At 35.4% G+C, this 72,089-nt stretch overlaps 2 protein-coding genes across 6 annotated transcripts in view; both read left to right on the forward strand.

Moving 5' to 3' along the window:
* The first annotated feature begins 36,180 nt into the window (after nt 1-36,180).
* LOC117394689 (sal-like protein 3) lies at nt 36,181-58,696 on the forward strand. Of its 2 annotated transcripts, XM_033993140.3 has the most exons (4): nt 36,184-37,630; nt 49,223-52,210; nt 52,427-52,770; nt 55,741-58,696. In XM_033993140.3, exons 1-4 carry the CDS (start codon nt 37,546-37,548, stop codon nt 56,170-56,172), a joined length of 3,849 nt encoding a protein of 1,282 aa, XP_033849031.2. In that variant the 5' UTR covers nt 36,184-37,545; the 3' UTR covers nt 56,173-58,696. The 2 variants fall into 2 exon arrangements, with proteins under 2 accessions (XP_058868733.1, XP_033849031.2); XM_059012750.1 differs by lacking the exon at nt 52,427-52,770 and having other exon boundaries at nt 36,181-37,630; nt 55,741-55,913.
* Nucleotides 58,697-68,522: 9,826 nt separating this feature from the next.
* The window catches only part of atp9b (ATPase phospholipid transporting 9B), a 162,680-nt gene continuing 159,113 nt past the window's right edge, over nt 68,523-72,089 (forward strand). For 2 of the 4 annotated variants that reach the window (XM_059012751.1, XM_059012752.1), the window contains exon 1: nt 68,523-68,694. In XM_059012751.1, coding sequence (XP_058868734.1) covers nt 68,615-68,694 — 80 coding nt within the window. In that variant the 5' untranslated portion in view covers nt 68,523-68,614. The remainder of the gene's footprint in view (nt 68,695-72,089) is intronic. The other 2 variants (XM_033992394.3, XM_033992395.3) reach the window with 2 other exon arrangements.

Raw genomic sequence — 72,089 nt, forward strand, 5'->3', positions numbered from 1 at the left:
CGAATATCTATAGGGGCTCAGATTGACGGGAAGAATGGCCGTTAAACCAGCCAAGCATTGTCTCCTTGAATGACATTGAAATGCAACTAAATCCTGTATTTTGGACCTTGGTGATACTGCAATAGGACTGTTATAGCCTTGTTTACCCGTGTATCCAAAAACTGTCTTTGGTAAGCAAAACTATTCATTTTCATCAGAATATTAAAGCTCAATATGTTTTGAACCAGTGACAGCATGATGGGAAAGCTGGAACAGATACATTCCATGATGAACAAGTTTTAAGACGAATGTAAACCCTTTCATCAAAGATACTGGCATACACCCAGCACTGCTGGCACCACATCCCTCACTTCCTGAGGTTATCAGAAATGTTACAGTACCAGTATCTGAAGTCCAATTCCCGGTGCTATAACGCTTTTATGTTACTGAACAGTAGAATTCTCTGCCAAGAGGAGTTATTTGTGAATCTGGCTCTATCTAGCTTTTAAAGACAAGACTTAAACCACAGTTGCCTGGCCTGGCCTACTGGTGATTGTTTTAATAGTCTGTGTACAGTGCCTTGGGATACATGTACATGAAAGGCACTTCATAAGGTCATGTTGTATTTACTTCCATTTACTTTTTAAATTAGGTCCTTTGCTTTAGTTCTTCAAATACTTGAAAAAGCTGTCTTTGTTATTTATTTATTTATATATATATATATGTTTTGCTTTGATCAACTAGATTAGATTATATGTAATATTTTCCAGGAGAGCAGTGCTGTTACATCTCTCAATCACAGATATCACAGTGTCAAAGACTATGCCCTATCTCACCTGTCTTAAATACCCAGAACCAACACTTTAAAGAGAAAACTGACATCTGTGCAGAACGTGTCTTACAGTAACTATACAATTTGGTCATTACCTAGATGAATGTAACAATAGATAAAAAGTTACAACCAACCAACCATCACCATCTAACGGTTTGTAAATATGTCCCTTTTAAATCTATAGTCTTTCTGGGCCATTCATCAGTAAAGTGGATGGACAACATTGCCCTTGAAAAAGTTTATCACAGTAAATCTCCACAGTAATTGTGCAGTTTTCCCATTCTTTTCCATGGTTATAATATCATTTACCATAGTTGTAACCTTGTGTGTGGTTCAGGGAGCAGGAGCTAGGGTCTGTCCCGCCAATAATATCTGTCGCTCTCACTATTTAAACCACAAGTCATGCTCTTATTCGCTGTCTTGCATTTTTCATTGCCTCCATCCTCCCTTCCTCCTCCACTATGCTGCTCCACCTCTGCAACAGTCTCCCTTTAACGTGGTTTGCCATATTTCTTTTTAATATGTTTTACAATGCCTCTAGGCTTTACAATGCTTGCCAATGCTCTGCAATACTTTCACTATTCTTCATTATAATTTGCATTGCTTTTACTGTGGTTGCTATGGTTTATAAGGGTGGAGCTAAACATGATAGCCTTAACTCACCCATACCAAACTATCTACAATGCAGTGGCACTACAATGCACTTTGGGGCAATGGAAGAACAAGGTCTGTCTCAATGGCAGCCATTGATAAAATGGTATCAACATCATATTGTTAATAGATTTTGACATAAAATCCATAATTTCACAATAATATGAACCAATACACTCATGTTATCCTTTTGTTGCTCCAAATTGTCAGAAGCTCAATTCTTTCAGAAAGGAAAGATGCACCAAATAAAATTACCAAACCAGAAATAAATGTCAGGTATATGATTTAATTTGTTTCTTATTTCTTTTAAAATGTAGTGGTTGTTTTTCTTTTCATGACTTTGAGAATCTAGCCTATTGTATTTCCATAGGTAATTATGTAGTCTGCTAAAAATCAACAAGGCCTAGGATTTTTTTAATGGTAATACACTTAAAATTGAGTTCCAAGTTGCATTCAACTTTTTTCAGCTTGAGAGAGAAATGAACATACTTCATATCACAGCCATGACACATAGCGTAGAAAATCTGAAGTCCATTGTGTTGATGCTGTGATACCAAGTAGGTTGATTTGTTAGCACATACTGTCTCTTAAACACTCAAAGGTGTTTGCTTTTGCCAAAGCTCATATGGTCAACTCAGAATTGTTAATGGTCCATGCAGTGATGAGATAATATACAAAACAGTTGACTGGTAATTGAAAAATTTGTGTTTGGCATAAACTAGTGAAGGCATGGATGGATAAGTGCTTTGTGCCTTCTGTCAAGTTTGGTGGTTATGTTTAGAGAAAAGTGCCTTTTTGAAAAAACAATGGATCACTTCATGTGCAAGAACATCCTGGAGTCCACGATTCTGCCAAGTAACAGAAGGCATGTGGGCAATGATCTGTCCTCCCAGTATCACAGCAATTGTAAATGCACATCTGCTCTTCTGTACTAGTTTCTGGCATAAAAAGGGGGGATGGATTGGCTCAGTAGATGGAAACCCAACTGAGCTGATCACAATCAGATTCAACCAACCAGCATTTGGGGTCTCATGGAGCTTATTGTTTTAGGAATGGACAAGACTTTAAATGAATTTGTCCCAGTAAAATCAATGTCTGGTCAACAGCCCTGACCACTTGAAGGCATATTCATATTATCATCAACTAACTAATGGTAATGTGGTTTTAAGTCATGGAAGTTTGGTCATGGGCTGTTCAAATTGTATTTAGACACAGATGACAAGTAATAATCTGTTTTACAATAAATGTTTTTGCAATCCTTGATATTTTATATTTTTCATACAATGGCTTTGGAGGAGATAATACGATATTCAATTTCTATATTTGTGTATGTTTTCAGCTTGCAATTTTTAACGCTTGTAATAATTAACAAATCCATTCTCCTAAACCTATATAATAAACAGTTACCATGTTTAATTAAAGTGTACATTTTGTGTTACAAATTGCCTGAAAGCAGTTCATCGAGAAAGATTAGATTGGCTACACATGTACCATGTGATGTGTAATCTCAACCTGATGACCTACAGTATGTATTCAACAATCCATGCATATGCTGTAATATTTCCCTTTTCTCTATTCCAAAGCAGGCTAAAGAAACACCAGACCTGGCAGAGATTAGATTATCAATTATCATGAAACTTGACTGCAGCTTCAAAGGACTTCATAACAAGGGAAGCCATAGTTTATCTGGACTGTAAGCATTCTGCAATTATCTTTCATGTCACACAGATGTAAAGCAGCAGACTCAGGGAATAACCGAAGGTCTGCACTGATTGGACATCCAACAGCATTAAAATAAATAAAAAACACAATTTTCTTTGGAACATGAATCACTAGCTTCAGGTCACATATTGACAATCCCCAGGTTCTTGAATGTGTTAACCACAGGCAACATAATCCAATAGACTTGTGTATCTATGCAGCGTGAGCATTTTATCGATAGGCAGACACAAAATCCCTTTTACAGAAACACCAATTTTACATAGGTCAACAGATTGTCAAAGAATGATGCATTGATTGTCTGTACAACTGCTAGATGTTTGTGTTCAGTTGTTCCCACAAGTATGAAGCTTAGAGGCTTGTTCCAAAAATCTGCATTTTAGTCAATGAAAAAACATGCTTTTATGTATCCACCAAATCCATAGTCATTTTGGATCTACTGCATTGTGATTCACATTTTAGCAGTAGGAATTTTAAACATCACATACAATGCAGGATGGTCTAATGTTCAAATATACAGTGTTCAGGTTCAAGTATACCAAGATATTAAGTATGCAAGGAGTCGATGTGGGGTAATACAGGCAATACATTCTCTACCCCCTTGTTTCTGCATTCATAGAAAATTGGTATGATTTGAGGGTACCACTTCAGTTGTGAGATGGTTGGATCATTAAAATATGTATTAAGATTAAAGGTGTATTCAATGAGAGCAAGCTATTTAGTAAACATGGGTTTTAAAAGAAATGTGGATGTGATGGGGCCATTGAACCACCAAGCAGCCCAGCATGTCTTATGAAAGTTTTCACTTTTCCACATTATCAAAAATCGAACACAATTTTAGAGCAGCACATGGATATAATAATGTTATAAATATTGGACATAACTCTTCACCTCAATTACTATACAATGATACCAGATGGTATTCTGCATTCAGGTTTGTTGTTTAATGTTATACCTTACTAAAGGACATAATAAACACAAACGTCATATGACAACAGTGTGACAGCAAAAGTTGTTTCTATCAGTTTTGGAACAGAAAATCCTGTTTTCAGAATAAACAAAACAAGCTGAATTCTGGTGACATAAACCCCTAAGGCAAACTCATCTCCTTCATAATGCACACTTCCTATTACAGTAACAAGGGACATTTTTTTAGCCTTCTAACATAAAAGAGAAATTACTGTTCTTGACCCAGGACCAAGTTTTGTAGACTTCAAAAGTCCACTGTTTGAAAAAGCAGATATGTTATTCATCACTCATTAAACACTTGAAGTCAGCTATTAAAAGGAAACATAAAAGGAAATGAGAACTAATGTGCATTTAAAGAAAACAGTGTATTTAGTCTCTATCCTTGTTTGCTTGCAGCTGTAACAGAATGAATGCTTGCATTAAAATTGCACACATTTTAATATTTAGGTTGTATACCAATTGGTTTCTAATAAAAAATAAATGAATTTTAAAAAATATTAAATCAATCTTTTTATGTTTGGCATCAGAGGCATTAACATTCTAACATTCGCAAATAAATTGCAAAAAAGTTTGTGGTGGTTTGGGTTTTGTGGATACTTTTTAGAGACCTCATTCAAAAAATGGGGACCTTTATACACTGACATCCATCAGTCTGTCTGACACACTGCATGGTGAACACCATAACTGCCTTGATGTTGCATCTATTATTTATCAATCTTGCCTCTTATAGGCATTTTGGATTGCATTATTCTATAGTCTGATAAATTCTCGATTTTTATATATTTTTAGCTTTAACTAAGTGCAATTATTTCATGATTATTAACTGATAATAAGAAGCTTACAAACATTTTCATAAATGTGCTTCATTACTTGTTGATTGTTAGTTAATATGTAGTGAGTTGTTTAACATTTCCAGTTAATGTTTGAGTCGATCATACTTTAGTGATTCATGAAAGCCATTTACCGTCAAAAAACATCACTCATCACAAAGTTAGAACAACGTGCCCTTGGTGACCCGTTTTCTCTCAAACATATTATTTGTTTGATTAATAAAGCTGTATGGTGCCATTAATTGACCCTTTCTGGCATCATAATTAACGTGTGCTAGGCGGAGAATGAGATGTGTCTTAACGGTCTATTTCCTAGCATCATTTCTGTTTAGGAACATGTATTTAAGCCAATAGTAATAATAAAAATGTTTAGTTATCCAATAATTAGGTAATTTAAGTATTTTATTATTTATAATGCATACATTAAATTGCGCTGTTAACTAAACAGCATAGTCTACTTACTGGTTGGAAAACATAAAAATCAGGTTTGTTGCTGTTCATTGCTCTGTGGAGAAAATGGCAGGCTTCGGTGTGCTTATGTGGACTGTACATCAAGAAAGGCCAATATCTTGGAATATGATCCTCCCAGAAGAGTGAGTAGACCCCTCTAAATCAGAGGTTCCTAAACTTTTTTACCTGAGACCCACCTATGCAGCTGCATTAGGCACTGGCCCACTATTGACACTTCTTGAAGAAAATGAACTGAAAACATTGTACTGTATATGTTTAAACTCTTAACGCTGCAAATAAAGATTTACTTTTTTTTCATTTTAATGTTAATATATTTTAAAGCTAGAAATCACTAGGAGTACACACTGGATGAAGTGCTTCTATATCTTTTAAACATTCTTTGAAACACTTTAGTTTTATATAAGAACATAAGAACATAAGAAAGTTTACAAACGAGAGGAGGCCATTCGGCCCATCTTGCTCGTTTGATTGTTAGTAGCTTATTGATCCCAGAATCTCATCAAGCAGCTTCTTGAAGGATTCCAGGGTGTCAGCTTCAACAACATTACTGGGGAGTTGGTTCCAGACCCTCACAATTCTCTGTGTAAAAAAGTGCCTCCTATTTTCTGTTCTGAATGCCCTTTTATCTAATCTCCATTTGTGACCCCTGGTCTTTGTTTCTTTTTTCAGGTCGAAAAAAAGTCCCCTGAGTCGACATTGTCAATACCTTTTAGAATTCTGAATGCTTGAATCAGATCTCAGATTATAAAGTAAATGGCAAGAACTAAACTGATGTTTTTAATCAAATCTTGAAATAATGCACCTTTTCACAACTAAATATCTTTGAAATTAAGCTATTTTTAATTTTTCCTTCTTCAAATATACCTGAACAGGCATCACATTTTAGTAGCACCAGTGCAACCTGCACGTTAACTCTTAAAATCCTAATTTCTGTACTTTGTAACTAAAAGACATAACTCCACTCTCAACTACTCAAAAATGGAAAAAAATGGACTTACAGTCCAGGAGTGATCTTAATGTGATGGATGTGCCTGCTTCTCTTTGCACAGTTTTTTCAGCTTGCGGTATATATTAGTGAGGCTTAACCTAATTTCATCTTCAGTTTTTAGCCTTTCCTCTCAAAAAAACTCTAGTGGTTTATTTTGCAACATACTATGTTTTTGCTTCAGATGAAACTCAAGTTTTGACTAAAGTTTCACAGAATATAACACACTGAGGCGAAGGATACTCACTCGATCCGGTAAAGGAAAATCCAAATTGTCATATTTTCTCACCACTTTCTCAGATCTGTCAACTCTCCCTTATTTGCCGGCACTCTCCCGTTTTTTGGACACTCCCGTATTTGGCTCAAAACTCTACTGTTAACACCCCCTTATGTCAGCAAACCTTTAATTTCTGTCCTGCCAATCAAATAAAACCTCCCGATTTTGTATTTTAAAAAGTTGACAGGTATTATTTCTTTAATTTTTTCACTGGTTCATTCTGAGTAGATTTAGATGGTCCAGGAAGTTCATCTTCACCACCAGTGCAACCTTCTCGTTTTTGAACAATCCATGATCAATTCAAATTGTAGGCTTTTACTTTTTAGAGTTCTAAAATGGACTGTACTTTTGTTGCTAAGTTACGCTCAGTGACACGCGCCTTCAAACTCACTTGACATAAGTGCACGAAAGATACACACATTGCAACTTTGTTTCTGTTACTACCCAGTACAACAGATACAAATTACATTCCTTTGGCTTACATTACACTTTTACCTATATTGTTGGGACATCAAAATTAGTTATATTGAAAGCTGTGTTTTACTGTTATTATTATTATTATTATTATTATTATTATTATTATTATTATTATTATTAATATTATTAATTGAACTGTGGTTGTATTTTATTAACTACAAATACAATGTAAGAAATATGTAGCGTTTTGTAATCCTATTTCGTTACAAAACCAATTAGTATTGCATGACAGGCAGGATTTTTCAATCTAGCTGTATTTATTTTTGTTTAGAAGAAGCTTTTTGTATGGTAAGGTGTATTGTATGAGAAACAGATTTTAGATGTATTGTAGCGTTGCATGGAAATGAAGGCAGGCTCACACTGGTATTTCAGGTTCTCAAATGCAGCGGTTTATTAAGCCAGCTCTACACTGGACCAGCAAAGTGTGCTGCTTTACCAGTAGTACAGCTACAGCTGAGCAGCATAGTGCTACTCAGACTGGGAAAAATAATAAAAGGAAGTCTCAGTCCAACACACTGTTTTGGCCATGTGCTGCGCCCAAACTAAGAGTATTCTCTGGCTTGTTTCCTTCTTCGTTCCTTAGTCCCGCGTTTCTCTGGCTCTCCTTGGCTGTTTTCTCCAATTTTCACTCTCATTCCTGCAGCAGCCTTCACTCAGCTACTTATCCCTTTGTCTAGGCCACGCCCCCGGTGCACCAACCACCAATCCCAAGCATGCCTGGTTTCCCGCTCTCGATCCCTTGCAACATTGTTGTAACAATTTACCCCTGATTTGTGACAACAATGTTGTAACCGTGTCCTGCTCGCGCTGCAAGCCAAGCTCCTGATTGTTGGCAATTGTTCCGCCTCTGACGTCCCTGAACACCAGCTGTGGTTGAACCTTTGACTCTGGGTCACAGAACCTTCCAGAATGTTGTTACAGTAGACACAGGGTCGTTACAGTATTATTATTGTATATATTGTATTTAAATCAATTGTGTAGGTATTTGAGGGAATACAGTAACAAATAAAGCATAGTTTTTTTCACCATTTAACAATGAATTGTATTTTAATGTAACTGTGTGGTGCTGTCTTTCCATGCCATTCGTCTCTCAAATGAAAGTTTTAACCATATAAGAAAAATAACCGGAACTTGCTTATGCTCTAGTGCCTTCTATACTTTCTTGTGCGCTGGAAAGGAAATGTGTGCAAACATTAGAGGATCTTTTTTTTTTTTCAACCAAAAGTAAAATATCATGAACTAAGACAAAAATCTAATTTCTGGCGATTACAGTTCTTTTTCAGGAAGGCACATGCATATAAGCTATAAAATATATATATTTTTTTTTATTGAAAAGCGTACACTAGCCCTAACCTTACCTCTCATTGGCGTCCAGCACCTGTGTGTGCAATTATTACTATTTTTAAAACTGACATCTCAATATTTAGGACAGTCTGCCTGTCTCCAGACATGTTCTGTAGCCATAACGTGATGATGTAAAAAGAAGGTGTATGCCATTGACGTCTTAAGCAGAGGACACAGCTCACTTGCATACCTTCAACAATTGGTTAGATAAAATCTCTCGGTAACAATCCGTGATAAGTCACATCTAAACCCAGTGCATCTAAACCCACTGCCGGTAAGGCAGTAGTTTTATAAATCGTGTGTTAAATACTGCCTAGTCTTTTTTTAATGGCTGGAAATTACCACCATCTTTTATGCATGTGGGCCAATATTTGTTAACATAAAAATGGCCATAAAATGAAGTGTGGCTAAAAAGTCTCTAGCACCTGTAGTTTCCCAACAAGGTCCACTATTCTTTAAATCTTTAAGTGCTAGTAAACAGCAAGGTTTAGCCCTATAAAATGAAATGGAGTCATTACATTGACTTATTCTATGGTGACAAAGCAGGTTTCAGCAACTAAAGAGAAAAGGGTAAAATAAAGGTTAAAATAGTGTTTTTTAAAGTAGTGTGTGATGCCACTGTTATTCAAAATGCCATTAACTGTAAAAATAGATATAATTGCAGTCAATAACGATCACTGGAAGTTAAGGAGAAAAATAGTAGATCGACATTTTGTATCCATCATTTTAGAACATGGTGATCATGATACTCATTAAAGCAAAACGACTCCTAATTCAACGTGACATGTCTGGTTTGAGGTGCCATGTTAATAAATGAGAGCTATACTTTTGCTGAGTTGTTATGATAGAGGTTGAGGTAATTTACGAGTGTATACAATTTATTTTTATACACTGTTAAAGTAATTAAAATTAAATTATCTCATTGACTATTAGTAACAGTCACACAAGAATTCAAATTAAATGTATTACATTTATTTGGACATGCTATTCATAAACACAGACAATTCTGATTTAATACAAACTTGATTACACTTGACCTTAACAGGTTTTTTTTAGTATTTACAATGCTGCATGGAAAACTATATATAACCGCAACAAAGCTACATTTTAAAGTCACTTATCTGTTTAAAAAATCTACAAGAAATTAAATCCTACATGTTGAAGTTAAAAACTGAAAAAAGTTAGATCTGCAGTAAAAAGAACCTGTTGAACAACTTGAATTGAATTTTAAAACCAAACACAAAGTTGGATGAATGAATCCTGTTTTAAATACCATTATACACTGCTGTAGCAATTATTATATTCACACAATTATTGTTTTGAGATTCAGCTTTTAGGGAGCTCCCCTAAATCCCTTGTTTAGAAAGATACAGGGTATTAATGCTTGTGACAGGGTAGCAGTCTGCCGTGTTGGTGTGTGCAATCGCTGCTGAGTGACAGGCAGGAGATCGAGACGGAGGTTGAAGTTGATACGCCCCTCAGGCAAACAGGATTTATTTACATATCAACACACTGAACAGCTCACATGACACTACCAGCAATGTCAGTGCACAGAGCACTGGATAAGGGCGTCTGCTAAGAAATAAAATAATAATAATAATAATAACACAGTGTACGAAAACATTGGTAGGATCTACAATCTCTGAACTAATCTTCTCTGTTCAATAATAAACTAACGTTGCTGAAAAGACTGATCATGCAGATAAACGGTTAGGGCGGATATGTGACTTGCGGATACGCAATGGATTACTCTATTACATACAAAATATAAAAGCTCTATATTCTTTTGGATTAAACAGTTTTATTGAATTTTAACATGTACAGCAACAACATAAAAAGTTACAAATGGAATTTAAATGAAAAAGTGTAAAATTAGTTAAATATATATGTAGAATATATGAAGGCATAAAATAAAAAGATAAGAAAATAATAATAGACAAACACAAAAAAAAATTAAACCCTGCTTCCTGGATGGTTCTAAACATCAGTCTCCTTCACAACAATTTCACTTTAAACATGCAAACTTTCACATGGTTGGAGCTGTCATCTGGTATGATTTGGTTTTCAAGGGAGTTTGAAAAGTGCCATGTATTTAAACCACCTTTGCTCAAATCTTTCAAGTTTGTTAACCAGCTTAAAGGAAAGCCGTTCATAGGCTGCAGTATTACTCAAATACAGCTGCCATTCATGCACAGAAGGGGCATTGGCAGACCTCCACCCCTCCACCAGAAGTTTCCTCCCAGTCAAGAGGGCAGTCTGAATCCATTCTGCATCCTGAGTAGGAAGATGTTCCAGTCTAGAAGGATCTCCGAGAATATAAAGTCTTGGGCAGAAAGGAATATTCGCCTGAACAACATCTTACAAAATGTCATGGACCCCAGCCCAAAAAGCTTGAATCCGTGGGCAAGCCCACATAGCATGCACTAGAGTCCCCACCTCTGTTAGGCACTTCCAACAGTCTGGGGAGTCCTTTATACCCAGCCTATGTAACCTGGTGGGGGTCCAGTAGAACCCTTGCACGGATAGCAGCTGCAAGTGGTTCCAAGGCTAGGGCAAAAAGCAGAGGTGAGAGAGGGCATCCCTGCCTGGTGCCCCTTCCCAGTCCAGACTGGTGAGATATCAAGCCATTTGTTAGGACTGCTGCTGTTGGGTGCTGGTTTAGTAGCTGTACCCACTGAATAAAACTTGGACCAATGCCAAATGCTTGAAGTGTATAGTACAAATATTCCCATTCCACTCTGTCAAAGGCTTTCTCTGCGTCTAATGAGACAGTGGCCATTGGGGAGGCAGCGTTTTGTGTAGCCCACATAATACCAATAAGACACCTTATGTTATCGGATCAACATCGACTTCTAATAAACCCCACTAAAGCTCTATATTCTTACTTTCTGACACCAAGAATACCAGTGACCCATGGAAATCATGGACAGACTGCTGTTTCATTCTACAATTTACAGGGCGGGCGCCAGGCTACCTGTAGTGACGTCACCTGACTTCTCGGAGAGCCGCCCACCGTTAGGACCAAGCCCTCGGCAACTTCCAAGGCTGGGTGCAAGGCACCCTCAGGGATATAGTTAGTAAATACTGAATACATATAGAAAAGGGCTCCCTGTCTCTTGGGGGATCCGACATACAAAAGAGTGGTCCCCGTCTCTTGGGGGGCCCCATACATAAACAGAGGCTCGAGAACCTGAAAGGAAGGTGATCTCGATGAGGTGAATTATAGACTTCCAAAGCTGGGATGGAGACACACCCCCAGAGAACCTGAAATGAGAAGAGAGCTTTGTGTTATGAAGGAAGAGCTCCTACAGCAAGGTTTAGCAAGAATAAGCTTAGCTCCTCAGATTGCGAGGGTAGTGATAGATCATGAGATGCTAAAATGTTGGGTTTGGCTGGGGGTCCACTCTCACTCGTGGAGAACCCTCCGCATAGAGCTAAAGGAAGCGGAGCTTAACCAAGGGTTGGAGAAAGTGAGATCACTAACCTCCCAAAGAATGGACCCCTGGATCCCCGCTAAAGATTCCTAAAAGTGCATACAAACAAAAGAACCGGGAATGCATTTACAAAAAAATAAAAGAAAGAAAACATTTTACACAACAAAGAAGGTTAGTGACTGGCTCCCTACTAACTATGTGAAGACCCTCAGTGGAAAAAAACAGAAAAAAAAACTTTCTTTTTAGGGGATCATCCCCACTCTAGACATACTAGCAATAGACTGTTGTGCAGAAGATATCGCAGATGGGGAAGAACATATGTATGATTCAACTGCTGATGAGGTCTGTTGCCCCACATTTTTAATTAGATGCTGGTTAATCTGCTATTGCTGCTGATGTGGCTGCCCCGATTCTGAATGAATGAGGAGTATAGAATTGTGGGGGAAGTCCTGCTCTGGAAACCAACGTGGACAGATAAGATGTGAACCAGTGTCGGGATATAATAGTCTGGTTTATATTGATTAACAGGGGGTCAGAAATTTGAAATAGGTTTGCGTTCTGCAATATATTTCTGCATGGAAGCATATAGGCATAGAGGAGAGTCCATTTTTGATAGCTGAATAAATTGACCTTGCCGAAGCTGATCCATTTTGGAAATGCGCAGGAAGAGGATGAAGTGGAAATCTAAGATGAGCGTGAGATCACTGCAACGAATACAGCATAAGAAAGCTGGCAATAGAAGGAATGGCATATTAAAAAAACAAAAAATGCAGTTAAACATATAGTTTCCATTGTTAGGTCATCAAATGTAGAGAAGTAGCCTTGACGGTGGAAAGAAATCAAATTGCCCAGAATATCTATAGAGATAGGCAGAGGAGAATGAGAAGTGGTCAGAGAGATCTTAGAGATTCCACGCAGGAAGAGACGGACAGCTGGTATAGATAGGAGAGTTGGAGGTAATGGACATCAAGCGAAATTGGTATTGAATTCCTGACAGATGGGATTTGATTGTAGCTGGTGCAAGATGTAAAGAGTCCTTTGCGTGCACTATAAAAGCCATAATCCAGTCCTGGTTGAATGGGATAGGATTAATCCTGCTTTGGGAGCAGAAAATCAAATAGGTGGTCCAGCCTGTGGAATAAGATGATCTGGTGGAAGGAGCAAGTGCTGCAGCCATGTATGCTTGCACTGCAATTAAGTAGTCTGCTGATAGTTGGGTTCAGTTGAAAATTAGCTGGTTGAACTGGGGTGTCACTGCTGGAGTTGGCAGAGCTGTAGGGACCAGATGGTGAAATATGGAAATCTGTAAACAAGAAAGAGCATCAGTTGCATTATTATAAATGTCAGGTAGATGGTGCACTTGGATTAGAAAATGATTTCATACTGAAATCCATATTAACCGCCGCAGTAATTGCATAATAAGAGGTGAACTGGAAATGCCTTTATTGATAATATGAACTGTAGATTTGTTAACGCAAAAGAATAGTATTGATTTCTTTGACCAAAGATGACCCCATACATGTGCTGCCGTGACTATTGGGTGCATTTTAAGAAGAGCTGTGGATTTTAGATGCGGTGGTTTTCGATTTCCCGCAAATAAAGTGTCCGTAAATAAAGCCAGGTCATGTGGTGCTGAAATTAAATCATCGTAGAACATAGACAGGCCGTTCCAATGCTGTATGAGAGCAGACCACACTTTAATGTCTTTCCTAGCTTCTGATGAAATATTGATGTAGGAGTCCAAGTTTTTTGCTGTTGATGAAAGAGCAAGTAATCAAGATATAAAAGTCTGTCCCTGGGGGATAATGTGAATTGCAAAATTGAAATGTCCCAGCAAAGACAGCAGTGCATGTTTCCTGATCGTTTTGCTGATCTGAAAGTTCTGAATAAGAGAACGAATATGATCGAGCTTAGATACGGGGAGGCTGGCTTCAAACTTTTCTGTGTCCCGTATGATTCCTAGAAATTCCAGTAAATAAAGGGGGCCTCTGAAAATAAACTTTTAAGATTGGTGATCGCTTCTGCTGGCTGATCATCAATTATGCTGTGCCAAATCTGCAGGGATATTGAGTGACGCTGGGCAGTGGTTGAGGTGGCAGATCCATATGTTGTTGCAGATGCAAGGTTGTAGACCGGAGGCTCTACTGTAGGGACCGGGGTTGGTATAAAACCGGAATTGGCGGTAGCTGCCGTGGTGGCAGCTGAGTTTACTTCAGGAATGGAGGAAAATACTTCTGAACTGCTGAACTTTGCTTCTCGCGTCGCTCGATACTGGACATCCATTTATCCAAATTGCTGTTTGGTACTGACTGAGGATAAGGTATCCGTGAATGGTTGCATGAATGCTTTTATTTAATTGAAAATCTGAGAATGTTCCTGCTGAGTTTCGCTGACTAGAGCGGCTGCCTGATAGCCTGATGTGCTGGCTGCGGGAGTAGCTTACTCTGAGATAGTCTGTCTGCTGTCTAACCTGGGCTGCTGAACAGCTGAGCACAACTGGGATTTTCTTGGGTGGAAAAATTGACTCTGCTGAGATAGAATTGCAATAAAAAATTAAAAGAGATTCCCGATTGCTCCCTGCTGAGATCTCGCTGCCGTTTTTAAGGAGGGTCTTTACCAGGTTGTTGAGAGGCCAATCCTTAAAGTACAGTCGCTCAGGAGAGTTATCCTGGGTCCAGAGTCGCTTAGATCAACAGGGATTGACTCCTTGGATGGCGAGTAGTGGTATGCTGTCCTGCTCAGGTGGCACCTGTTCATATCTTACGGAGACACCTGATAGAGGGAAGAATGGTGGGCTGACCAGACCCTGGGTTGAAGCTGTGGGAGAATGTTCTGATACAGACAAGAAGTTTTTTTTCGAAAAGAAAGAAATTTGCTCTGGGTCTTGCAATCCACTTAGGTTCAGAACCAAAAGCAAAAAACACAAGACAACTGCATAGGGTGTGACTAATCATTTAAATAGGAAGTAGATTTGATTGATGATAGGAGATGAAAGAATAGGGTGGATCCCAGCTCCCGCCCCCCGAACCACACTAAATAGGTTAACATCTATTGCCAAAAGTTTTGCATCACCCTATAGAATTAACTAATTTTGCTTCATAAAGTCGAATGAAACCTGCTGAATCATGTTACATTAACATATTGATTTACATAACGTTTTGTAGTTTTCTATATACTTAACAAAAAACTGACACAAATTGAAAAATGTGACAAAATCAATCCCTAAAAAAATCTGTTTTGTTCAACTGAAAATATCACACACCATGATAAAAAGAACTTGCAAAGCTACATTATTATCAAGGTGGTTCAATTGGATAAAAAACCAAGTAACTTTAATTTAAAAAATGTGACCAATATTTAATGATAACTTAAGTGGGAGTTTTTGTGAACCAAACAAAGCATCCCCAGTAGCATAATCTAAGAGGTAAATCCGATCAAATGGTTTGTAAACATAAAGTAAAATGAAAATGCGAAAAAAACAAAAAACATCTGTATCATTGTATGTCCAGAGGTTAAAATAATGTGCTATTGAAAAGGTTCATTTCTTCTGGACTCCACCCGTAATGGAACTTTATCGAGTAGTTTGTATCATCAAATATGAAGTATACCCTAAATGGTTTTTCATCCACAACACCCTTGATCCAATTTGACTGGAATACAGCTGTGTACTTAAGTAACTATGAAGACAAGCTCTCAACCCCAATATAGGGGCCATCTTAGGTCACACATAAAACTAATGGCTGTTGTTAGATTTTGCTAGATAAGTTTTAAAAACTCCAATATTAAGTTACCTGCTGGAACGGTTTTGAGATATATTCGCACTAGTAGGTGCAGATTTGCAAACTAATAGAAGCTACTGTCACAGATGCTTAATAATTTTCAACAATTTAAATATTCTTTCTGCCTTTTAAAAGGCAGACTCATAAGGGCAACACTTGTAGCTCTAATAACAGTTTGAGAGAGGTAACTTTGTTATTGGCTATTATATTTATTAATACCTGAAATCTGCCTTAAAGTCAAAATACTGTAGCTGGGCAGATTATTCCATTGACACTGCTTATTTTAATTAGAGCAATGTGTTGGAATAATTGATCAGTTTCTCCCTGGTGTGTGTAAATTGCATTTGATTACTTAAGTAATTAATTTATTTTTCTTCAATATTCATTTGATTGCATTTGATTACTTAAGTAATTAACAATATTTTTCTTCAATTTTCTGCAATGTGCCATTAAGACACAAAAAACTGGCTGCTATGAATTATTATTCAGCAGAACTGTTCCTCTGTCGAAATGATGGAAACTCAAGAATATGCAGTCCATAATCCCTTTTGTGATTTTGAGGGCTTGGTGTAAAAATGTACTTGCTTTTTGTGTCCTCTTGACAGAGCTGTCACAGTACCACAACTATAATACCATAATGCCGCTTCTTTCATTTACGCCACAAATAAAATGCACTTAATCAAATTGCAAGGTAGCAGGATACTGTTATTGTTAAATTCTAACATTGTAATGACTCTTCCCTCTTTTTAATGGAGACAAGAGCACCACTGAAATGTGGTGGGTGAACAATGTTGCTGATATTATTTTTGTTAGGCCTAAGTAAAACAAAATACAGAGGAAGCTAAAAAAAATGGGGTGACTTTAAGGGCAATTGATTTTGAGAAAGGAGTAAAGCAGTATTTTATCAGCATTTTATGAAGAATGTAACTTAAATGTAATGTTAACATTTCATCAGCAACTTCTGCTTTGCTGAAAGAATGGCCAAGAACAGAACAGAAGTAGCTGACAAGGAAACAGATAATTTGGTGTTCTTAGATCGGAACAGTGAGTTACAAGTTTCTGAGAACAGAAGAATTATATATTTTAGGGCCAATCTACAATTATATGTGCTGTTAGTTTATTATAAATATATAACATTTTAAATGTTTCAATTAGAAGTAAGTCATAAAAAGTCCATAACTGCACTGACTAACATTTACTCCAGGAAAAAGTCTATGATAGTGGCCAAAACAAACTTTTAATTTAATTTAACCCGAGGGAAACTGCAGCATCGTCGGTGTAACAACAATTACATTCCAGAAGTGAATGAAAATGAGTATAAAGTTCATTTCTATTCCAGACCACGTTGGTGTGAACGTTATCAATTGATCTAGGATTTAAGTGACCTGTCTGGAATGCTTGACAAACAAATGTTCTCATGAATTATACATATTAATGATAACCATAATTAATGGCAGGCTGGAAAGAGGGCAGGTATTTCCATCACCTTGGGGTGAAAGCACTGCACATTAGCAACAAGACGGTTCATTGAAGCAGGTAATGGATTGGGCTGTGACCACAAAAAAATCATTGTGGAAATGAGCGGGATTATTCATGTAGCATGACGTTTTGCCAGTTATAAGTGTGAATAAATTATTCTATAAAGAAACCTAACTATCAGTATATACCTTTAGATTGCTTGGTAGGACTGAGCAGATATACAGATATTAACTGAAACTAATAAAATAATAAAAAATAAAAAAAACACTGATAGACCCTAATAATTACACAACTTAAGACTGCCATTGACTTCTTATATTTAAACAGCTACAATCCTGATAAATAGGAGCTTTAAAGTATTCAAAAGTCTACTTCCTGCAAGTTTCCCCACAAAAATAACTAAACGAGAAATAAACACAGACATTTAATTTAAGGGTATGTGAGTAATCTTAGGTTGTTTTTTTCACATTTTTTTTTTTTAGAATTGTAATTGGTGTTTTTTCCTTCCAGGGATAATTTGTGCTGATATGAATTTAGAGTAAAAAGCAGCGAATCCTGCCCTGTGTCACATACATATTAAAACATTATCAACCTGTGCGTTTTGCATTCAATAAACATCAAAGCTCAAACAATATTTATTTTGATGGAAATATCTTTTGGGAGTTCCATCCCTTATTATTATTTGTTGTTTTTTTTTCTTGTTTTTTTGCAAACTCCCAATCCTTAACTTTGTAGAAGTTTAAAATCTAGACAAAGTTCACACAGTCTACATTAAATTGCAAATGATTTGTAATCATTAATTCTCACTTTACATAATGAAAATAATCCCTTTAAACAGCATTGTTGCGAATATGGAAATCTGAACATACCTTACAGTAAGCATGTTTTATTAAACTGCAATGCAGTCTGAGGGTACATCTCTTTTAAATCACATACTGAGTTAGAAAACAAATATTTGTGTTTGTTGTTAAACATGTAACAATGTTGCACTGTTATCAATTATTTGGGAAGATATCTGACTAATTTCTGTATAATATTTAAATGATATGTATCTCTCTTTTTCGAAAATAACAGTTCATATGGTTAGGTTCATCAAAAATATCCTTTTGAAATATGTAGGTCTCATAATACACATGTACTTAAGTTATTCCCTCTGTTCTTTGATATTTTAACATTGTATTGTGATGTACAGATTGCATTTATATAAAATGGGTCATAAAATCCCATACTGGTATGTAAAAGAAACATTTGACTTAAATTAAGCTACTCATTTTTAACTAGATATTTTTATACTCCTGTTTATCAAAAATAATATACCACATAGGCAATACAGAAAAACCTTTACAGTGGAGTAAATGGAATACCACCTCTAAAAAAACTTGTTCTTTATATAAATGTTGCTTTTTAAAAAACAGCTTTGTTGGGGAATTTTTTTGTTATTAATATATGTGTGTGTGTGTGTGTGTGATTATGAAAAGTACAGTACAGAACATTTTTTATTCCGTTTTTTTCCTGTCCTGTACACTTGGTATTTTGTGTCATCACTTCATATTAGGTTCTTCTACTATATTCTGTTAAAAGCTTTTAGGAATGCAGATACGCTAACATTATCAAGGAAAGCTTGGCTGTTACTGACAGGCTAATAAGCTGTATAAATGTAAATAACAAAATCTTGTGCCCTACAGATAGTACACCTAAAATATCTCGAGCCAAGATAAGAAGACCTCAAAAGGAGGAGCCGCTAGACAACTGAATTAGACAGGATACAAAAGTGACTCAGGATGAAACACATGTATTTGCTGTCCTGTGGCCTTTTTTAAGAGGAGGATGTAAACTATCATTAACCATGCTTCTTTGTGCAAGTCTATCAGCCCCTTATCCTCTGTATTTGGAAGTCATCCGCCTATTTCCCCAATGCACATACAGTGTACTGTTTATTTAAATCAGATTAAAAATGTAGGTGCATCTAATATGTATATTAACTATTTCCAAAGGCTAAATTGATCAAAGGATCATAGGTTATTGTCTGTGTATTATTTAACATCCATCCCAAACTGGAAGGTGATTATTTGCTTGATAATATAAATCTACACTTGTGTTATCCTTGGTTTTCTCCATTCCTTTAAATGGAAGGGTTTAATAAGCATATACAGTAATTTACTCTTTTACTGGTTTACTATTAGTCGGAATTAACCCCTACTGATAGAAGTTGTGGTCTCTGGGAACTGTAGCAGGACTATACAGTATCCCTTAATCTTTTACAGTTTTATTCTAAAACATGACTCCTTGGTATTTCCTATAGGGATTTGTAAAGAGATTGACAAAGACCCAGTTTCTTCTCTGAAGCTGCAGTGACAAATAACACCCCCCGTTAAAACAGCTCTGTGAGGCAAAAAGGTGTGTACTGCTGCTTCTACCTGATAAATTACATCAGTAGGTTTCATGAAAAGCTAATGAAGTAGAACAGTGATTTATAAAGGTTACTTTTTTCTAAATTGATTACATTTAACAGGAAAAAAAAACTTATATAATTAAAACAGCCTTTTAAAAAATCTTATATGATGTGTTTTTTAAAAGTCTGTTTCAATACAATAAAAGTTTAACGTTCAAAAACTGTACTAGGATGTTTTTAAAGGAACCAACAATAGTCTAGAACAGTTTGTAAAACTGTACAGTACTCATACAAACACATTTTGATAAAAAAACATGCTATAGTGATGATATTTTACATATTCTCTGTTGCTTAAAAAAAATCAAACATCTGTTTATCCTCATACTTTGTTTCTTACACTAAACGTAAATAAAGCTTTGTCACTTTTTTCCCCTCGTATTTTCATTTTTCAGGTCTTTTTATAGTTTATTTTAATTCTTCTGTTATCAGTATGAACCTTGTTGTTTTGCAGTCCCTGTCATTCCGTCCTTGGTTTAATTTGTATGTCTTTATATGTAGTGTATTTTTCTAAGTATTGTGCTAGCAATGGCTGATGTTTGTTTATAACAAATTGTAGATAGAAAAGTGTTATGGTGTAGGAAAGCCTATTTTACAGCAATATAGCTTTGCACGTACTTACAAATGAACATGAAGAATACAAGGATTTACTGCTGTTGATACATCTAAAAACGTTCCTTGATATTAAAATAAGACCATAAGCTACAATTTCATTCCCGGAAGTCTGAGATCACTGACCACTAAACGCCTGCAGATTGCCCATTCCAACTATACAGTAACTGCAACCAATTTCAATGGCATACCACCCCACACACAGCAGGCTATAACCAACCCACCCCCCCAAAAAAAGGAAGGCTCGTAATTTACAACGGCAAGTAGCAAACATGACATTGAGGATCTACTACAGTATCAGAAGCTTTATTATTATTATTATTTATTTCTTAGCAGACGCCCTTATCCAGGGCAACTTACAATTGCTACAAGATATCACATTATACATTATTTCACATTATACAGATATCACATTATTTTACATACAATTACCCATTTATACAGTTGGGTTTTTACTGGAGCAATCTAGGTAAAGTACCTTGCTCAAGGGTACAACAGCAGTGTCCCCCACTGGGGATTGAACCCACAACCCTCCGGTCAAGAGTCCAGAGCCCTAACCACTACTCCACACTGCTGCTTTAGGAGCCCTGTTGGCAATTTTAGACAGGTAGCCAACTGTAGGCAATTATAGACAGGTAGCCAACGCCTCCCTCTATATGAGTACCGTATTAGAGAATGTTGCAATGTTGTTTATTAAGTTGGTAAAAAATAGTGGCTCCCACGATTCTATAGTGATCACAAGCAATTCATGAATCATCCTCTTACTATGAAAGTCAAATTCAATTCAATATAAATTCCAAACTGGAAAATCACCTTACCTGTTTCTGAGAGTTTCTTAAAATGTAATAATAACCAGCCTGTAACTAAAATACCTCAGCTACTGTAGTTGGATATTACTCTGATTTCTCATTCATGTTGCTAAGTGCCACAGAATGGTGTGGTTTCCTTTTCACTGCTGCTTTAACAGGAGGGCTTTGTAGTTTGCGCTGGTAACATTTATACCAATATTACCAGTATGCTAACAGTATGCACTGTTTGTCAAACTGTTTTGCTAAACCCAGCAGGTCACTACAATTACAGATTATTTCATGAATGATGTTATACATGACAGCAGTGTATAATCCCTGGTAATTATGCCAAATAAAAAAGCACACTCCATATTATATATATATATATATATATATATATATATATATATATATATATATATATATATATAATTACACTATCTAAAGATTGTGTATATATGAAAGAGCAAATAGGCAACTCACTATACTTTTAGTTTGCAACCAATGTATTTTCCACAAAATACAAAACACAATTTTTGTACAGTATGTACAGCACAGTGCAATTATGAAATCATATATTTGTACATACGAATGTTAAATTCTTTGTAATTTCAACATCAGGGCTAATAGTTCTTTCAGATAGTATATTAGGGAAGAATTATTGGAAAGTTCCAGTATGTAAATTATTGGAAAGTTCCAGTAAGTAAAATGCAGTTACTGTGTCATTGCATTACTTCCTCATCTCGTTTCAGTTTTTTTTGTATTTGTTTTGTAATAAAGTTTTTTTTTTTTGGTTGTGGGGGTTGCATTATCTTTACTTCAGTTGAAAATGACTAGATACAAAAGAACCATATTCTCAATATAATGTGGATTGCCTAAAATTCAAAAGATACTAATAGTTTTGTTTTTAGTTTTTCCAGTACTCATGCAGGTGCTACATTTTAAGCAGCATGATAACAGTGCTCTTGAGGAGACTCAAGATTGCCAATATTTTTGGAGGATTTTTTCATCAAACATATATGTTAATACATGTGCAGATATAAAACTAAGTTGCAGTGTCACCAATAAATAAAACACAGTACAAAGCACTGTCAAACAACTGACCTCTTTTAGTTTCTTAATCTACCACCCACATCCCAGCTCTATCCATTCTGTGTAGCCTCCAGGCATGCAACAGCTGCTGAACTGACTGTCTGTGGCACTTCTGGCAAAAACATTAACAACATATTATTAATCAATGAAAATGTAGTTTCACTGTGATAATCTGATATAGATGTGCTAACATATGAAATTCAATTTAATCTTGATTGTATTACCATATATTTATATTTGCCAGCTGCATTGATTCAAAGGGCTTAAATGTCATTTCTGATCATCCAATGTAACTAATTAGGAAGTGGAACAAATCAGTTGACATGCAGCATATGCTTTTTTAAGGCACTCTGCTAGATCTTAAAATTATTTTCTCAATATTATCTTATGTAAAACAGCCATAAGGTTGAGGCAAATTCCAGTGATAACAGTATTTGTTTTAATCAAAATTAATATTGGAATGACAAATACATGACAAATACAGACAATAAAAAAGCTCAGAGAAAAAAAAAAATCTTCTGGCTTTTGTCATCCTTACATTTGTTTAGATTTAATGAAGGGCTGCCTCTTGAAAAATGCTTTTACAGATCACTTACATTTGCGTGGGTTTACACAACAGATATATTCAACATAAAAAAGGAAACTGCTTCCTACTTCTATTTTCTGAATGCATAAGAAGTACCCATATATTCCAAAAAGAAACCACATTGACATCTATACATGGTCTAGCCTATTAAATATATACATAGATGCCTCGGATACAATTTACTAGAAAACATGTCACATTTATTTTATGTACTTTATACACTTTCTCTCTTTTTTCTTTTTTTATGCTTTCTTACTTTTACCTTTCTAAAGCCCTCTTTTTTCCAGTCTGGCCTTATCCATTGTTATTCACCCTGTTTATTGCTTGAAGCAGCCCTGACATACTGGACATCATCTGAAACCACAAACGACAGGATGCAATAAGATAGAGAATAGCAGTAATCTGAGGAAAGTTCTTCATCCACTCTTGCTCTTAACTCTCTGTCTTCTTATCCTACATAGAAAATAAAAAAAATCAATACCACCTCACAGAGCTTGATAAAAGCGCTGGGCGAGTAGAGCAGGCACGCTGGATATAGTAAATTAAAGTGATCAAAAATGTTCCAGTCGACTCCTACAGTCTACATAAACGAAGAACCCTCATGTCATGCCACGCTTTTTCTTTCTTTATCTGTGCCTGGACTCTTCATTTTGATTTCATGTTATCTACTGGAAAGAGAACAAATAAATAAACAAGTATACATTAACATTTTTATGTCAGCAGAATTGTGACTATAATCTTGAGTAAGAACACCCCAAAATGATTTGATCTATGGCTGTTAGAGAGTTTGAGTGAAGCTCAGTCAACCTTTTACAGCTCTGTGTGACTTGCTGAAACTCGTGCTTTTCTTTGCCAATTTTTAATGACTATTTCATTTACTTATTTTATTTATTAATTTATTTTTATTTATAGTTTGAATTTATAGCTATGGTGTTGCAGATTGACATTAAAATGTGATTGCTTAGTGTCAGATTAATACATTTTTCTTTTTTTTTTTTTTTTTAGAAAGAAGGTCATATTCACCATGTTGTTTAGAGTGAGGACACAACCTTCCCTCTTAAAATCCTCTTGCCCTCTATGTCACGTAGCTGCTTCTGTTACTGCCTGCTGCAGTTAAGGTTATAAATGACATATTCCAGCTATGTTATAGCACAGGGAGCTGAATTATGTTTTTATTACATTAATAACATTTTACAGTGCTGATATCTTCAATATGGGCAAACATGGCAAAATTATTATTCTTTTTTTAATTTCTAAAAGCATATAAAAAAGTCCATTTAGCTTTTGCAGCCCTTCGTATTCCTATTTCCATTTAGTGTAGTCATTCTTGAAATCAAGAGCGTTAGTCTGTGAACAAAGTGAAAGTAAGGCAGTTCACATGATCAGTGGGTTGCCCTTGTTTCTCAAGAGTACCCATTTCCTTGAAATGTATCTAGAGAACATATGCATTTGCTTTTTGTCTCACCTTAACAGTGGGATCCCTTAAGTAATGTAAATAACAAAGAGCATAGCACAGTCAACGAATGAGATACTAGAGTTAACATTTCAATAGGGAAGAGTGAAGAAAAACAAAAAGACGGAACTTGGTTTACAGGGCTTGCAACAATGGGCTCCACTGGGACATATGGATAATTAGAATACTGTAGGTGACACAAGTAGAGGTTCAACTGACCGGTTCTTGAGTCATTTTAAAAGCTAGGTGTACAGAAATGAGTCCCACAACAAAAATGTAGGGGTTTCACTGAGGATCCCTTGGATTTCAATGTTTTCACATTGAGCAATATTAAAAAATGAATGACATTAGCATGCCTGTTGTCACCATGGTTTTTCATTGCCTTAAGGGCCAAATTAAAATGCAAGGAGACTTACGAAGGAAACTAAATGAGTTCAGATTTAAAGAATTTGATCTGTTTTACAGATTATACAAAATAGAGTTTTGTGGAATTAAAAAGAATGGACATTTATCAGGAAGAAAAATGCATTTCACAATTTTGTAACAGGAATACGTGATTATTAGGAATGTAGTTACTGGTAAGTGAAATACAGATAAGGAGACATTACATTTTGATTAATTGATAAAATAATTTAAGAATGGTGTTTTTACAAGCTGTACCATTAAAAAAATAATATTAAAAGTTTGAGGAGACCATGGTATGACCTTTTGAAATGAGTCTTACTTTCTCTTTTGGCATTCCCTAAAAACACATACCAATGCAAGTCACTGAAGTCTTGGGATTTGTAGTCTTTTTGTACATGTGAAATGTTTTGTTCAGATGCATCCTTATATAAAAAATGTCTATGTATCTCTAACTACTTGTCTGGTGATGTGCAGCTTTAGCCAATTGTCGCCTAATAAACAGAGCTGCACTGCGAAAGGTCAGACTGCAGACAATCTTGAGCTGCTTAAAACTTGGGTAACTTCAAGTGCACTGTTATCACACTGCTTAACAGATCATGTTGAGAATTTCTGTAGAGTGATGATAGCTCTGGTGTCACTGTGGATTTTTCTGATTTTGCAAAACCAAACACTGATTTTACAGTCACACATAAAACCCCTGTAATTCCCTTTTCTCTGTTAACAAAACTAGTAACAATTTTTTTGCATATATTTTTGAGTTCTTATAGTCACCTTAATTGCTTGCTTTGTAACATTAACAGTTTTATTATTATTTTACAGTGAGCAAACTTCAATTATATAGCCCATTATATCTTACAAACCTTTTCTTATTTGATGCACCAGTAATTTTCTTATATTAACGCACCAGTATATTCCTTCCTATCCTATTTAACAGCATAAAATGCTGTTCTATATATACCTATTTTAATCTCTTTAATAAGCAAAAGGATTGCAATAGCAAATGTCACACTTGGCAATTCAAATGCAGAACAGTTGGTAGTCGGATGTTTAAGTAGTGATTTACCAGTTAAAACCCTAAGAAAAGATTATGCACCAACTGTAAATAGTATCCACAACATACTTTTAAAGAAGTAACAGCCACAATTAAAGACAATTAAAGTAAAATGTTTTTATACAATAATAATAATAATAATAATAATAATAATAATAATAATAATAATAATAATAATAATAATAATAATAATAATCACAACACATATTAAAATATTTAAAAATATGTATTAAATATTTTAACAAACATAATGTTTTTGGAAAGTTTCAGGTGATAAAATATAAACAGAGACAGCCAGATGGACTAGATGTGCAGAATCTCTAGTGTTCCTCTTGTTTCCTATTTTACCCAGCATTCTATGCACTCGGGCCAGGCAGACAGGGATGCTGGAGACCTATACACACACACAGACACACAATTTCCCAGGGTTTTTAATCACTGGGATGGCTGACTGATCAATGACAGATATGAGAAACAACTTTTGCATGCTAACAGTGCAGGATTTTTTATCTGAGATAATATTTCTCTCTTAAAGGGCTCCCACTCCGCTATGTATTAATTAAAATCTAAATACTAAATATTGATTGATGCGTTATCAGGCCATAGCAGTTGGGCTCTGCCACATTGATTTTTCCTGTGATTTATTATCATATTTAAGAAAAATCATTTTGTGTGATTATACGAGGAAATAGACTTTAGTGAGGGTGTAATTCTTTTGTATCACTTTTGTTGTGTGGAGGACGGGCCAATTTCTCAATTGTAGCCCAGATTACTGATATCTTCCACCGCTTCTTCTCGGCAGCCTCTGAAGGCTAATGCTTTAAGCTTGTATAAGCAAAAGATCCTGGCCATGTCATTAGGAATAATAGGTATTAGGATTACCTCCTTAATCACAACAAAGATTAACAGATGGTATGAGAGCAGTTATTAGCAAACATCTTACATGCATCACATCAATAATTTGCAATCAGGCTGTCTTTCTTGAGGGGTTGGGGCGTTTCTCAGTGAAAGATCCTGGCAATCAGAAACTACTATATAACAATTGCTTTTGACCAAAACTGCTGATAACTCTGTAATGAGGCATAGCATAGCAAAAACCTAAATTGTAACAAGCTGCATAAGACTATGTAGTATGTATTTTTAGCAGTACAGAGTATTGTGAATTACATAATTTATTATACCTATACTTCATAATTATCATTGCAGCCAAAGTTTATCACATCCTGTTTGTTTTTTGCAGTGACAAGCCTTGTGATACTAAATATGCTATTCGTCAATAAGTATTGGCATATAGAACATAATTAGCGAATTACTTTAGCGAAACTGAACCCTATTCAAAATTTTTTTTAATTAGTTAAATTTTTTTGTGTATCTTTTTATACAAATATGCCACCTCAGCTGTATTTTTATTTATTTTTGGTTGGTTACCACAATTTAATAAATGCCCACCTTTCCTGCTACTTTATGTGTTTATTGTTGTTGTTTTAGAAGGTAATGCAGCTTGTCTGCTCACTTTGGTGTTGCTGTCACACTGATAGAAAAGGTCCCTTGATACTCTGGTTCCAACACGCAATGTCACTCGTGCTGGTTAGTATCTTCCCAAGGTCAGCTCTGATGAGGAATTCTAATGAGATTAAGTCTCATCATTGGGGTTGTAGTCCTTTCTACACATTGTACTGAAGTAGTGAAATAGTATTCCTGTACTGACCAAGCTCTTCAATTAAATCTCAGAGTTTAATCTACAACCAACTGCATTTCTAAACTTTCATGCCAAATACCCCTGTTGCTCTCACCCTTGAGGATCAAAATACCGCTGCATCTTTGGGATAGATTCTCAGTGCTACTCAAAATCGTTATATGCACAACTTTTAGGAAATAATACAAATTACAATTCTGAAGCTAGTTATAAATAAGTCAAGACTACTTCCCGTAATCCCTTAAAAAGTAGTTTATCTTTGGTTTGGTAAATTTATTGAGGAAGTTTTTCATTAAATAAAAAAAAGAATCTATTGCGGATACATGTTATGGACAATTTGGATAAATCAGTTACAGTCAACGTGAATCATTTTAGTGTATTGTTCTGTAAGTGTATGTATAAAGACAAGAATGGCCCCTATTTTAATGATTTAAATGCACTCATGCAATACAGCCAAATCAATAGAGGTAGCCTGTCTCCTGCCTGTTGCCTCCCTTATTCTGTCACACTCATATGTCATTAGCATACACTGTCACACTCAAGAAACTATTTCATAGGCAATAGGTGCTATTTTAACGATCTAACCAGAGGTAAAACTAAGTGCTGCCACTCTTTAACTCCCCCAGGGTTTATTTGTGACCCACTTATTAATGTTACAACATGCAATAAAAAACAGTGGAATGAAATTTGCAGAAAATCTGTTCTTTAAATTGTAAGGTGATGGTATTAAGATCTGCTGTTGTTTAGACCCTAATGTATGCATACTAAATGCTGATGGATGCCAGTTTATTCTACATTTTCATACACTAACACATTCTCACAGAGCTTTAGAATCATACTCACATATCCACATTTCATTCAATATTCAACAGAGACAAATCTTATTTTACAAGCATCATTCCCAGTCAGCTACTCCTATTGGATTCAAAGTTAGGTGAGAACGCTGATCTTCTTTGGGTTTAGGCCATCACAGATCAGTGGCATCTACAAGTAAGTAATCTCTTTACAAACTCTGCACATTCTAATACTTCATTCAGTACCTCTCTCTCCTAATCTAGAGTCAAAGCATGTACTTTATACCTGTTTCTTTGTGGTTCTGTCTGCATCACAACATTGATCTGATTATTTTATTCATACCTACCTTGCTTGGTTGTCAGAGCTGTACCATGCTATTCTTTCTCACTGTACTAAACTGGGTTTTTCCAAATAAATTATTACACCACTCTTGGCTTGCAGTACTTGTGTGGCAGCACGGATAAACGATTCATGTGGCTCAGCCATCACTCTAAATCTTCATCAGATGCAGTTGCAATGGCTGCACCCCTTTATCTTGAACTTGTCATTCCTAATTTCCTGTCACAAGGCACAGTATTATTTCATATTCAACCGGCTTACAAAAAGATACTTCCTGAAAGCATGCCAACCTTAAAAAAAAAGGCTTGTACATAGGTATACATTAGATTAACTTTATATCTTCATGTCACCCGAGTACCCCTGCTGTTACGGTATATTTATAAAACTGTCCAAGATAATAACTTCAGTATTGAACAATCTAAATTAGATTTATTTTTTGTATCTTTATGTCTAGGAAACCCCACATATATTGTTTTCTTAAAAAAAAAAATTGACTGTATACTCTTGTCTGCCTTTTTTTAGCATTCATTTTCTGTTCATTTGTTTTAAACCCCAGATTTTTTAGGTGAAAAGTTCCTTAAAATAATTGTTAGATGTTTTGTAATTAATTATAATATTCAACACCAAGTGCACTGCAATATGCAACAAGTGTTTGTTTAGGTCTGTCACAAACCTTAAGTGGATACTAAATTGTAAACTGGGCAATTGTAATCTGAAAATTATTTCTTAAAAGTGGACTAGGAAACAAACAACATACAAAAACAAAGAAGAGATGATTGTCAAATGTAAAATACAGAGATGTCAAACAGAGCTGTTCATCTGAGTGTAAGTCTTTAAATATATACCTTACATGCAAAATAGGAGCCTATGATTCACATTATGTTACATAAACTCCCGAGGATATGATAAGAAGCTGTAAGAAAACGCTTGAAAAAAAAAACACAAACACATAGTATAATGAAAGTAAACCTTGGTTCAGTATGGAAGCAAATATTATCCAGTTTGTGAAAAGTTTAAAACCAACTCAGAGTTTGTAGTAATTGGTTTAACTTCAAAATTATTCTAATAACTGTTTTGTTGCAAACTCCAATAAGACTTATCCGGCTCTAAAAACTTGTGAGCTGGGGTAAAGGTCTGAGGTGTGTTCGTGTTACAACAGCAACAACAAGGTGAATTGCTACCTTTAAATCCTTACCGTAAAACCTTGGAGGTCACTTATGAGGGAAAAACATAGTCAGTCACGTGAAAACACACATCACAAGTTCAGATTTGTTTGTTTTTATTGGTTTAATGGTGACGTTTAACCTCCTCAGCTGCCTGTTTGTATTGGAGTATTTTGAGCTCACACCTGGTATCTGAAATAAAGCACAGCATGCATAAATAATGACGATTATGTTTGTGAAACTAAACTAAGTGGCAACTGCGTGTGACAGAGGCCCTTGCATCAATACTTACAGTACTATAAAGACTTGTTAAAGAAGACCCCTCAGTGTAGGACCACATTATAAGATAATTGTAACAACTGAAAACAGGACAGATACAGTACAATTGGCTGACAGAAAACAAGCATTATTAAACATATATTATTGGGAGTGTCATTAGTGCATCACTATCATTGAGTAGATATGTCAGCCTAGGTCTCTTATTTTTACTTACAGTGCACACTTACTGTAACATGCATGGACTGGTTAATTTTTTTTTCAAAGTTCTGGTGTGCTCTTTTAGTTTCCAATTCCTGTTTACTAGCCTTGTACAAATCCATGATATTGGATTTTGAAGTACTCAGAAGTAGTCAATCATATACAGTAGTGTACCAGTAGTAAATAAAAGATATTGCAATGCACAAATAGGTTATAGTTTTCTACTGTATAAATGCTAAATAAAAAATGATCTCTCACTGACCTCTTCACCGAATACTAATATATTTGTATAAAGATAATATACACACTATTGTCACTATATTAGGTACAGTACCTCCCCACACAAACACCTACTGTATAGTTAAACATGTTACATTCAATCTCACTTGTCCACTCTATATGTTCACCAATGGTCTTTTTAATTGCAGTAATAACCTCAATAGTTGAAAAAACATTTTTGTATATATATTATATGGCACTGACCACGACCAGGATGCTGCCTTAACAAGTTGGAATATTGCCTAGCTGTAATTACACTGAGGCAAGACTGAGTAAAATGAATGTAACTGAAGGTAGGGGGCCCTCAGTTAATTGTCAGACATGTACTTTCACCAGAGGCAACACACCAGCATATCCTTTATAATTTAATAGTCAAGTGGGTAATTATCTTGGGGTATATGCTCTGATTGTCATTAGACAGAACAAAGAAGCTGGGAGCATAGTACTTACAGTTCAGTGAAATATACTATATCCTTGTTCCTTTTCACCTTTAAATAACTGCATATAGAGTTAAGGTAAGAGTAACCGAAATACTATTTCGTGTTATATTTATTTGCAAAATAATATCATTAACACTCCTTTTATATTTCAGGTCTATTTGAACCTACATAGTTTACAACTTAGGATACATGATAGATCAAATTCATGCCCTAGGGTTGTGAACATGTACACAGAAAATCATAACTCATGCATGTTTAGTATTTCCTTGTACTGATTACGTACACAATAAAATGTTAAAGTCAATCTGATATCGATGGATTAAACCAAATTCTCAACATAATGTGGGCTGAGAGATATTTACACCATTACTCATATTATTACTATTATATTGGGAATACACCCAATCTGAATATTTGCAAATGTATAGGATATTATTTTGACTGACTACAAAGCTTGTATCTGACACTTGTATTTGCCTAAAGTGCCTTGTGATTAAATGACCAATACATAAGGAATACAGTCCATAAAGTATTTCATTTTATGTTATTGTATAATGTAGATTCCGTTTACAGTATTATTGTTTCCTATGACATTGTCATTTGCAAGTGTACCCTTCATATCTTGACTGTAGAAGGAAAGTATGAAAACATTTCCTTATTTCAGTTGGAATAATATATTATGTCACAGTGTAGTTATGCCCTATTAACAGCAGCCACTAGCATTTAGATTGCCGCTGTACATTCTAACAATTCTCCACATATAAGCTCACAGTACCACATAGCAGCAAAGAAGCACTTGCATGTATGCAGTTGGCTTCTGCACCTATAATGGACGAAAACAGAATTTAGTATTATGACTCACCTAGTAGGCATTAACTATTATATATATATATATAGTAACTTAGAATTTGAATAAATACAAAATAAAAAATATATAACAAATACATATCAAGTTGAAAACGTTATTATTAACCTTTACCTTTCCGGTTGTGTGTCAATTATAACACATTCACTTTTAAGTTACAATGCTGTGTATTTTAATCTGTTGTTCTGAGATCGTTTTTCTAGAGTTTACTGAATTCACAATGTAAACAAACGTGTAACATTAAATACAGCCATGTCATTTAGAGGCTATGCATGCTTCTGTTTCTGCTTTGTGCAAACGTGGAAATGACAAAATAATGCAATATTACAGTTTTAGACATGTAGGTAAAGAATGATAACAACACACCATGATATATGTATAGCGTTCAATAAGCACCTTGGTCTTATTTATGTTCTGTTCTCTGGTTCTTAACATTACCTTTTCAGTGTGCCGTCACAGTCCAAGGATTCTGCAGGGCCTCCAAATGAATCTTCATACACATCGTGAAAAGGCAGTTAACAAAGGGAGTGATATAATAATAAAGAAGAACAAAAACCAGTAACTTTATCTCTGATTTGTTTATCTGCGTTCCATTCTGCAAGTCTGCATTGTAAAGAGCATACTTACAAATATCTACTTGTTAACTTCTAATGAAACAAAGAATGATGTTAATAATAGAATGTAGTAAAGAATCAGATTTTAAGAGTTTTGTTCAAAACACTGCAGTTAAACTGAGCGTGTCTTTAAATTGCCTCTCAGATTATTGTGAGACTAACTAGCCATTAAATATGATCAACATACCGTGTACATGAAAGTAAACCTTCCCCAGTCGTGATTGTTCCAAGGGGATTCACTTTTACCTACCACCTTACTCCACTGTAAACTGTTTTAATTACTGTTCACTACAATTCCTGTGCGTATAAATGACGTTGACACACACAATAAAGGGTAGGGTTGTTTTTGGGGTTGGGTTGGGAGGGGGGAGGGGGGCTCTGAATATCGAAAGGCTACAGATTCATATATCGATTTTAACATGACATCGTTTACCCAAAATATAACACAACCGTGTTTTAGTTTAAATGTGTTCGGCATGCCAGCTTTCACTTTAGCAATCACTTAAAGACGGGTGATGCATGTTACAAACGCTTGTTGCACTGTTTTTTGTTTTTCAAGTTTGTTGAACAGAGTAGGCTACGCCAGATGATTGTTTTAGCCCGCAGTGAAAAGGACAGTGGAATAACAGGCTGCCTCGTTGTTTTGCATCACCTATTGTATTCATACTTCAATAGATTTGGTAACTGCTCAATACCTTGATAACCGTTTAATTTTGCTTTGAGAGCCCATTTTAAGTAATATACTGTATATATGGGTTTAAATGATAGCGTTCTTCTTTTCATCATCAGCAGACTGCAGAGTATATATATATATATATATATATATATATATATATATATATATATATATATATATATATATAAGCACTTGAGAGGAGCAGCAGATCTTTATTCCAGTGTCTTTGTGATGATATTGATGATGATGATGGTCAAGTGGACAGTTTGATTTTTGTGTGCCGAGCTAGTTATAAAGAATCAATATTATATCAAGGGGTACGTTTCGTGATAAAGGGCTTTAGCCACTCTGGCTATTCATCATAAGTCTGTAGCAAGCAGATAGGTCAAAAGAAATTATATTGCACTAAAGAGTGTGCCTTCTTATCTCTATATAACAGGGGTATAAGGGACAAGCCGATCGATACAGTAGCTGCTGTATACTTGTAATTATCAATAGCTGATTTTGTCTTGCCAGAGCTGCATCTATTAATACCAGCTAATAACAACATTTTGGACATAACTGCAACCCGATGGGATGAAGTTTTCTCATAGGACGACCTTCCTGTCACTGTCACTGTCACTGTCTTACACTGCACAGCGTATTTTTAGGTGTTTCAAATACAAATAAATAAATGTATATTGGATTCCATGTTTGTTATACTGTGTAGGAGTGGATCATAATATATTTTTTTCTGACAGATATGTTTGTTATTATGGCCTCATTATTATAATCCATCCTTACTATATAATTGGAAATTGACAACATAACGCATCATATACTGTTTTAACTTATTGATAATCGGTTTAATGAAACTAGAACAATAAATGTATAATTTACATGGTATGTTATACACGTGGAAAATACATTCATCCAGAGTCATTGTGATTATTATGTATATGTTACTTAAATAATTGTAATACTTTGCTACTTATTAAAAATGTTATAATGTCCTACCACAGATGAAGAAAGGAAGGGAAAATGTTGCAGTTAACCGGTTACTCCTGAAAATAATGCAATTAAAATTATAAAAAGATCAAACTTGTAATATTATTAAGTGATTTACCTTTGAGAGTGTACCAGAGTTGTTTGATTATTAGAAAATGAAAATACACTGCAGTCATTAAATTCAAGTTTTAATGTAGGCCCCATATATAATTAAATGTCATATTATAGACCTACGCTACATTTACATTAATCTGTTTATCAAATGAATATTCAGCGATCTGCCTCTATAGAGTAGAAAATAGAAAACGGATCTCCCAAGCTCTTCAATTTATAACGAGCCAAAGAGCAAGTGCGATAACCTAACACGATCTTTAGTCGATTAATTTCTTCAGGTTAAAAAAAAATAACAGGGAATACGTTTTTAAAATACATTTTGGAGCAGATTGGCATGAGAAGACACCAGTCTCTTAGTATTCAATAAAGCTTGAAAACTTTAAAGGGCAGATAACTGGATCCATCTTGTGCTGACCAGACAATTCGATTTCGGCCACTTATTTTCAAAATTGATCTTTTTTCATATAAATCAGTTTAAAACCGTTCAGCATAAGATTTGCTCATCCTTGCACTTACTGACCAAAGCACTATTCTTTCGTTCTGACCAATTCCTAGAAGAAAGAAAGCTGCTTCATATTGTAACGCATGCAGGTTTTGAATGACATGAATTAACTATATATGTTTTTTAATCGGATATAATTTTTATATAATTGAATCATAACGTTTGACGTTTCAAAATCATATGAAGCATTTCTGTATCAGTATCACATTCTAACCACGACTATGCATAATAAAGAGCTCATCAAATTACCCATTTAGTAATCACATGATTTACTTAAGTAGAACTTGAAGCTTTTGATTTCTTGGTGCAGACATTTGATTATAAAAGGGACTAATACTATTATTCGTTTAATATGGAGTGCACTATTTAAGACATCTGTTTTTCGTAAAGAAACAAATCTAACATTTCATTAATTAGATTCTAACAATATGATAATATTTTCTTTCAATAAAAAATACACTTAACAGTGACATTTATAATAATATATTTTATTCACTTTAAAGAAGGTACAGAGACAAGTTCAAAACAATTATTTGTACAGGCTGTCACCTTTAAATCGGATTATCTAATGGAAAGAACCGAAGGAATTAAAATAGGCGTTTCAGATTGAATGTCATTAAAATGTGTTAATTTTTCTTTTCCGTTTTCATTGATACTGTATTTTAAACGAGCACACTTCGCGTCATTATGCTGTTTAGTCATGGTTCTCTGTAAAACAGATTCTATATATCCTTTTATAATTATTTTCACGAACGGAATTAAGAATTTGCATGTGATTAGCCCACTTGAAGGATAATGTGGTTTTCAAACCATGGTTAGTAAAATTCAACAACTACATTCTCTAACATAGAAACTAAAGGCTAAATAATCTTTAAGAAAAAAATAACACGCAGGAATGTAATTTGCTTTTAATTCGGAACACTTATTTGTTAAAATACATTTTATATTTTAAGTATGGAAAAATATGTAATGGGGTTCGTGTCTTACGTTAGTTTTAAATATAGAATGAATTGGGTTACATATTAACCACATCAGTGTTTAAAGACAGGATAAACGTACTCTTATAATTCTCACTCCTTTTTCGGGGTGGGGGAGGGGTGGGGTGGAGGAGTACCGAAAGTATTAAAAGCATTACCATTTCAAATGAAAAATGTGTTTAGTGTTTGCACATACTTTTCCAGATAAAGGCAGTGTAAATTACATTCATATAAGGGGAACTCTAAAAATTACAAGTATTGATAATTAAAAATAATATTTAAAATACATGGTGTAAATGCAGCTATGCAAAAGCGCCCTTCTATATAACGGGATTTGACATGTAGATTACTTCCTATCTGAGCCTCATAAATAATCTGTCAGTGACACTGCTTGCTTGCTACACTTATTGTATGAGAAATTAACAAAATACTATTTGAAGAAGAAAATACTGGTGGCATGATATCAAACCTGTTTGAAAAGGTGAAGATGTTTCTGTGGGTATGATGGCGCACGGTGAAGATGTGGAATTGTTTAAACAGAAACTGTGTGGTACATCCTAGCGGTCGCTCAATGCAATGCTGGCTGTCCTGTTGTAGGCTGAACTGAAACTTACCGAGTGCTGAGATCACTCGCACACGCAACACACTGCTCTGTCTCGAAGAGGGAGTAAAAGATAAGGAACTACAGCAACATCAAACCTCATATTAACTGTGCTATCTCGCAAAGATTCATCACACACATTCATGACACTTTCATGACCGTCTCATCTGTATCTGGGATTTGGTTTGAAATAATAATAATAATAATAAAAGATATAATCTTAAACAAAAGGACGAGAATTTGGACAGCGACGCGAGGTTACACAGCGCAGCCGACTCTGTAGCAGTGCAAGGAAGGGGAGACCTGGCCCGCTCCGCTCGCAACTTTAGGTGTAGGCTGCTTTTGTTTTTAAATAAAAAAAGGAGAAACTGAAGAACCTAAGGATTGTGGCGATCAGTTGTTCTCAATAAAATAAATCCAGAGTGAGAAGTAAGATAAATATAACATTCTATTGAATTCAAAAGAATTGAAAAGTAATACAAAAAAAACCATTTGCAACCCAGGACTTGTTCTACCCGAAGGACTTTGAGGAAATAAACCATCTCATGCAGAACTGGCAGTAAACAAGAGCTCATACACAGCAGCTGTCTCGTCTCCAGAAAGAAAGAAAAGTATTTACAACCTTCTTCAAAACTTTTTTTTCTTCCAACCAGTGGTCAAGAGGAATTTCAGTACAGAAAAAACTGTAAAAAAGAGAATACACAGAGACACATAGACAGTTTTGAAGACAAGTTAAAAAAAAAAAAAAACACACACACACACACGTGGAAAAAACGTGTCTATGCATTTTATGGGAGAAGAAAAATAAAGCCGAAAAAGAATGAAAAAAAGATGAGCCAAAACGTTCACAATTACAATATAAAAAATACCGTGGAAAATATAATCAATACAAGTACAATGAAATGTGGGATATGATCAAACAAAACAAGTGAGGAAAGAATTGTTAGAATTAACAAGAAGAACGCGACAGAAAAAGAAAAGAACCTGACCTTCCAAAAAGTGAAGAACCTTATTTGCAGAGTGTAATAAGCAGTATTTGCAGTGGTGTTGGAGGAGGTGGAAAGAGAGCAGAGACAGATAGATTGAGAGTGAGACAGCTAATTGCTGAGTCCATCCCTAATTTCCATATCCAGTGTGTGTCCGCTGGACCTCAGCCAATCCCCTCTCACACCACCATTAATCGCAATGCATTATTCACTATCATAATTACATACCGACATGCGCAATCCACACAACAGCAACACCAGCTAATTTCCGTAATTTTGCAACTCGACTATTTGTGAACATTTTTTTTTTTTTTTTTGCTCGCTGCTGATGTATCTGCAAAAAGCAGAAAGAAGTCGCAGCTTACCAGCAGCATGTCGCGCCGCAAGCAGGCAAAGCCCCAGCATCTGAAATCGGAAGAAGAGCCAGCACTAGCTACCGAGGTAGTTTCTGAAGATGGTAAGTCTCTTTTGGTGTTGTGTTGGGGCGGAAAAGAAGGGGTGGGAGATTTTTTTAAACGAATAAACAGGTCAGGAGTAGTTGCACAATTTCTCAAAACGTACAGTGACTTTCCAGATCAAGATCTCTCTATACAAACTTAGCCTCTGACATCCGTTCTATTAGTGATTAGATGTGGACTTCGGACAAAAAGAAGAGTAGTAGAGATATCATTTTGGATAGACAAATACATTTGTTGGAATGGTAAGGTAGGATTTGAAATGTATTTGTTAAGCTTTTTAAAGTTTTTGTTAACAAGTACGTTGGTGTTCATTATGTTATTTACATATCATCTTTATGTTTGTCTGTGTGTCCAGCCCCGGATGGGGGAGATCACTGACTCACTTAGTGTTTTTGATTCTACATAACCAGTACATGCCAACACAAATTATTTTTTAAAAGCAAACACTGGATACATTTATCCAACGCTATAGTATATTCTAAACTATCATTGTGATATAATGACCGGTCAAGTATGTGTGTGTGTGTGTGTGTGTGTGTGTGTGTGTGTGTGTGTGTGTGTTTCGCATGCAAAGCCACGAAAGCAAAATGGTCACATATCAGCATTTTACGGTTTGTTTATTATATGTAAATCATATGATTGGTATGTGAGATGTTAAAACAGTAGTATAAGAAAGTTCAGTTGTTGGCAAAATGGGTTTGTACTATAGTCAGTAGACGAGCCAATCTGCTTATTGTCGGAGTCAGTCATAGGGATAATACTTCAGCCGTATTTGACTTTTAATTGTATTTTAAAAATTATGTATTAACTTGTTTAAACAAACACAATTTATTTGTTGGCTAGGAACTATATTTACGTTTATATCAGATAACCGCATTTATTAATGTAACAACCAAAAAAAAAAAGTGTCTGTGGTTTAAATAGACAGGTTGAAATAGAAATCATAGGCTACGTTTTTTTTGTAAACAGGCCATGGCATTAACAGAAATGTTTTACTTTTGAGTGAAATTACAAGCTATGTACATATTGTTAACCTTAGCATCTACAAGTAGTGTAAAACGAGTGTATGTGTGTGGTCGATTTTTGAGTTTCTAACGATGCAGCTAATAACATAAATAGCGTATTGTTTATTGGTTATATTTTTATAGAACAAGAAGTTTTTCTAGTGTCTTCCAAAATACACAATGTGAAACTGTCCTGGATGCAACTCAACTGTCATTTGAGCAGGTTAGAAATACACGCGTGTAACCCCACATGATAATGAAAAGTAATTAAACAAATGTTTTGATTTTCTTTTGAAAGGGAACAACTACTTTTTATATATATATTTAATAAAATAAATAACAGAAAATCATAAGCCGTACTAAGGGTGCTGCTGTTTTCACATTCATTAAATCGTTGTATGTATTGTATATTCATGTGCAGAATTATGCTTATAAAATAGTGAAAAAAAATGGATGCTTTTCTCTAATAATCCAATATGATTTGGTAAAAAAACAAACAAACAAAAAAAAAAACATATCTTCAGTACAAATCCGTTTTAAAGGCGAGATGCAGTTTCCACATTGTGAAACTTCACGTGAACTTACACATTGCTAGAAAGTAAAGAGAAGGCAAAACAATGGAAAACTTGTTTTGAGCATATCTTTCTTATCTTTGTCACACCAGATTTCAACTGGAGCAGCGCTTAAAAAGAAACGCTTGCATATGGTGGGTTAGATTAAGTGCAAAGTATCTTTTTGTTATGGAAATGCTTTTTGTTTACTTCATCACGTAGAATTTCTCACACTTGGTTTGTTTTGTATTGGCCTCAATGACTACATGATCAGATGAATGGATTTATTTTTGCGGAATGAAAGAGACAGTCTTTCCATTAAATGAGTACACTGCATCCCAGTGAGGATTTTTTAAACGTTATTATTGAGGCTCGTGAATAGCTAAAGTCGGCGCTCACAGCAGCCCCCCCCCCCAAAAAAAAAATAAAAAAAATAAAATGCAATAATGTAACAATTTGAGCATTTGGGCACAGTACATTACAATTACTTGTTTTTTGTGTGTTTAAAAGAATATACTTTTAGCTAATAAATAACCTTCAGACATTTTCTCAAGTTTATTTATATTTATTTCCAAAGCAGACTTCTGAACATGGTAAACCATGTAAACAACACACGCAATGCTACAAATAATTATCTCTGAACTATTTTACTACAAAACAACTGTTATATTGTTTTGTATTTAGTACACTCATAAAAGTACAATTGCACTTTTTCGTGGTAGTATATATTTTAAATGTACTTCTGTGAAATGACTGTCACCCTTGCTTAAAAACAGGCAATATGGGTCACAGTGACATTTAATATTTACTACAGAAGGTTGGATTTTTGTACAAAAATGGGCGACAAAAAAGAGTAACTATAGATTCTTAAAATGGTTAAATTGACTTTGTGTTATTATTGCTATTCAGATTTTCTGTAATAACCAAAACATGTAATTATGTCAGGATGGTAGTTCATGTATCCACATTATGTGAAAAGAGCTTTATGAAACTTCTACCTTATTCTTGATTCCTTATAATGCAATGTTAATATTAGTAAGATTACATGAACTAATTTATGTATATGAACAGCAGACCTATTTATGGTTAAGATTAGACCGTCACAAAAAAACATGTTTGTCTGCTTTAAGAATATTTAAGTAGAAAAAGTGGCAATGGGCCTGTACATTTATTTATTTATTTATTTATTTATTTTGTTAACAAAAATGTAACATGTTTAATCTCACAAAGGGACCTGCAAACTGTGTAATATTGTAATCTATAAGTGTTTTCAAAAAGTGAAGTTGACATTTGAAATTCTTTTGGTTTCTTGCAGTTGGAATTGTAGTATACAACAGTGGTTTGATTAAACCCTGACATCTTTAATTTGGAAGGCTACAGAGAAACTGATTGGAGTCAGGATTTCTTATTGACAGCATGAAGGGCTGTGGCACATAATACATCACTGCAGTTTAATGTTATGCCTTTCTGCAGTTATTGTTAAATTATATGAAACTTACAGGAAACATAGAACTTAAACTTTCATTATGTCTTGCTTATTTTAGAAAGAGAAGACTTGCAACACAAACACGCACACTCAGATGTTTTTAGACAATATCTCACAATGATTTGGATGCCTTGGGCTTCCACTATTGTTAAAATGAAAGCAAACCCCCCAAACAAGAACCTTTCATACATTTAATATGTGCCTTGTGTTGTTTTACAAGCACTCTGTCATTTATTTATGAACAGTATTTATAAAAAGTATACGTAGTTGAATGTAAAGTGAATTCAGAAATCGCTTATTTAGTGCAAAAAGCTTGTGTTTTAAACATTGTTTCTTCTTTTTCATCTTTGGACCAATACGGCTAACACAACAACTGGTTTCCCTAAGGCGAAAGATTCGGCTGCAGTTATTGAATTATGGTTACATCATTTTGTTTTGTATCTTTTATCGTATGTATCTTTAGAGATAATTACTGTAAAATGTGACATCATTTACAGTAAGAATTGTGAAGTTTAAAAAAAGCTTAATGAAAAATCTGCTGCTTTGTAAATGTTTTAGTTCAGAAACATGTCAAATGTACATTGCACTCCTGGTTAAAATAATCAAGCTTTGAAAGGTGTTAAATAAAGTACACTTTGTGTTTGTTGATAATATAAACGTCTACCCCAGATAAAATAACATATTATTTTATTTAATTGATATATTATTATTATTATTATTATTATTATTATTATTATTATTATTATTGAAAGGGTTGTTGAGACTATTAATATATGCACAGGATAACATTTTAAATTATAAAGTATATGTTTTTGAAAACTTTTAATGTTTTATAAAAATAAAAACAGCTATTGTCAAGTAAAAAAATATTAGCATAAGAGGCCCATTGTGCTTGAGAAACAATAGCACATACTGACTGCAAAAATAGAAAGAATTGTTTTCTCAGTCTTAGAAGGAGTGACTGTAAGTGTTCAGCAAACAACAGTGGCCGAATGGTTTAGGGAAGAAACCTTTTTTGAAACTGTCACCTTCTAGATGCATCATTTCATCTCAGAAGGACAAACAGAACTGCTATTTGTACCAGATGTCCTTTAGTTATATGAAAAGCATATGAAATATTTTTGAATCGCTTCAATTTTCTGTAGAGACAACAGGTATGGATTTACATTGTAAATTGCCTAAGCAGGTTGATAGGTTGACTATATGTTGTCTGTGAGTAGAGAAAGCTGGCACAAGTGGGTCAGGTTTCGTTCTGCATTTCTAATGCCTTAGTAGTTTTGCAGTCGATCACAGGTGTTGCCATTGAGATGTTATCTCTTTGTTTAAGTCTTTATTTAATTGATGCAGTGAATAAAGGATATATTCCTTAATTGCAGCTTTGTTGTCAGAATTCATAAATTGTTGATTTATTGTTTTCTTTAACTTTTTATGTACTGTATTTTACATTCACAAATTAATTAATCTGTTTGGTTTGTATGTTATTTTTTTAATATTTGAAAGACTGGTGTTAGATTACTGGTAAGTCAGGGCTGGAGCCAGTCACACCTTTTGTTACGGGAAGTCTAATGTACATTTAAGCTTTGCTACAGGAGGCCATTACGTGTAACATTACCTTCATAAATCTAACAAGGTCATTTTTATTTAACCTTTTCCCTGTGCTTATTGATAACATATATAGGGATATGGAATACACTTATATATAGCAGTACGATTATTTTGATACATTTTGCTTTTACTGATTAACAAGTTTTCTGGCTTATTGAATGTTTGTAAAGTAGCTTCAATGGCATTTCTTTTACTTTTAGAATTAATTAAAATGTATAATGTATTGTTGATACTGTGTTAACATTATATTGATAAAAACACTTTCAATTAATCTAAATAAAAAATGGTTCTGTACTAAAGAAATACCCCATACATTTAGGCAAAATGTAATTACTGTATTTTCTCCTACATTATGCAAAAAACAATTACCTGATATTCTCTGTTACCTGAATGTGATGATTTATTTTTAATATCTTGCTCTAATTTTAAAAACACATTCACTCATCCATACAGAGTGAAAGATGAAACAGAGTTAAATGTGTTAACATAGGCTTCACGAGAAGAATTAAACACAAATTACAGCTGTTATTTTTTTTACTTTAGAACTACCGATGAATTGTAGGGTTTGTCACTATTTAAACTCTAGAGTTGATTTGACCTTTTGTATGTCCCTTTTGTATTAGGTCTGCATTGTTGTCAAATGTAGCACATTAGGGTCCTTTTGTTTGGTGTCCCTGAAAAGGTGGGATTGCATGGAGTGCCAACAAGCTTCCGATGGTCTATCCCTCAGGGTGGGCAGTCAGAAGCGCTTTATCAGAGGTTGCTGACTTAACCTTTGCCTGCTATGCCCTGCTAGGGGTGGCCAGTAGATGTCAAGTTCATAATACAATTAGTACATCTGTGTGGTTGACCTTGGCAGCACAGCTAACCACTGTTCTGTTAAGTGTTAACACTGATTTTGAGTGTTAACTAGAGATCCCTGTGAGTTTGCTACATGCTATGCAACCTATCAAACGCCCATCTGCATCAACAAGTATTTACAATCCTTAGGAAGTTAAAAGATATTATGAAGTCCTGCAATTTCGAACTATCCTCATTTAAATGCTGGACACATTATTAAGGCTTTTTTGTTGTTTTCATTTACATATTTATTTTCGTTAGTACAAGGTACCTGACAGGAATTTGTAATTTTCCAAAGTAATGTGTGATTGTGTGATTTGTTTCTAACAATCATTAATATACAGGGTATGCCATTTTAAGCTAATTAAAAAAAAAAAAAAGAAACGTTAGGATTTCTGTTTTTAAAGTAGGGCATTTATCACTCTTCAGTGTAATATATAGCTTATTAGAATGCCTATGGTTCATATTTAAAAATCACAGAATGTAATTGTTATTTCTTTATGTATTGTAAATGCTATCCATTTGTCACTGTAGTTACATTTCTTTTAAGCACTGAGGTAGGCCTATATCAAAACATCTTTTTTAATTACTTTTAGAAAACTTCAGCTGTCATTTGAAAATGTAGTCAAACCAAATTCTGTGTGTAAAGTACTTCCAATAGATCCTCTATTGTTTATTTAGCAATGGAAAACTTCGAGACTGTAATAAATGTAATAATAACATGGCTGCTCATTGTTTCCTTTGTGTAGCTCTGTTTGGTTATTTTCTTCATGCTTCACCATTTGGTAGAGACCTTAGGACCACCCACTTTGATGTGCCAGAGATGCTTGTAAGAAGTTGGCTCAAAGAACAATAGGATGGCTCTTTTAATTATAGTTGCTGTGCTGAAAGCATGCATAAATATGACACCCAATTAAAACTACTAATCAACATGATGTCACCCCGAACGCGCTACAAAAGTTTCATTATTTAATATAGTATCATACGCTGAGAGTACAAACAAATCATGAGTGTTTTAGCTGTTCTGCATCTGCATATGCACACAAAGCCACCACTGTTGGTGTCGAAATAGAACTGTACTATACTCATTAAAAGTGCATGTCCATGAAATAGAGAACTATTGGTGGCTAAACCACAGGTGCTAGTTGGAATACAAATGCTGAGATTTGGCCCATCAAAATAAGTGTGCTGGGTTAGTGATATAGTCAGTATACCAAGAGTGCCCTCCACTGTTCATCGTCTTAGTAGCAGCCTTCACAAACTGAAGAGAGGTGGATAGACTGTCATTCATTCAGGAATTTCTTCTACATTGTTAAACTCAGCAGGTGTCCCTATTTGTCTCCTTCCGTCTCACTTGGTCAGTGATGATTCATCTTTTTAATAGGATTTAAAGAGTTAAAAGGAATTTACTGGGGTGGCACCAATCATTTCTAATAATTTCTAGTAGTCCTGAAATGCAGCGTGTCCTTATCTTGTGGCATGTAACCTGGGAAACACACGTGATCTCTAGGGAGGCAGACTTTTATAGGACAAAAACAGCGTTGTTTAAATGTGCCGGATTTATGTTAGATGCTTTTTAAAACCGTACAGCACTAGGTAATCATTTCCATCTTTATTTTTTTTTTTTTTTTTTTTTTTACAAAGCAAATACATTTTCACAAGCTTAAGTAATAACTCATATATCTAAAAGGCCTAAATACTAAAATACTACAAATATTTAGTACCTGAAGGGTTACATAAAACAAAAGAAAAAATAATACCAATGTTTATTTGTTTAAAATATTTTTATGTTGTGTGGATTACTAAAAAAATCATTATCTTGCAAGTCAGGTATGTAATTTTACATTGCGGTATATATGTACAACTAAAATACATTTTTATGTAAAAAATATACAGTATATATATTGCAGGATATATTGGTTGGCTTTAATGAGTAAAGTATTTGAGTGAATAATTTCACCATTGTGATGTAAGCACTATTTTATCAACAGGGAAAGATATATTAATATTCTTGCTCTAAAGTTTACTTGTGAATGTCACAAGATTTAGCCTTCTAACATATAAATAATAATGAGTGAAAACTATGTATTTGTGTTGGTTGATTAGTAAAAGCTCCTCACTAACATAACTATTTATCATTTTTAATTTTACAAAACGTTGTAGAGGGGTGCTGCAAATGTTAAACTGATAGGTAAACAATAGAAAAATATCTTGTCATTCCACACAACAACATTTTATACATTAGAACATCACCATAAAATGAATACATTTTGCCCAAAAAATGTGAGAGGCCCTATTTTCGAAAATGTTTTCGAAACAGATTTGGCAATTAAATCTTATACTCAAATCTTATACTCAATTAAATCTTTTTTTTTTCACAACACAGAATGCAATAATATATATAAGAATCACAGCATTTATTTATTAAAACCAACCAACATTTTTACCCATCTAAAGACCTAAATTGATGGTGGTTAATTCACACAATATAATAGCTACAGATTCACCTCAAAGTCCCTGTTTTACTTTTAACACCAAAAGACATAGATAGTTCCAATGGTGTTATTGTTTTGTTGTTTTATTAAGGTAAATTAGCTTATGGGTTATAATATTTTTAATCATAAGTACTGCAAAATATAATTTCATTTTAAAGAAATGAAACAGGTAGTAGACGCTTGCAATGACAAACAGATTTGTTTTATTTTGTAGTGCCTATTAAATTAATGCAAAAGATTGATTAGGAGACTGTAAATAACATGATGGTATGTTTTATATAATAGTATGGGTTACTCGTTTTCATAGTCTGAAATAAATCATTTACAAGGAGTATTATTATGCATGGCAATATAATGACAGTAGTGGTGTATGCTTCACCGCATGCTTTCCACTGTTTTGACAGAAACAAAAATCAAGAAAAGTAATGTGCATGTTAATAATAAATCCACCCTTAACCATTCTTACTAATTTACACTGACCTTTTAACCCTTAATTATGCAAATTTGCAATTTTGTCAGTTGATCATTTAAGGAGATTTGTGTTTACAGGGATGTGTGTTTTGCCATTTTCAATACTTGTTTTGCTTTGTTTGCTGTGCATGTCATAGAAATATAAATTAGAAGTAAACACTTCACTGTAATTGCATGAAAAGGAAGTAGTTAAACTGGAATATGCAAATATTTACTACAGTGCGGGCCGGGCTTTGCTTCTTGATATGTTCTCAATGAACTTATTTAAATAATTTTGCTTCTTTGGGTTTTAACGGGTTTCCCTCATATACTTTCTCCCAATAGATAGAATGAAAAAATGCTAAATATTTGTGGTGATAAAAGTGCAGATTGATCCTATTTGAGCTTGAAACCCTTGTCTTCTGTTTTTTTTATATATCATTAATTGTCTTAAAGAAGCTGGATTCTGGTTGCAGCTACGACCCTTTGGCAATAAATTATAACGGAGATAATAAATTATTAGGGTAATGAATGATTTACAGACACAAAACTGCAGCAAATGCAAAGAAATGTATGATCGCAGTCAGCATTTATGAAGGAGGATACAGGAGTGTTTTCCTTATAGCATTTGTGGTAGGCTTTAATCAAGGAGAATGATATTAGTGATGACAAATACAAAACCTGTTTTAGGCCTCTCAGCAGACAATGGTAATGATTCACAAAAAAAAATTTGTGATTTCATATACCATTTCTGAGTTCATCTTGTAATACACATTTAAAGCTGCTGATTTTTCACAGATATGTGCGACACATTTCCCAGATGCAAGGAGTAAAATTACGAACCGAGGTATAACAACAACATCAGGTGACAATATTGCATATGTTTGTGATTCCATATATGATTTTTTAATATGTTTTAACAAACAATAAACATTTAAAACTACTGATCTATATCTATCTCACTCACTCTCTCATATGTGTGTGCGTCACTAAAAGTAACTGATTTTCTTGACCTGTCTGACTACATTTGCTGAAGTCATTCGGCTATGGTGTCAACTAGCCACTGAAATAAAGCAGTGATGTTAGTGGAAATGTACAGCATAGCAGCCACCGGCATTAGAATGATTAGGAAACATTCCACTGCCACAGATTTATAAGAATTTATGAAAAGTAAACGTTACTGTAGCTGGGTTTCTCATTCCTGTGCAGCTACATATTTGATCAGGTGTGAATTAGAATTCTGTTCATTAAACATGCTTGTTATTTGGCACATGATGGTAACACTAGTCAGAGGAAGTGGCTGCCTACAACTGTAATTAAACATGTGTAACCAATTAGTGGGTTTTCTGCTATGGTACTAGCATGTAATTTGTCCTTTTTTTGTAAAGAAGAAGAAAGAAGTTAGAAAATGAGTCTGACTAGACGCTATTGGTAAAAAAAAAAAAAAAATTAAAAAAAAGATCTGAGGAAAATTGCTGGGTGAGAAAAAAAAAATCAAGCTGTTGAGTAAAAAAAAATATTCCATGTACATTTTTAAAAAAATGTGAATTCTGTTATATGTCCACTGTCCTTTATCTTTAGGAACTGACGTATAATAATGCAAGGGAAAGGCTGCCCACACGGATACCATAAATAGCTATATGGGGACATTTTAAATGCAAATTTCCACATGCAAACATCTTTATTGACATTGAGATTTATTAATACCTATTACTTAGAAAAGTATGTACGAGTACCTTACGCAAAATTGATAAATCAGGATTTAATTACGTGTGCGACAATTCTAAACTTTATGTGTACGAACAAATCAAGTTATTTTTTCACACATGAACGATAAATATAGGCCCTGGACATTAATCCACTGGAATGGTTGAACATTCACAGTGGCTCACTTAAGTACATGGCAAAACTTGCCAAGAATGTTTTGTGTGTTGTGGGAACAAGTATCCCTTCAGAAAGCTTATTTAGCACCATTGGAGGCATTGTCACTGCTACCAGACATCGACTGCTCTGATTATTTACATGCCACAGTACATATGGAGTTCATGTAGTAGTTGCCACAAGAAAATGGAATGTGAGTCTGTAGTAAAAACGCATTTGGGAATACATAAGTAACTACGTTATGGGGTTTTGTTGTATAAGCATTATGTTGATTTTATTTCCTGTTGTATAATGTCAGTTTTTACTGACTATCTCATTAAAGTATCTATGTGATGTGACTTTTTACGTATGTATTTATTTATTTTACTGTAGAGCTTTTAAAAAAGTTAATGCTTAAGGTCTTAGGAGTATGCAGTGTTTTACACATTGCGGTTGTTTCCGACATTGCCCTTGTTCCAACCATTTTAAAACAGAAAAAAGCTAGTGGCTGTAATGTTTTGTATAAAATATATAAGGTGGACCAGCCACATACCATTCCACTGTTTGGACCGGACTTCCTTAAAGTGTACCAGACCTGTAACAGACTTCCATAGATGTGGATCGCACCACTCCTGGCGTCCGGTCTGGTATGCATCCCTAAAGTATAATAAGGCTGCAGACCCAAACAATGTAATCCCAGATTTTAGCTTATTTAATATAGAGGACATTATGTATGTATAACAGTATTAATAAGATTATATTAAGCATGTAAAGACGCTTTAAATAAGATAGTTTCCCTAGCTAGGGAAAGAATTAGGTACCAAGGGCCAGTTTATCATCTCAGACAGTAGTTTAATGCCAAAAAAGGTTACAGATTAGTTTAGCAATGTTAATAGAACTGGCAAAGGCATCTCTTATTCTGTTGGAAATGAAGAAGCTTGATAGTAAAGGGGAATCCTAATGAGTCCATCAAAGGCTTGATTTGTACCCAACAGACAAGGCAGCTGTGAATTATATGGAAATATTGGAAATCAATAGCGTCTATGGAATTTCATTAAGAAGCAGTATCCACAATTGATAGGCCCTCATAATTTGATGGATTGTGCAAAGAAAATGGTTGGCCAGATAGAGAGAGCTAGAATACACACACCGAGGCCTGAAAAGTGTTGAAGCAGGGTTATTTGTACAGAATAAAAACTATCGATTGAAGTTATGTGCAAACCCCCCCCCCCCCCCCTAAAACTTGTAGTGTGAGTTGTGTGTAACTCCGTGTCTGATGTGTTTCTTTTGATTTTTCTAGCAGTCCCACAGGAAGGAGTGGATGATGCAGACAGTGGGAATGAGAGTAGAAGTGGCAGCGAAGAAACACACATTTGTGATAAGTGCTGCGCTGAATTTTTTAAGTGGCCAGACTTCTTGGAGCACCAGAAGAACTGCACTAAGAACCCCCTGGTGCTTATCGTGAATGAGGACGAGGCGGCGCCGGACCCTGAAGAGTTTCCAACAGAGCCTTCCCCTGTCCACAGCTGCCCCAGTGACCCAGCGGAGAGTGAGGCTGCTGAGGAGACTAGTCCGCCAACAGAGAGCAATGAAAGCTCTGAGGTAGTAAAAAGCACCGAAAAGGAAGACGAGCCCATGGAGGTGGAACCCTCGTCCGACAAAGAAGCGCAAAAGGATCCAGGTTCTTCAGAAACCCCTGCTTTTCTACCTCAGCTTCCAAACCCATCTTCCATGACAAACTATAACATGCCAAGCACTAATGTGACTTTAGAGACTTTACAGAGCACTAGAGTAGCAGTTGCACAGTTCTCACAGAGTTCTCGAACTGGTGCAAATGCTGGGGCGACCACCATGGCCATCCCTATGATACTGGACCAACTGATAGCCCTTCAGCAGCAGCAGATCCACCAGTTGCAGCTGATTGAACAAATCCGCAGTCAGGTGGCAATGATGAACCGACAGCCGATGCAACCGCCCCTGAACCCAGCTGTAGCTTCCCAGGGGGCGTCATTGACAACTGTCAACCAACTTCAACTCCCAGGCTTCATTGCTCCTCCACTTCATCAGTTGCCAGCTCCAGTGCTGTCTGCAGTCACTGGACAGGCATCTGGTCCTATCCCATCCACTTTGGATGGGCCTCAGCAACATGTTTCATGTTCAGCTAACCAAGGCATGCCCAACCGCGTATCTGTTTCATCTGAACCAAGCCTGCCCCCAACCAGCTGTAATGTGATTCCGTCTCTTGTTACCCCGTGCACCATCACAAACACAAGCAACAGCTCCACACAACCAAGAAATGCTTCAACCCCTCCCTCAATTGGACACAGAAGCCTCCTCAGCCCATCTTCCAGCTTGGCACTACTACCTCAGAGCTCTTCAAGTAGTGTGATCTTCCCCAACCCTTTAGTTAGCATTGCAGCCACTGCCAATGCCCTAGATCCTCTCTCCGCCCTCATGAAGCATCGCAAGGGAAAGCCACCCAATGTGTCAGTGTTTGACACCAAACCCAGTTCAGAAGATCCGTTTTTTAAACATAAATGCAGGTTCTGCGCCAAGGTCTTTGGGAGTGACAGTGCTTTGCAGATTCATCTGCGTTCTCATACTGGAGAGAGGCCCTTCAAATGTAACATTTGCGGGAACCGTTTCTCCACCAAAGGAAACCTAAAGGTTCACTTTCAGAGGCATAAAGAGAAGTACCCTCACATCCAGATGAACCCCTACCCAGTACCAGAATACCTCGACAACGTACCTACTAGTTCTGGCATCCCCTATGGGATGACTTTGCCACCTGAAAAGCCAGTGACAACGTGGCTGGATAGCAAGCCTGTGTTATCAACGGTTCCGAACTCGGTTGGGCTGCAGTTGCCTCCTACTCTTCCAGGCATGGGTAGCTACAGCGATTCTCCAAGTATTACTCCATTGAACAGGTCACCACAAAGGCCCTCTCCCACTTCGAGTGAATGTGCTTCTTTATCCCCAAATCTTACCAACACAGAATCCAATGTTTTAGCAGCTCCAGAATCTCCCCAACAGACCCTTGGTAATTTGGCTCCTCCGGTTGTTAAACCTGAGGGAATTCACCTGCCACCTAGCTGCACAACAAGGCCAGGGGAGAACCTCACCACAACTGGCCAAGCAGTTTTTTCAGCTTCCATCACTACTAGTACTACTGTTACTACAGTTGCTACTACTACAGCAATTGTTACAGAACCCAGCACACCTCCAGCAAGCATCTTCAATCCTGTACTTCCAATGATTTCTGATCAGTTCAAGGCAAATTTTCCATTCAGTGGTCTACTAGACTCTATGCAAACTTCAGAGACATCAAAGCTGCAGCAGTTAGTGGAAAATATTGACAAAAAAATGACAGATCCAAACCAGTGTGTCATTTGCCACCGTGTACTCAGTTGTCAGAGTGCCCTGAAGATGCACTATCGCATTCACACAGGAGAAAGGCCATTTAAATGTAAGGTCTGTGGCCGTGCCTTCACCACCAAAGGCAACCTGAAAACACACTTTGGAGTTCACAGAGCAAAACCACCACTAAGAGTGCAACATTCCTGTCCCATCTGCCAGAAGAAATTCACCAATGCTGTTGTCCTGCAGCAACACATTCGTATGCATATGGGAGGGCAGATTCCTAACACCCCTTTACCAGAGGGTTTCCAAGACAGCATGGACACAGACCTTTCATTTGATGAGAAGAGCATTGATGCCATGAGCAACTACGATGATGAAATGATGGATGAGAACTCCATGGAAGAAGAAGGGGATTTGAAGGAAATGGAAAGCGATTCTTTTAAGCCTTTGCAGTCTTACCCTGGTTCATCACCCACCTCTCCCCCTTCTGTTATTTCCAGCATTGCTGCACTGGAGAACCAGATGAAAATGATTGACTCCACAATGAGCATGAAATATAATTTTGGACTAAAATCTACTGAAAATGGATTCATGGAGAGTGATCACTTGACCAATGACTCTTTCTCGATTGTGGGTGATCTTGAAAGCCAGAGCGCAGACAGTCCTGCAATGTCAGAGTCCTCCAACTCTATGCAGGCCTTGTCGCCTACTCTTAGTAGCTCCGAGAGTCCTAAGTACAAATCACCAGGATTCAACAACCAAGAAGAGCAACAGGAGGTGCATGCTATTGTAAAGTCAGAAAAAGCTGAAACCCCCTCACCCACACCTGAGAATGGAGGCGCACTAGATCTGACAGCCACCCAACCCGGCAGACCCACCATCAAAGAGGAGGTTCCTTTTAGCATGCTGTTCCTGAGCAGAGAACGTGGTAAGTTTAAAAGTACTGTTTGTAATATCTGTGGCAAACCTTTTGCTTGTAAGAGTGCATTGGAAATTCACTACCGCAGCCATACTAAAGAACGTCCATTTGTTTGCACAATCTGCAGTCGTGGGTGTTCCACTACGGGTAATTTAAAACAGCACTTACTGACGCACAAATTGAAAGAACTACCTTCTGAGATATTTGAACCCAACTTTACTCTAGGTCCAAGCCAAAGCACTCCTAGCCTGGTCACCAGCACATCGCCCAGCATGATCAAAATTGAAGTGAATGGTCACAGCAAGCCGACCTCCCTAAGTGAGGGCCCACACTTTCCAGTTGGTATCCAGATTCCAGCTGCACCCCATACGGCGATGAGTCCAGGTATCACTTCCATGCTGGCACCGCCGCCACCGCGCAGGACACCCAAGCAGCACAACTGTCATTCCTGTGGGAAGAACTTCTCCTCAGCAAGTGCTCTGCAGATCCATGAACGCACTCACACTGGTGAAAAACCTTTTGGTTGCACAATCTGTGGTAGGGCTTTTACCACTAAAGGAAATCTTAAGGTATGAAGCTGTTATTTAAGAATTAATAATAATCTGTAAAGCTTTTGGGTCTTGTTTTTTAGTGTGGGAAATTGCCCATGTCTTACATTTACCATGGGAAGGGCAATCTGTCCACAGTGGAAAATATACCCCTTTTGTATTTTTAAGGTTAGGCTATTGGATTTAGAGCATGCTAGAGTAATAAAGTATTATGGGTACATGGTGTCTGGGATAGACACCGGTTGTCATTATGAGAGTATGCTTACATTTATTTTTTAATATTTAGGGGTAGATGTACTAAGATGGGCCAGTCACAGCGCAAACATACCGCAATTTGCATTTTTGTTGCGACAATTTGCAAAGTATACATTTTGTAGTATGTACTAAGAGAAAATATGTTAATGAAAAGAGCCGCAATATACTAATTTAAATATTTGTTGCGTCTTCTTAGCGAGATCTCGAGGATTGCAAGAGTCGTGCGACATTGTTCAAATAAATAGCATGAGATGAGTTGTGGTTTGCTGCAGTGGAGGGTGCCCGAAGGGTAACGTCTATACGTGCAAGGGTGCAAGAATCAGAATAGCATTGTTTTTGTTAAATGTAAACATAATCTGTACAATGCATTCTTTTGTGTCTTCATTTGACCTATTTTAATACTGATATATAAATAAAAATAAAAAAAAACGAAAGGCAGTTTAATCCTATCAGATTCTATAGTGGGGCCCCCACCTTCACCCCCAAAGATCTTTTCAGAATCATACAGTAGCCCCTTGCTAAACCGGACATAAGGAGGTGTTGGGTTTAAAAACAATACAATAAAATCGCACACACATACATTTATAGTGCTCAATGCATTTTAAATATAAATCACTGATGTGTTTTGGGTAGTCTACACATTACATTGTGTAAAAATATAAATCTGTACAGTAGGCCTATACAGCATACAGTACAGTAGTGAAATCAAATGAACACCTAGCACACTTTCTTTTTACTTTAGACTAGGCTACCGGAAACACAAAAGAAATCATGCTGCTGCATGAATAAAATATTATTTTAAATTGAAACTAAATGATTTTAGCTGGTTTTTGTTGTTGTAATTATTATTATTTCTAACTTGGCCTACTTAGTAGCCTAGACAATTAACACAAAATAGATCATAGTCCTATACAGATGCTCAGAATGAGCTGGAGGGAGTGGCACATGTGTGTAGTCTATTGCTCCCAACATGTTGGGGAAACAGAAATGTCACAGAAATTTGTTTTCAAGGCTTATAGTGAAAATTAGGTACCCTGCCTTTAGTGAAAATTAGGTACTTGGGTGTTCACCTCAAAAATGCATTGAGCACAACTAGCAATGCACAAAAGTGGACTGGGAAATGCCAGCAACAACTGCGATTGTTTAAAACATGCTTTCAAAAGTTCTTAACGAATGGATGCAATTGTGTCGCAATTGCCGACAGCTTTAGTACAACTCATTATAATATTTGAGAACCCTCATTTGCACTATCCCCACCCCCTTTTTGCGAATTTATGCAGGAACGGCCATAATTACATATTCATCTAAGGCTGCACCGCAAAGAAAAACTGCTGCCGCAAAGCATTCCCTAAAAAGTCGCTAATAGCGTGGCGTTTGTTTAGTACATTTCACTCAAGACTTCCGACTCGTTTGTAACTGGTTCGCGACTATTGCGACAGGCGCAACACTTTAGTACATCTACCTTTCAATCTATTAGCCTGACCTGCATGACAGAATAAGTTACATCAGTAAAAAAAGCACATATTATTTATCACCTATATAAAGATATCTGGTTTGTTTAATATGTTGTAAAACATTCCAGCTGGTTATATGTTTATTCTGTGATATAAGCTACATTTCTTAATACCAGACACTACCAAAATAATCAAAAAAGTACAAGGTAAAGTTTGTTTGATAATTGAAAATATTAAAACATGTTATTATTTAAATAACTTGCTCATTTTTACAAAACTAGAGCCAAACAATATAATTTGTTTATTTAGCAGGCGCCTTTATCCAAGGCGACTTACAGAGACTAGGGTGTGTAAACTATGCATCAGCTGCAGAGTCACTTACAATTACGTCTCACCCGAAAGACAGAGCACAAGGAGGTTAAGTGACTTCCTCAGGGTCACACAATGAGTCAGTGGCTGAGGTGGGATTTGAACTGGGACCTGGTTACAAGCCCGTTTCTTTAACCACTGGACTATAGAAGTGTCTTAAGCACTGCCATTTTTTTGTTTCTCACCGGAGTGGAATTTTCTCCTTTAAAAAAATAAGAAAAAAATGCAGTAATGCTCTTAAAGCACTGACCACAAGTTATGTATATTACAGCTGTATGTTAACAATATTGAAGTACTCAAACTTGAGTAAGATGAGAAAGATTCATTCTATAGCTGTGCCTTCCTAATAAACTTGACCACTGGTAGTTATAGGGAGACACCTAAATGAAAAAAAGACAAATCCAATATTCCAACCTTAAATGTAATGTTTTAAATCTTTCAAAACTGTCATACCTTAAATACTTTCCAAAACCTTTAACATTGTTGAATGCAAATGTTAAGTGCTCTGTTTGATTTTAAATGTACTATCAGAAACAACAACAACAACAAAAAATAATGTTTCATCCTACCCATTTTCTTGTTAATTCAAAAACAATATTGTTTATACATTTTTGTTATCATCCCTCCTAATTATTACATTTCATTAAAAAATAGAAAACAGACATAATTACCAAGGATAAACAATATGTTTTCATATAATAATCATAAAAAGTAATAATGTATGCTTTCCATAAAAACTGAATTAACCTCTTTACTACTTTGAGATGGTTAACAGTTACATTAGTTGTAACTGTTGCAGATTACCTACTGTTTTAATATGTGACTGATATACACGTCTGCTTTCAACAGTTTTTTTTTTCCTTAATAAGAAGCTTAACGGTTTGAACTTTCTTTCTTGTGTTTTTGAATGTAGGTTCACATGGGAACCCACATGTGGAATAATGCTCCTGCTAGACGAGGGCGCAGACTGTCAGTGGAGAACCCAATGGCACTATTGGGAGGTGATGCCATGAAGTTCACTGAGATTTTTCAGAAGGATCTGGCAGCAAGAGCCATGAACGTCGACCCCAGTTTCTGGAACCAGTACGCTGCAGCTATTACCAACGGCCTGGCTATGAAGAACAATGAAATATCTGTTATACAAAACGGAGGCATCCCCCAACACCCCGTTATTCTTGGCGGTGGTGGAATCCCATCTTTAAATAGTTTCACCAGCGGAATGGACAGGGCACGCACCGGCAACAGTTCACCTATGACTGGTTTTGACAAGACAAATGTAGATATGGGAGGAAATCGTCCATTTTCTAGGTTTATTGAAGATAATAAAGAGATTGGTATTAACTAAAAGACTGCATAATAGCAAAGAAACTGTTCAATCAGTTCTAACTATAAATTCATGTACTATATTATGTACAGTTTTTTTGTTTTGTTAATTATAATATTCAGTATTTGTTAGAAAATGATCTTACTTACCTTGCTTTTGTTTCCTTGCTACTTTACTCATACCAAGAATACATTATTTCTTGGCTGAGATTCGGTTGTCTTGCAAGATATGCATGGTACTTTTTTGGTTTCTACCAGTACGTTTGACTGTTTTGGGGAAAAAAAAATAAATGTTCTGAAATTTAGATTTTTACCCAATGAAGAAGCTCTTCAAAGATAAAAACAAAACAAAACAAAAAAAAACAATGGAATAAAATGTATAAAACAATATTTAAAAAGAGGCTATCCTTGGTGTAGTTTCTTTGCACAGGTACTGTACACTTCAGAAGATTAAAAGGGCCTTGAATTTATGAGACTGAAATGCATTGTTTGACGTTGTTCTGGTATTTTTTCTTCACATGAAGTACAAACTTGAACATCTTTTTATATAATAAACATTTTAATCTTAACATTGTAGTGCCCCATATTGTATTACAATTCATTGTCCAATGTCTTTAGTATTTATAATATTGAGAAAATGCGGGTAAAATAAATAAATAAATAAAACATGTAATAGCCCAACCTTTACTGATCCCTTTTCTAACTGAAGACAACAAATACAATTGATTTTTCCTTTAATAAAGGCAAGCACGCTAAAGTTTTATTGAAAAATAACAACAGCAACAAAACACAAAGAAAAAAATGATTTGGAAAGTTTTATTTGGAAGTCTTACACGTTTTGCTTTTTCTGCCCGTATGGCACATGTATAAGTTTTACATTTTTTTGGATTTTGTTTTTTAATGAGTTACCTTAGCTGCTATTTGAACAGATGTGCTATTACATGGAAACCATTTTAAGAGTTACACTGTACAAAATAAAACATAAAAAAATTAACAAAATTTAGATAAAACTTACTAATATAAATAAAAGTAAATATATGCATACTTTTACTTAATATTTAATAAGTCTAAACTAAATTTAATTTGTATAATTTGGTGGGAATTGTTTCGTTTATGCCTGTGCACTTTTTAAATTATAGGTTTGTCAGCAATTTGTGTTAACCCTTAACAAAGCTATTATGTATTATTTGAATCACTTTTAATCTGTTTTCAAGAAACAGACCTGTATGCCACACTGACAGTGGTTCCATTAATCTAATTAAAGAAACTTTATGTCTGAGCGAAAAAGAAAAAGAAAATAAACTGACTTCTGATTTCTGCAGATTCAGGAAGCGTTGGAGAGAGTATTGTGTAGGTTTGGTTTTTACTGTACATAACTTATTTCCACATACAAAAAGGGATGTCTAATATTATGTATTTGTACAGCACAGCAAGGAAACGTTCCTAGTAGTGTTCAGCTTCCTTCCTCCTTGCTGTTTTGCTATTCTTTGATTGTACTTTGATCATTAAAACCATATGTTTGGTGCGATCATGGTGTTAAACAAAAATCACATAAAAATGGATGGTTTCCACTCTATGATGTTGGGGAGGCTGGGGCTTATTTAAAACTTGAACTAACAGTATATGTTTTGTGTACTACCTCATTTTTTTGCATTAAAGCATCTTGGGCTTGGACAGTTATGGAAACTTCCATCATTACTAAATGTGCAACTGAACTGTGGTATTGTGCAACATGGAAAAGCAGTTGTGTGAGTGCCCCTGCAGAATGATGAAAACAGGAAAGATCTTTTTTTTTATGTCTGGGAATTGAAAATTGACTTAACGTGGACAATCGTTCTAAAACATAAATCTCACCATTGTACTGTAAGGGGATGAATTAATTCTGCCATCGTGTGATTCAGTAACAGAAACATGAACAAAACAACAACAACAAACTATTGACTTTGATAGCTGTATGTTTGTGGAAGAAATCAAGTTTAAAAGACTATTTTCAGTGATGATCAGCATGTCATCACTGTATGTTTTCATCTTTTTTCACCCATAGTGTTGGGGAATTTTGTGGTCAGTTTTAAAGCTTCAAGTTAAAGAAAGAAAAAAATCTTAAGGTGGCTAAATGTTGCTACATTTCAGCAGTTGAATGTTTTTATTTATCTGTGTAATTTTTTTCTGTGTGTTTTTTGTTTGTTTTTGTTAGTATCTGGTACCATGTAGTGTTATCTCTTCTCTTTAAGGAAGTGTACAGGTTTAAGAGATGTAAAGTGTTGTAAATAGGAAGGTTGTTAAAGGTACAGTTAAGACTGAACCCATTTTGTGTTCGGGGTCTGGCTGTTCCTCTCTGCATGGTGAAGAGAGACACTATTTTTATACTGCGATACCATGTGGGGCTGGACGGCCATCCTGAACCAGCTGGGAGTTGTTACCTAGATCCAATATTTTTTATTAGTAAACCTTCTTGGCTTGACACATCTACTGATTGAAATGGATGTCTTAGTCTAGGTTACTATTTTTGTCATATGGAATTGAATAAATTGCAGGATGTAATATTATTTCTGAGGGTTTGGAGTTTTTAAATCAGCTTGTTTATTACTCACATTGTTGTCTTACTACATTTGAAAATGTGCCTTATTACTGTATACATTCTTTTCCATAAAACACCTTGCAAAATAGTTCAAAATCCATTACCAGTAACATACCATTACATTGACACTGCAACATGCCAGAAACAAAGTTCTATGCAAAAACAATAAATCAAAAAATATGTAACAGATATTAGTTATTATGAAAATAATTCCAGATGTCTAAGGACCCACTCACACATGGTTCTGAGTGCAGTTCAATTCGTTTGGAAGCATATATGAAAGCCGTAAAAGTCCTTTTCAGAGTAAGTTTTAAAAATAGGACATAACTGCAGCCATGTGGTGCCTAATATTTTAGTATAAAGCATGTTTTGGCTAAAGAACCAAGAACTGCTCAGAATGATTATAACCACCCTAAAATATTAAGAGAAAAAAATGGAACTAAAAACAAACTATTGGAATTCTGTAAAAAAAAGGAAATATGTGCATCTAAGCTAGCAAGCACAAAAAGGAATATTTGAAGAATTCTATATTATGATACTTTAATAATATTACAAAAAAATTACAATCTTCCTTCCTGATCACATAGCCTCAGCATTTTTCAGAATATAAAAAATGCTTTTTTTCTTAAGACGCTTGCATTATCATGATGATAATTTAAATATATCACTCACACTAAGTTCCCATATTCAGCATCAAAGGGGGTTAAATATGCCTGAGGTCTTTCTGTTCATTCGCACAGACACAAATTACTGTGCATATCATTTCATTTGAAAAATACAAGAACAGCAAAGTCTAAAATGATCAAGTTGTGTATAACGTGCATAAAGATTAACTGATTAAATTCACTCCATATATGACTTTGACAGTTTAGTCCCTGTTCTTAAAGTACATGGAACTAACAAAATAATTCTAGTAAATTTGACCATTATTGCCATTATTATAATCGATCTCACATTTTCCTTTATGAGCATTATGGTAAAGGGGCATTTTATTATTTTTTTTTAAGCTATTAGTGAAGAAAATGTACAGATTGCATATTGCAGATTCTACATTGCTACACTTCCGGTCCACTTCAAGAGGTCGCAAAGGAACACGGCCGACACTGTCAATCACAGGAAAAGCAGCGACTGTTTTTTTTGCAAGAACTTAAACTCCCAGAAGCAATGGGATCTGCGGCATGGAAACGAGTGCAAAAGAACTTCACCATTTTATGTGTTAACAATTCTATGGAAAAAATACCATTACAAATAAAATACATGTTTAAAAGTATGTGTGCATCTTTTATACAAGAACATTTACCATCTACAAAGTGGCCATAATACATATTAGATACGGTTTACTACAAAATATATTTTCTTAGCGCTGTGTAACTGAAAGAGAAACACACACGGCAGCCCAAGCACATACTTGTGAGGCCTATTTTATATTTCTAGTTCTCTTTTAAGCAACACAGCTTATGTTTAATATTTCATTCTATGGAAATAGACAGGGCAGAATCGGAGTCTACTGTGGATGTTTTCAGGCTTCTTAGTGGAAGGCAGGAACATACATCCTCCCTTGGCTTCTATCAAGCAGAGATCTAAAACAGGGCAAAATAGTTTTAGATCACCAAACTCATTTAAACTTGTGAACATAGCCAAATTCAAACCAGGCCCCCAGAGGTCATAGGCATGAAAAGAAAAGGTGATTTTTACTTGATTCAGATTGTACCCTGAATGTGTGCTGCAGGCAGTCTCTCAAAGAAATTAAGTCTATGTCATCTATTGCTGCAGAACATTAATAAAATGTCATTATCCACCAAACACTTTTTTAATTTAAAAAATGCCAAAAAAATGTGTAAAAAATGTGTACAATATTGTGTGTTGCCATGCATATTAATAGATCCTCACACCTTATACAGAACACTCAAGGGAATAGAGACATTTAACAGAGGTAAACCCACACTAACTGCAGTCTGATTTCTCCCTTGAAATTAAAGTATTTCCTGATGAGGTAACGAGGTAACAGTCCTCACTTTGAACATGACATACCACAGGCCTATTAGGTCTAATAGGGCAAATGGTAAGTTTCCAGATTTCCTTTGCAAAAAGTTTTATGTAAATGCTTTTGATAACAACATTTTAAAGATAAGGGTCAGAGAACAAGAAGCTAAATTATTTTCACATGTATGGAAAAATAAGCAACATTTTTGTTTAATTTCAAAACAATTTTTTCGTGCAGTTAGGAACATATCTGTTTTATTGCTAGGACGCTTTTGATACCACGCTTGGATTTTTTGGAATGTTTAATGTGAAAACAGAATGACTATGTCACTATGTTGATATTATTTTCATTTAAAGCAAACATCATGAAGAAGAAAGCATCTACAACAGAAGTTTCCGTAAATAATATGAAACAGAAACTTTTTTTTTGGACAACATGTAAACAATTAAACTCATGTTTAAACAAAACATGTATTCCACTCAATAAAAAGCACCATAGTGTACTGTTACCCGAGTATAGTGAGCTCCTCATATAAAGTGCACAACCTGTCTATAAAAAAAACTGAAATTCTACAAACATTTTTAAAAGGGTGTGCATTATACAATAATGATTAAAGTAGACTTGATTGAAAAAATACAGACCGGCTTTGTGACCTGTATTATTTCCCTGTTTTATGATATCCAGACATAAGAGGACATTTCCCTGTACTTATTGCTGCATTAGCAAAAGTATAAAAAAAACCTATGTTAACATTCAATAAGCTCTTAACTTAAAAACACATACACACCATGCCTCTGGAAGGTTTAATTGAATGTTGCCATAGAACGTAGTTTCTAAAGTAGGGGCGTAACAATTCATCATTTATCGATGCATCGTCATACTTTCTTTACATGATACAACGCATCGAAATAAGAGGTATTGTTTGTATTGTGGTACAAGACTGAAAGCACAGCATAGCTCATTGTAGTTCATGAAACGGTTCTTGAATGAAAAATAAGTGTATTTTATAGTTGGTGTGAATACATACTCTCCCTATCTCGTTTAATTTTGGTCTTTTTCAAAATATTCTATTATTAATAATCATTTCAGCTTATTGTGCATCATACAACGGTAGCCCACCAGGACCATCATGTATCATGTAACTTTAATAACTAAGCCCCATGTTTTGGAAATGTTTTATTTGCAGCAATTTAAGTTTTTCTCCTCATGTTTCTAAACATCTACTTGGTCCTGATGACATCATCAGATGGCGCGTTGATGTAATTTCCTGTGCTAATCTTCAAAATCTATACTAATACTAATACTTAAGTTTTTTGGTATTTTCTGTGGTTTTTTTTAATGATGACATCGTCACAATGGTGTAATTTCTCATATTTAGCAACAGTTCTGGCAGAGCAGGTCTCTCTATTCTGATCCCTGAGGGTCTAAAATTTAAGAAAAAAAAAAAAAAACTTTGTGAATTGCTTATTTTTTTGTAAATATATTTACAAAAATATGGTAGTAACTATGTAGTGGAGAAAAGAATGCTAAGTACATTAAACGTAGCCCTTAGGCTTAGGAAAATGAAGCTTATTTAGAATAATTAGACCAGTGCAGCGGACTCAGTACTACCTTATTTCTCAATTAGTAGGGCAATCTTTAATGTTTGTTCCATCATATTCAAAATAGTAACAACATGACAAAATTGGTTATAGCAAGATCACAAATCGAGATGTAGCTTACTGAAAAAATGCATATTCTGCAAGACTCTAATCACTGCATTTTTATGTTTACTCATCACATAGTCAGCCACTAGTACAGAACTTTTTGATTCCTGACCATGAACAGCAAGAGGCAGTGGTAAAGAATAAATCAGTGAACTGCTTTTTTCTTAGTGAATCTAGGTTTACCAATTTAAATATCTCTTCTTAAACTTTTACTTCAATGTGCAAAAAAATCATGTTACCATGATACTTAAAAAAATACAATACTTTTCTATGTAGCATCTATAGTAACCTTTAGTGTTTTAGATACTACAACACTATATTATAGTGGTTCATGGAAAAGCAACAAACCATGTTTAATTGTATAGTTAAATGTGATATTAATGTACTTATACTGTAACATTTAGAACCTAAATCCTCAATAAAAACAAGTGCTTTTTTATAAATGATTTGCCAGTATAATAAAACACACATTTGTATGGGTTGATGAAAGTGGGACAAGTTATTCTTGTCACTTTAACAGCGTATACCAATATAATATTTAGACTTCTGAGCACTTTGTTGCTTTTAGTCAAGAAATGAATACTATGAATATATAAAAAGTAAGACTAAATGCCATGGAATTCATTAAGTCAATCAGTAGGTGATCAAATAATGCCAGGTTACTGCTATTGTCAGGTGAAACACTGCATTCATGCTTAACCCCTACAACCATCAATACTGGCCAGTCTTTATGACAAATATGCATAGGACATGTCCTAACTGAAATAAAAATGTACCCAGGTTTTAAGTGATCAAATATGACTAACAGCTGTGTGCTGAGGCATCATCATTTTATTTATGATTCATGTAATCACTATGTTCATCAAATGGTAAGAGTAGCATTTGGACTATTACATTACATTGCAATTATTTAAATAATGTAAATCACTCAAGAATGTACAATGCTTTCTGCTCACTTTAATAAAAACAAACACAAAAATGAAATAAATAAAACATAATAATGTAGATATGTACTGTATATAAATTAATTAGTAAAATTTCAGGAAGGAAAAATGTATGTTCTAACTACTGCAGTAGACTTCATAATTCCATATTATACTCTTGAAAGTTGTAGTAAAATTCTTTATAAAGATGAAACTTCAGAATATTACACATTACATTGTTCTCTCTCTTTTTCAATTTTTATGAATGGAAGTTATAGTCTTACATAAAATACACACATACTATAAAATGAGTTTCCCTCTGGGATGTTATCTGACTGGTGAGAGGAATACAGTTTTCTACAGAACATAACTATGGTTGGTGTAACTTAAAGGCAAGGTTCTGTGAGTTCTGGTGGTTTTTTGTTGCAGTTGCTTGTAAACAGAAAACCTGCATAACAAACCACCACAATCACAGATGACAATCATTGCTTTATTATGTGGAAGATGACAATTTGAGGGGCATAAAAAATACTCAGAGACACAGTTTATTTGAGAGGCAGACCATATAAAAAGATGTGTGTTTCAGCAGCAAAATAATCGCTGACAATGGCTTTGAGCCTAAACATTTTAATGGATACTATAAAGTTGTGGGGCAGAAGGTGCATTGACAAAACAGTGTTTACCAGAAGGTTCAGCTATCATATGTGAAAGGTTTAAAATAGTTGCCTACATATCTTTAGCTGACTGTGGTAAATCTATGCAGAGCAACCGGAACCTGCCTGGCCAATAGAATATCTAAAGACTTTAGCTTTTCCTTCCCATTCCTTTAACAACATAAATAACAAATGCTGGCTCCCACACACTGACTGCTACAACTGGTGTGCTCTCAACACCTTGACTCTCCACAGAGCTAGGTGTTATACTGTCCAATGAAGCCTTAATTGAACCCTATGTAAGAGCAACTTTGCTGGTATTAGATCATACAGTGTGTATATATATATATATATATATATATATATACAGCTCTGGAAAAAATTAAGAGACCACTGCAAAATTATCAGTTTCTCTGGTTTTACTATTTATAGGTATGTGTTTTGGTAAAATGAACATTTTTGTTTTATTCTATAAACTACTGACAACATTTCTCCCAAATTCCAAATAAAAATATTGTCATTTAGAGCATTTATTCGCAGAAAATGACAACTGGTCAAAATAACAAAAAAGATGCAGTGTTGTCAGACCTCGAATAATGCAAGGAAAATAAGTTCATATTCATTTTTAAACAACACAATACTAATGTTTTAACTTAGGAAGAGTTCAGAAATCAATATTTGGTGGAATAACCCTGATTTTCAAGCACAGCTTTCATGCGTCTTGGCATGCTCTCCACCAGTCTTTCACATTGATGTTGGGTGACTTTATGCCACTCCTGGCGCAAAAATTCAAGCAGCTCGGCTTTGTTTGATGGCTTGTGACCATCCATCTTCCTCTTGATCACATTCCAGAGGTTTTCAATGGGGTTCAGGTCTGGAGATTGGGCTGGCCATGACAGGGTCTTGATCTGGTGGTCCTCCATCCACATCTTGATTGACCTGGCTGTGTGGCATGGAGCATTGTCCTGCTGGAAAAACCAATCCTCAGAGTTGGGGAACATTGTCAGAGCAGAAGGAAGCAAGTTTTCTTCCAGGACAACCTTGTACTTGGCTTGATTCATGCCAAAGCTGCCCGATTCCAGCCTTGCTGAAGCACCCCCAGATCATCACCGATCCTCCACCACATTTCACAGTGGGTGCGAGACACTGTGGCTTGTAGGCCTCTCCAGGTCTCCGTCTAACCATTAGACGACCAGGTGTTGGGCAAAGCTGAAAATTGGACTCATCTGGGGGTGCTTCAGCAAGGCTGGAATCGGGCAGATTTGTCTTTGTGAAGGACGCATGAATCAAGCCAAGTACAAGGTTGTCCTGGAAGAAAACTTGCTTCCTTCTGCTCTGACATTCTTATATATATCTCTTTCAAATCTGCTGCTACAATGTTTTATATTTTATTGATACATATTGCTGAAATATATTTTTGTTTTTTAAAAACCTTTTTTTTTTTAATTGCAGGCACTATATCGCTACATTTTAACAAGATGTTAAAAGTAATGTATTACCACAGCATTGCAGACATACTCACATAGAATGTATGTTGGTTTCATTACATGCTCGCTACAGACTACTTCAAGTACAGTACATCTGAATTAGTATTATAATTACAACCACTAAGTTTCACTCACAATAAATATCGAGGAGACCTTCAACATTTACATGTCGTGTGGATGTCATTTTTTTTTAAATGTTTTTATTTTATTTACCAGTTTTACATATGCCTGTATGCTAACTCAGGGCTGAATGGTGGAAAAGTTCCATGATTTATTGGTGTCTGAATCCCATATTGTCTGCAAAACCATTGTTCTGTTTCTGGCATTATATTTCCCCTTTTGTAGAAGCCCCGAATGCTCAATGAAGGTGCTTCTGGAAAAATTACATTACAACCTGTTTATTACACCAACTGAAGGAGTCAGGGTGATTTGAGGTTCGCAGACCAATGCTTTCATTGTATTCTACAAGAAGACACATTCATCCTTCTATGCTGATTGCGCATAATTTAAACAAGGGCATTGTCCTGTCTTTCAAGGAGGGGTATTGGGTTTGTTTACATGGAACAACACCGATTGAGAACACATCGTATGCATAGCATATGGTATGTGGTAGGTGGAGGACTAAAGCTGAGGAAACACAAAGCCAGTTTGTAGCTTGGAACTTTGGTTTCAGGAGACTGCATGGCACACCAGGGAGACTTTGGGTTTGAAACAGCAAAGTTGCCTCAAACTAGGTCTCCCGGTCCCCTTTTGTGAAAAAGTGGCTTTGCATTCCCTCAGCTTTATGCTGAATGTAAGGTTCCACATGCCAACAGAATTTGGCATTGTGTTATCAAAAAAGACCTAGCAGGTCAAGGCCCTTTTTAAACAGTTTTCTTCCATCAATTCTATTTAATGACAGTGCAGAATGTCATTGAGAAATGTAATCTAGTACAATCATGATCACAAGGATCAATATATGAGGTCAGTTAAGCAATCTCCCCCAACAGTAATTTAAAAGAAACAGGCTTTTATTTTTTAAAAGGTGGTAGTGATAATTTAAACTGGACCTGTAAGAATACACTATAAAGTAATTTTCAAAACATTCAAACTAAAAATAAGGAAGATAATGTGATAATTTTATGTTATCACATTATGTTGGTTTGAAATATAACCTTACACTGCCACAAAACAGATTAAAATTAACCATGAAAATGACTGTTTAAGGTTAAACATGTGAGAGCCTAAAAAGACAAATATGACTTAAAAATCAGATATTTGTAAAACAAATGATAGGCTGCAGTGTCTGTGGAATAAAAAATAGTGTAGCAGCTGTAGCATGTTTTTCCAAGCCTGTAAGCAAACAGCCAAACCCATCAGCTGGGTCACTAAATAGCAAAAATAACCACAAACGCAAGTGTACGCACAAAACTCACTTTAATTTGCACTTTATTAAAAAAAAAAGGAAGGTTTTACATAAAATATATTTTAAATTTGGTACAACAATTAATTGCCAAAACAAAATACAAATGTTTAGCTTTTGAATTTCTAAGCCAATTTGGGGTTTAAACTATGGAAATGTAGTTTTTTCTTGAAATTACATATTTTCAAAAGCTGAAAAATATAAATATTTAATACATCTATATTTAGATTTTATTAGGCTAACCTGGTCTTTAAAAAAAGTTTCATTTATGCATCTTCAGTAGTTGTCAATTATGTTCCCTCAAGATGGTATTTAATGGGATTTGGAAAAATAGTTCTTCATGAGTCTAAAGCATGAGTCTGAAATGTCTCTTGTAAAGCAATTGTGCTACAGGATCTGATTCTTATTTATTTTTAAATATAACATTCCAAACATATTTCTGCTATTAGCAGCCGGTTATCACATGAAAACATGCATCTCTGTTGAGTGGTCAAAAAAACATTCAGTATTGTGTTGCAGTTTAGTTGATGTCCAAGTTTAATTTTTTAAGGTATTTTACAACTCAATAAACTTTACTTAAATTTTCATAAAAACACTTTATTGGGACTGATGATTTTATTATTTGTGATGTTGTTTTTGAAGTCCACATGTCATCACTAACTGATAAGGTTAAGTAAGGACTTCTGTAATTTTTCTCTTAAATGTACTTGGAAAACTGTGAAGTGGAACAACTTGACAGAGGTGACAAACCATTGATTAGACCTGGCCAATGGTTAAGGCACAGACAGGACCTGGAGTGAATGCCCTTTGTCTAAATGCAACTAGCTTTTTAAACCGTCTATCTGGATACATTATTCTAAATCTTCAATGGCATTGCTGTGCCCCTAGCAATACAGTGGTTCTGGGCTTGGCAAGAACTGTTTAATGCAAGTCACTTTGCTGGAAAGAGGCCTATACATGTAGAACAGAGACAACAATTAATGTCAATTCAATTAAATGGTAGTTTTGAACTTCAGTCATATAGCTGCTTCATCTTGGCCTCCACCTTCCTTCAAATACACTGTGGCGACACGGGGTCTCAACTCTTTTTTTTGTTTTGTTTTTTGAATGAAAGTGAATGGACAGATGCTGTAATTGTTAGTGCATATCAGGAGTCCTGTTTATTACTCCAAATAACACTCAGTGCCTATGGGCTACTCGTCCCTACTCCAGTCACCCTCACAGCCTCTAACCGGCGCTTTCTCTGGTAAACTCTTGTAGCTCTGATCATCTGAGCATATCTCTGATATATACACACACACATACACCGGAATACAAGTTAATAGGGGTTAAATACAACATTTTTTATTTTATTATGAAGTGTTTTAATAAACAAAACACAATTCCCCGAATAAAAATAAACTTAATCACTATTACCTAACGTCAGGCCGGAGTTTAGGGCTTCACATTACAATTGGCAACTGATACTGTTAACACAGTGCTAAGAGTTGCTGACACGCAACAAAACACAATTAAACAGAACAGCAATATCAAAAAACGTCAACACATCACTGCAAAAGTTGTGTGTAACTTTGCAATGTAATACAGTACAATATACCCCGCTCACCTGCTGTCCCTCCTGATGCTCCTTCGTCTCACCACCCACCTGTCCTCCCAGCCTCCAATCAGCTGACAGATACGTCACGGCTCCGGCACTCAGGCTGACGTCACCCTGTATACAGTACAACCAAGATGGCTGACAACATCCCGTTGCACCCGGTCTGGAATAATACGAACAAAAATGCACGTTACAACGCGGGGAGACACCACAGGTACAGGATAATACCCTTTACTTGACACGCTGGGGGCCTTAAAACAGTACCCACATTGCTTAAGCAGGGGTTCTGATAATAACGCAACTGGGTAGAATGGGTGGAAGCATAGGCTACAAGCCTGCGTCTGAATTTATAGCCCTGCGATAGATTCATCCGGAGTGGATACATCATGACAGCTGGTGCTGGGTTAGAGAGGAATCTTAGGCCTAATAAAAAAACATATGACACAAACCGACCATTAAGATATTCTAACTGATGACGTGTGACGTTTATAGTCGTATTATATAACCTACCACTGAGAACACTTTTCTGTGTTGTGTTCTGATGCTTGGAATCACAGATGTAAACAAACAAACTACTAAACTGTGCTATATTACAGTAGGAGTTATTTTTTTTTAGTTTATGTTTGAGACTTAACCAGATTAGCATGAAGGAAGTGGAGACAGCACGTAATTTGATAATAGGCCTAATGGTTTGCTAAAGCATGACAGCACATTCAGTGTGAAAATGAAAACCTAAACAACAGTACAGACAGTAAAATCAACAGTAACTACGATATTAGTTACATTGCTTTTGCATATCATAAGTTTTTTATTTTATTAATATCAGCTGCAGTGAATTGCTTGGCCAATGAAATGCGTATTCCTCTGTCTGTTTTAATTGTTAGTTACTTAAGTTTTTTAAAGCCCCTAGCACCCCAAAGTTGTTCCGTAGTGGCTTGTGACAACTGGCATTGTGGGATGTTAAATTAAACACCAGTGTATGATGTATTCTGTGGGCTGGAAACAAGATTCCCATTCCATTGCAATTTAGACATTCCAGGTTTTACTGGAGGCTAGTTAGATAAGATAGAAAAGTAAAAGTTTGGGTCATTTGGCTTAATTTAGCTTCCATTGTAACCCGGAAAAGCTCAAACTACTATGTTTTGGAGTATTATTCTCCGCTGTGCTTTGTGAAAGATTAAACCATAGTTTACAATTGTTATATGACCATGTGAAATATTTTTTAGACTAGTAGGCTATATGCATATTAATTTAAAATATTATAGTTGTAAATGTGCAAACAATGTTGTATAAAGCTATTCCTTTTGGGGTTCCACTTATAGTTTAAATATGGTGATTGGCCTTTTACCAAATCCACCTTTAAGTGGTGTCATTTTAAATAGTTATTAGTTGAGTAAGTTACTACATTTGTGTAAAGAAAAAAAAAAACAAACACTTGGACATGCATAATTCAACAGAAGAACTCCCAAGGGCAATGGCACTCAATTTTGTACCTTTAACCACCCAGCTGCCCATTTATTTTGTCAATATGCATGTCAAAATGTGTATTTTATTTTATTTTTTTAAAGATTTTTCATTTTTAGCCCTCAAATAAGCAATTTGGACAGTTTTCAAAACAATTTTAAAAATACACACTTTTTTGTGTTATTATGAAAAACAGAAATATATATATATATATATATATATATATATATATATATATATATATATATATATATATATAATGTATACAACTGTAGCACTTTAACAATATATAATAAAATAACATACTTTTTTTTCCAATGGCAGCATTACAGTCAGCACTCGGATATCCGTTACCCAGATACACGTCAGTTGCGTTTTACCACCCTTATATTAAGAATAAAGTCAGTCCCCATTATATGTAACAAATTAATGCACTTTCCCGTCACACGCGATTTCTGACTCCGCCACCAGTTTTCTGATGCAAAGCCAGTCTCTTCAATGTTACAATGTACATGTTTATCCGGGACAGCCTGCGTTTTTAATGTTTTTACTTTTTGTTTTGCATGGCAAGTTTTTTTCTTTTACTGATGTGTTATTCTCCCAACTCGTGCGCTAACAAATTTCAATGAAAGAATAAATGAAAGACCACTCTGGATGAAAAACGAAATGAACAGGAGGACTGTCTTCAAATAGTTAAACATTCGAGATAGATTGCTGTAAATATCCTACCTTGGCCCTGCTGAATCAAATCTTCCATGAACAAGCTACCATCATCTCGATCCCTCTTTTGATATGTCAGATATAAGAAAAAGAAAATGGTAACAGTGCCAAAGAAAAGAAAAATACATGCTACAGAAAACTTCACCTTTTACATTTCCTCAAACTCATGTCATATTTTTATATTTCCATATGAAATGTGTGTGTGCAGGGCAGGGGGTTGTTTGGGTGGTAGGTTACAACGTGCTCACCTACATACACGTCAAATCAGATGAAATAATCAGATATGCGTCACACTTGTTTAACCGTCACTAAAGTCAAAATTTTTCGGATATTTGAGTGCTGACACACTCATCAATGCTAACGTCTTTATCTAGTACATATACATCAGAAAACCTGCGTCGCAAATATTCAATCACGTCATACAGGGTGGTTGATGTGATAAACTTACTTTCTATCGTCCACTGTTTCGGGTACTGGTTTGTATTGCTGTTATGTGCATTATTATCTGTTAAGTGTACTTCATCAGCAGAATAAATCGGTTCCTTACAACCCCTTGTAACATCAACAAAGAAATAAATATTCTACCCTTAGCTCATTCTCTGAAGCTAGCTGGCGTACTTTTTTTTTTTTTCCCACAGCTGTGCTGTGTATGGATGGGCCAGTCTGTCAAGCACATTTCTTAGGGACTGCTATTATACAATATAGTCTTATTTATTTAGTGTACCACGTTGAAAAGACGTGTTAAACTTTGCAGATTCACATATAACCCCCTGCACGCTATTCTCACGGGAGTGACAAATTTGGACTCGCTTGCGCTCCACGTGGAAATCGTGGGATAAGCAGCTGGGTGGTTAATCTATCCAAGTCTAGGACCTTGATCTAAACAGGTCCTTAATTATTAAATTGAGGATAATCTTGCTGTTACAGCCAGGTATTCAGTTGTTTAGGCCTAATTGAACAGTGTTCAATTAAGTAATTGCAGACCTGATTGGGACAAGGACCTGGATTGAAATGCACTGAAACAGCGACTGAATACTGCTACTCTAGGAAACAAAATGGTATTACTGTATGTGGTAATTAAAGGTCATATTGGTTGTACATAGAAATGATTGTTACCTTGTGAGCCAACTGTAAAAAAAAGGTACTGGTAAATATTTTCAGCATAACAAAATTATAATAGGCCTACTCAAAGAGGTAATAACTTTTTTTTTTTTTTTAAAGATTTGCATTCTGATATGAAGATTATATTTCTTTAGGCCTGACCTATGACTTACAGTAGGGCTACAGTAGAGGTGATGACACAATGAAACACTGTACTGCTACAAACAAACTCTACCTGGAATAGAGATAACATAATATGAAAATTCTCAGACAATTATTCTGTGGGGTAGTATCACTATAATTGCGATACAGCTCAATTTTACA

Source organism: Acipenser ruthenus, chromosome 3 (genome assembly GCF_902713425.1).
Source record: "Acipenser ruthenus chromosome 3, fAciRut3.2 maternal haplotype, whole genome shotgun sequence".
NCBI lineage: Eukaryota > Metazoa > Chordata > Actinopteri > Acipenseriformes > Acipenseridae > Acipenser > Acipenser ruthenus.

Coding starts and splice junctions, on each gene's coding strand:
- LOC117394689 (XM_033993140.3), top strand. CDS start 37,546: ATGTCGCGCCGCAAGCAGGCAAAGCCCCAGCATCTGAAATCGGAAGAA. Junction 37,631..49,222: donor CGAGGTAGTTTCTGAAGATG/GTAAGTCTCTTT, acceptor TGATTTTTCTAG/CAGTCCCACAGGAAGGAGTG. Junction 52,211..52,426: donor GTTCCTGAGCAGAGAACGTG/GTAAGTTTAAAA, acceptor ACTTTACTCTAG/GTCCAAGCCAAAGCACTCCT.